General features: G+C 28.9%; 4 protein-coding genes across 6 annotated transcripts; 2 read left to right on the top strand and 2 right to left on the bottom strand.

Annotated features, from left to right (window-relative positions):
- Positions 1-560: 560 nt before the first annotated feature.
- On the top strand, positions 561-3843 carry LOC107445791 (uncharacterized). Its single transcript, XM_016060273.3, has 2 exons — positions 561-1598; positions 3325-3843. Exons 1-2 carry the CDS (start codon positions 840-842, stop codon positions 3556-3558), a joined length of 993 nt encoding a protein of 330 aa, XP_015915759.1. The 5' UTR covers positions 561-839; the 3' UTR covers positions 3559-3843.
- A 7591-nt stretch (positions 3844-11434) lies between these two features.
- On the bottom strand, positions 11435-14170 carry LOC107445790 (uncharacterized). Of its 2 annotated transcripts, none has more exons than XM_016060272.4 (2): positions 13380-14170; positions 11435-11690 (listed from the first exon to the last, which is right to left on the bottom strand). In XM_016060272.4, exons 1-2 carry the CDS (start codon positions 14064-14066, stop codon positions 11484-11486), a joined length of 894 nt encoding a protein of 297 aa, XP_015915758.2. In that variant the 5' UTR covers positions 14067-14170; the 3' UTR covers positions 11435-11483. The 2 variants fall into 2 exon arrangements, 1 of the variants encoding a protein (XP_015915758.2); XR_006225988.2 differs by lacking the exon at positions 13380-14170 and adding an exon at positions 12376-12508 and having other exon boundaries at positions 11552-11690.
- A 15300-nt stretch (positions 14171-29470) lies between these two features.
- LOC107449757 (uncharacterized) lies at positions 29471-47170 on the top strand. Of its 2 annotated transcripts, none has more exons than XM_016065403.3 (7): positions 29471-31007; positions 34722-34890; positions 37734-37919; positions 40264-40505; positions 42492-42698; positions 44976-45168; positions 46986-47170. In XM_016065403.3, the coding sequence occupies exons 1-7, from the start codon at positions 30815-30817 to the stop codon at positions 47134-47136; spliced, it is 1341 nt and encodes a 446-aa protein (XP_015920889.2). In that variant the 5' UTR covers positions 29471-30814; the 3' UTR covers positions 47137-47170. The 2 variants fall into 2 exon arrangements, with proteins under 2 accessions (XP_015920889.2, XP_015920888.2); XM_016065402.4 differs by having other exon boundaries at positions 46983-47170.
- A 2157-nt stretch (positions 47171-49327) lies between these two features.
- On the bottom strand, positions 49328-70799 carry LOC107437056 (mitochondrial carrier homolog 2). The gene is made up of 12 exons (XM_043049416.2): positions 70245-70799; positions 68797-68881; positions 67112-67218; positions 65088-65238; positions 62829-62880; positions 61863-61922; positions 59140-59233; positions 57151-57183; positions 55629-55696; positions 54941-55016; positions 52248-52377; positions 49328-49677 (listed from the first exon to the last, which is right to left on the bottom strand). Exons 1-11 carry the CDS (start codon positions 70356-70358, stop codon positions 52252-52254), a joined length of 966 nt encoding a protein of 321 aa, XP_042905350.1. The 5' UTR covers positions 70359-70799; the 3' UTR covers positions 49328-49677; positions 52248-52251.
- Positions 70800-72089: the final 1290 nt, after the last annotated feature.

Raw genomic sequence — 72089 nt, 5'->3', positions numbered from 1 at the left:
CGAAAATAATTAAAAACCCTTTTTGACATTAATTAATATAAAAAAAAGTTTCATTTATATTTCGATACTGAAATGTGTTATTTTTGTTTTCGAATAGTTTCATAAAAAATATTATTCATATAGTTTCATGAAAGTTCTCAGAATAGTTTCATAAAAAATAATATCATTCCTTTTCTGTTTACCGTTTCAGCAAAAAAAAAAATAAATAAATAAATAAAATAATTTAAAAAGAGAAATATTATTTGTTTATTAATAATGAATATATTACTGGCTTTTACAATAGGAAAAATACAATCTCGCTTGATGCTGCCATCTTGTGACAAAAAATGTCTTTTGTATGTACCTACTTTCTCTTTTCATAGACGAAAATATTTTTTCATGAACGAAAATATTTTTGCATGAATAAATAAAAATGTTGTTTTTGACAAGAAATCTGAAATATACCTAAAATAATATATTTTGAACAAAAATAAATGTACAGAAGTTTTAATTTCATCAAATCTGTTTTATAAAACGAAACCAGACAGGTATAGTAGACTCAATTAAGTACCTGAACATTGCTCAGTCGTGGTTCATTTTTACATAGCTCTGCGCTGTTTATTTTGTTTTGTTTGAAGAAAGGGAATCTCCCGTCAAAGAACTTTTCGACCGGGTATTTTGAAGTATGTTCCGCCGGTAGAATTTTATGTCTGGCGTTATCAACAGAGTTTATCTAGCGTAAAGTTTTTATATTTTCTCAGATAACTTTTAAAATAATATCGCTGACAATGCTTTTTTACCTGTTGCTTATTGCGTGATAAGAAACCGAACATTTTTCTTTCATCGATTTCTTGTAAATAATGGCTTCTTTAGAAGAATCGCTACTTGCCAGTGCTATGGAAGTATTAAACATCGAAGATTATTGGCCAACATTCGATAGCAACAAAGCCCTAGATTTAGACGATGACAGTGAATATTCTATTATTCTTTATTTCTACGAGCGATTACTTGATGCTCTTATGCAATACCGTTGCGTGCAACCAGAACATGTGCAACAAGCGATCAAAACATTAGTTTATAACTACGGCCGCGTGACAAATGGTAAAACCCCTGAGGACTTGGACTATAATAAATTTTCAAATTGTGTTGGCTACCTGCACAGATATGCTGCATGCCACACTGCTTTAGTGCATACTGTTATGCTTAAAATTTTTCACACAAGTCCCCCCGCAGCAATAAGACGAATGCTAGCTTTGAAAGATCAACTTGGTTTGATGTGTTTAGGTAGCGGACCAGGAAATGATTTTGTCGGTGTGCTCAGCGCCTTATACGGTAAACATTATGGGTTGCTTAACTTGGATATTTCCGTGGTAGATAAAATGAGTGGGTGGCAGCAAATATTTGTAGAAACTGAAAAGCGTTTGAGACGAGGTGATTGTGGAAATGCCAGTAATATATTCAAAGAAGTAGCAGTCAGTGCATCTTTTCTACAAGCTGATCTAAAGAATCCTTCCCAATGGAATGCAGAATTCAAACGCAAATTATCTAATGCTGATATTATTACGCTTGTTAAATTTCTATCTGTTGTTCCTAATGCAGACAAACTAAGTGTTTTAAAGGTTGTTATAACTACATTTTATTTTACTAAAATTGTGTAAAATAAAATCTCTGGCTATATAAAAGCATCTTATTAATTAAAATGCTCACTCATTTGAGAACTGGAGATTTTATTTCCTTTAATCTCCGACATTTCTATTTCTTCTATATGTATATAAGGGGCTAAGAGCAATATAGTGATAAGCCACAGTTTTTCAAACAGCAACATATTTACATCAAACTGTACCTTAGTATTATTTCCAGATAGGTGCTTTTAAAGTTTCTAAACAACAGTACAACCCACTGATATATCTCAATACCAACTTTAAAATTATGTTTTTCTCGAAAAATGCTGTTTTAAACAATTTGAAAATATGGTTTATAATTGCATTGCTATAAGCCCTTTATATAAAGAGTACATTTTGATTAGCCATGTGCAAGTAAATTAAGCTTTTTTTAATTTATTGATATTAAAGTAAATGTTCACAAAAATAGGAATTTATGCGGCTGGCTCACCAAATGGTACCAAGAACATTTATAAGTTTATTTTCTGCATTTAGGAAATTAATCAGCATTGATTAGAGGTTAGTTACTCTAGTAACTAACCTCTAAAGGTTAGGATTAAGAACCTTAACAAATTAAAAATAAAATCTTACTTTATACTATGCATTATTTGCTAGCTAATTGGTTCCATGCTTTATTTCTTTGATGAGAGATGACTGCATTTTTAAAAAAAAATGTTTCAATCTCAATTAGCTTATTAAAGTAAGCATTTCTTTTTTTGACTTAATTTTTTTTTTAAAAATTATGTTCTAATAGTAGAAATTTTAATTTAACACCTGACCACATTACTTTTAAATGTTACTTGTATTTAAAGGTAATAAAAAATATATTTAAATCAAAATTTCAGCCTTATTGGTTTGAATGATTATAAGAAATGTTAGATTAAATTGTGATTAGATTGAAAGTGTAGCAGATTCATTAGAAAACCTGTTTTATTGAGTTTTAATATTTTTTTGATGAAATTTAGTAATTTTATTCAAAAAAAACTTTTAAATAATTAAAGTAAAATTTGTAAAATAAAATCTATTATATTTAACCGTTTTCTCTATACTCTTAATTTGCAACAGATTGAAAAAGGTACAGAGTAATACAAATCTCTTCCCATTAATTTGTAAAACTATAATGTAACATTGATGTAATCAATGTTACATGATAATTTTACAAAATTTACAGTTTTTTTTTTTAAAGATTTAGATTTATAATGAAAAAAATAATTTAATAATATCTATTTAAAGCACTACACTTTTTAATTCTAAAATGTTGGAAATATTTCCTTATTAAAATCAATAATATGCTCAAGTATAGTTTCAGTTTTTATGCTTGCAATTAATTTTCAAAGGTATCTTTAGTTTTTTACCTGTCCAAAGATGACTAAAAATTTATCTTTTCGTTTTTTTTTTATTATTATTATTTATTCAAGTTTGTTGCCACTTACTTCCAAGTCGACACCAAAATTTTGCGACCATTTAGGTGTAGGTACCTTCGGAAATATCTTTTTATTTTCAATCGATCCATATATAACGGAGAATAATTAAAATAATAAATTTTAATATAGAATAAGCTGCTTGCGGAGTTTGTCATCGATATAACTATAGTTTTTATTTTCTATTAAATTCCTAACATAATAGATGGTAGATAATTAAAAATATAAAGCTTTAAGCTATTTATTTATATTTTTCTTTTCAGAATATTGTGGTTCCTATGAAACCAGGTGCTGTTATAGTGCTTATTGATTGCCCATATCCATCTAGTGAGTTTGAGACTCTCAAAAATTATTTGGATTGTGTATATGAAGCTACCAAGGAGAAGTTCAACTTTAACTTTCAAGTTGAAAGATTTGGTTACCCAAACATAACTACTTGCAGAGCTGTCATACGAGTTTTCGTACGGAAGTTCGTTGTCGCTGGTTCTGAATCTTAATTTTAAAGTTTCATTCCATGGCTTTCATCCAAATAAGGTAAACTTTTCCTCATGAATTGGCTATTACTATTCACAAGATTTTGCTGAAATGTTGATATATTTTATTGAATGTGGCTGAAATTTAGATATTTTTATATCTATTGAAAGAAAAATTAACAAATCTTGTGATGCTTTGTTTTTGCTAGATATATCTTGATATATATGGTGATTTTAACTTGTTGTATGCCTGTCTGTGATTTTTTAGAAAAATAACATTTTAATAAATGTTAGTTCTTAGTTTTTACATTTTATCAGGATTGTTACATTTAAAGCACTTGTTTTAAAACTGTGTAAAACATTAAATCAAAAACATGTTGCATAGATAAACTATGTGTAAGATTTCAACACAACTTGTTGCAACTACTCTTTGGAAGTTCTAGTAATTTAATCAAAATTACATGTTCCATAGATTTTTAGTGTTTTTTATTATATAGTGTTTACTACTTATGAATGCAGCTTCTAGTTAATTTTATTAAAATTTACATAACACTCTAAGGATTAAAAATTTGCAATTTTTTGGAACAAATTTTATTTTACTACTAACATATATAGATAACTGCAATGCGTATATATAAGAATTTTAAAAAGAAAAAAGTGAGCTTAATCTAAAAAACAGTGCCTGTATCTATAATAGTTTTTTTAATATTTTTGTATTCTCAATTTGCTTAATTTTAATACCTACTTTTCGAACTTCATAGGTATATACTAATACTTTAAGATTTGTTTTTAAAAAAAATAAATCAATTCGATTTTTTTCTGTTTTTTTCGCATTATAATATAAAATTAGTGTTTTATTTATTCTAAACCAAAAATTCGCAGAAAATCTTCTGTTGCCTTTATTTTTAATTAACTCAAACTGAGTGTCTACTGTTTAAAATCAAATGATTAAAAGCTTGAAATTATATTTAAATTATTCATTTAAAATTAAAGTGAGCCATAATTGAATAATTTTGTCTTGCATTTCAAGAAATGTGGAGAAATTAGAATTGTTAAAAAGTGTAAGCTTTCTAAACTAATAAAATAATTCTTAAAATTTTAAACAAGCTCGTGTAACACTTTTGTGATTATAATACTAATAAACCTACAGAGAACTGCAGACAATTTTTAGAGGATTATAAATTAAAGTAAAAAAAATTTGTAAATGATAGGCATTTGTCTTTTGTGTTAGCATTTATAACCAGAATTTAAATCAATGAGTATTCTTTTTTTCTGTATATATATAAATGTCTTATTTTAGAGCATAAAAAATACTAATTAGTTCTTAAAGTGCATTTTATATTATTTTTAACTGATTTGGTGTTAAGAGAAGAAAAAAAAACTTAATTTATTTTACTTCAAAGCAGGCAATCGTTAATTACGTGATTATAAGCTGTGTCTAAAATTGGCTTCCTAGAAAAATATAGTGCTGATTGATTATATTTATAGTTACTGTAGTAGTTTCATTCTTAAAAACGTTAATGGTAGCCTCAAAATTCATGGAACATTTTCACAGTTTAATGGACCTGGTTTAGAGCTAATCTAAACCATGAGGATAAGTACAAACACCATATTTATCGTAAATTAGAAAAACAAGTGACTTACAAATCGTCAGTGCATGAAAATTTTAATCAGGAAATGATATATTGCAAACCTTTTAGTAAGTGTCACAAATGAAAGTTTGTTGATCTATAAAAATTTAACTTCATGTTTTTAGGAACCTATTTTTTTTCTCTGTGTTAATCCATTCAAAGAAAAAATAAAACTATTTATTATTATCATATCTGAAAATTAGCTTATAAATATAAATTATTTTTAATGTGATTGTAAAATGCCCTTATATGTCCTGCTTAAATTTTTCACTTATCTATTTTTACAAAGAATAAGTAAGTACTTGAACTTTTGCAAATTATTTTTAAATTTTAATTGACGATAAAGTTTGTATAATGTTGAAAATATTCACCCAAACCCTTTTAAAACCTTTCATCGAAAAAGAATTTTTAATCAAATAACTAAACCTGTTTTTTTTTCGAAAGATTCTTGGAAGAATATAATTGACTGCTTATATTTGATGCTTATCTTGTCGCTTTTTAAAAAAAGAGAACACTACTCTTATTAAGCTGAATTACTTTTCTGCAAGTTAACAAATTTTCAAAAAAAAAAAAAAAAAAAAACTCACTGTTNAAAAAAAAAAAAGAAAACTCACTGTTGCTTATGGACCTTATATGAGAACATATATATTTTTGCTATATAATATTATGCGGATTCACATTTGTAATTTGCATGTAGTCCTCAGTTGGAGACTAAAAACAGCTCTTCAAAACCACCATAGATGGCAGGCCATTTATAATAATTAAAAGAATATAATCTCTTTGGAAATCGATGGAGGATTTAAAAAAGGAAGAAAAAAATGAAAATCTGATATTTTGTTTATTTATTATTGAGGGTAGTATATTACATTACTGGAAAGGTTGGTATTATTTTAAATACGAAGTTTGAATATTCAGTTTTTCTGTGAGTAGAATTATATTGATAAAATATACCACAAAAGCATAGATCCTCCTATTTCCGACTATACGAAACAGAAATTTCAAAGAATAAGTTATTACTCACAATTATGAAATACAGCAGGTTTGTAACATATCTAAATGTTTTTAATAACTCAAATGACAAATTCATGCATGAGAGGGTTAGATTTGTGATTACCAATAATAGATAAAGTGAGTTATGCATCAATTGTACTTTGATAAAAGTATACTGCAAAATTAAATTTGTTTTTCTTTCTTAATGTCACATAAACTTATATGCATTGTTTAAATTTGCAAGATAAAATAATCTTTACTATATCATTCAAGTTATTCTTTTGGCTCAGATTTTTTAATTATGAAAAACTTATATATGTGCTGATTCTTTGTCCATGCATCAAAAAAAAAAATTTGCAAAATTGAACTTTTTTAAACTTAATTTTTTTATCGAATTTTGTTAATGTAAATTTTTTGTGCTTTTAATAATTGATGTATTACAGAATCTCTGTACTAAGTTTTAATCATAATATAATAACTGAGTTTCTATTAAATAGAATTTTAGTGCAGTTTCTAAATTGATTGCTATACAAATTTGCAATCTCAACATTTTAATTAATACAGAGTACAGAGATAGTGCTCTGTAGTACAGAGATTAGATAGTACAGAATGTAGTACAGAGAGATTGTTAGAACTTAGTACAAAGATTTTAGAATCTCTGTACTAAGTTAAGTTTTACCTTAATATAATAACTGAGTTTCTATTAAATAGAATTTTAATACAGTTTCTAAATTAACTGATTGCTACACAAATTTGCAATCTCGATATTTATTTAATATTTCTGTTCATTACAGTTTTGGTCCAAGAACTGTAAGGTTTTTTTAATCAACTCTTCAAACTATCTTATCACCAAATTATTTTAATTTTGTAATACACTATATAAATTTTATGTTTTGCTTGTTTTTTGTGTGCTATCATTTATTAAAACATAAGATATAAAACCCTACTTATTTTTTTGTTCGGATTTGTTTAAAAAGAAACATAACTCGGTAATTTTTTTATCACATTTTTTAAAGATACTGAAAAGTATGACAAAATCAAAAATTATCATCTATACATTAATGTAAAATTAATCTATACATTAATGTAAAATATACTTCTAAAATATATATATATATATTTAAGCACTTGCTTTTGTTACATGAATGTATAATTAAGCAATTATTTGTTGAAATATTGTTTTTTTGTAAAATTTTGATTTGTTTTGAGATAAGCAGAGTTGAGTTGTGATTTATGTATTACCTTCATTGTTTTTTTATTGCAATTAAAAAGTATTAAAACAAAAAAGTTTGTCTATTAGCTTTTTTTAAAAACAATTATATAAAATATTTTTAGTTTGTCAGCAACTAAATTATTTAATCAGGATGATTATCATTAATTTACTGCTAAATGAATCCTAGAATCAAAACTGGAATCAACTTTCTATGGAACATTTAAGTTCATTTTTCTTTACAGTTTTGGAATGTTTGTTCTATTCATCATTATAGCCTCTATAATATTGAAAATTAGTTTTATTATGTATTATAAATTCATTTCATGTTTGAAACAAAGTTTTAAAGAAATAATACATATTTTAAAAACTATATTTTTAAGGTATGAAATAAACTCATTTTTTTTTGCATTTCGATACCCCTCCCCCGGAGTTTTTGCAATCAGAATCAGTTTTTGATCCCTCTTTATCTTTTTAAAAGTCAATAAAAAAAGATAATTTTGTTAAGAAAAAACATATAATAATCATAATTTTATGAAAGCACATTTTATTAATATGTTAATCTCAACAATATGAAAGGATAGATGGATTTTAAAAATAGTCAAATGTACTTGAAGGAAAAATTGAACCTAAGAATGCAGAATGTGTGACACAATAAGCCATAATGAGAATTAATTTTCTTAGCAATATATAACGATAACCTTATATCATATAACAGATTGCATTGGAAACAGTTTTTATCTCTCATCAGTCTATATTTATAAAAATGTTGATATTATTGTTAAAATTTATAACTGGCAACATCTAAACTCTCTTTTTTTTTTCTTTTTTTTTTTTGACATTAAGTTAGGCGCTGGCTTATAAAATGAAAATTGCATATTAAAAAGAGATACATTGTTTTACAAAAATTGCAAAAGGTAAAGAGATATAAAATTGCAGTATAGGCTAAAAAAAAGTTCAAACATTATTAAAGAAAAAATTGCAAAAAATCATTTAAAATTGCAATAACTTTTGCACAAATAGAAATTTTGAAAAAAAAAACTGTCGTTACAGTTATAATTCAAAATAGTTCTATCACCATGTCAAATTTCAACTCTGTACTAGCATTTCAGTGGACAAACATGTTTTTTTTTTATTATTATTATTACATCGAACTCCTTGTATATTTCAACACGCCTCTGTAGTTACTAAGTCTTTCAGATTTTGAGCAGTAAAACAAAATACAACGCATATTTGCAAAAAACAACACTTAATATTCGTTATACCTTTCGAACAAATTGGAATTTCGACTAAAAATTCTAAACAAATATGGCCCTTTTTGCATGCAAATATGTAATTCTGTGGTTGCATTCCTGCGGCCTGTATGGTATTTTTTCCAATAAGTTTAACAGTTAATTATTCTCGAATGTTCATTTTTTTAATTTCATTTTAATCCCTGTACACTTTTCTATACACTTTAGTAATTTCAAGTTACAATTAGTTAATAATTCAATTTCAAGTACAATTTAGTTAATAATTCTCGAAAGTTCATTTTTTTTATTTCATTTTAATCCCTGTACACTTTTCTATACACTTAAGTAATTTCAAGTTTCAAAATGCAAGGTTAAGATGAACCTTACGATTTTTTAATTTCAAGAGATTAAGAAATTTTAGCTACTGTTTTAATTTTGAATTCTTTTTCCCAGAAATAGAAAATTCTATTGCATAAACTGATGAGAATCCATGTGGGCATAATTTTTTTTTTCAGCGTTCTTCACTGCAGTTAATTCTGGGTGTACAGTTATCACTCTATCGAATTGTTTTTAGAATCTTTATGAGAAAAGTATTCTCATGAAATGTCTTAAATTGATATTTAAACAAAGAAATGGCTATAACACTAAAGAAATCTATGGAATCTCTAATCAAAAGAATGGGACTGAAAAAATCTAAACCTTTTGATTGCCGGAATAAGCAGAAAGACAAATATATAAGACACCTCCAGGTTTCAACGGGCAATCAAACTGGTTTTGTTGTTTTCATCTTACTTTCCTCACTTAAAAATTGAAACAAGAAATGTTTATACTATTCCATTAACTTTAATTTTGAGTAGGATTCTTACAGGATTGGCAAGGTTTAGGACAGAATGGATTAATCCACGGTTTAAACCCTGGTTTAAACCGTCCTGTCCAAAACCCCTTTGTCCAAAACTGTCTTAAACTGTCCAAAACCCTTTTACTCATATTATGTCACAATTTTATCTGAACAATATTTAAGAGGTAAAATAAACATAGAACTAATAACATATTGATAATTAAATATACTAGAGAATATTTGTTTTTAAAAGTATAATGTTTTATTAATATTGTTTGACTCTTCAATTTAAACAAAGGAAGATTAATCAGTAATCAAGTTCAATTGGTCCTCTCATTCAATAGTACATAACTGAAGTTTGGCCTTGCCATACAGGTTAAAATATTAGGGACTAAGTGCTTGGTTCGTCATAAACAGGTTTATTTATCTATAGTACTATTCAAGAATACTTTTATTTCATTCATGTTCAATTCTTTTAGCATAGTGGTGATACATCACCAGTGTCAGTAACTGAAACTGATGTTATGCCCTTCAAAACTGTTAATACATTTTTCAGTTATTTTGTATTTTCAATTTAAACTAATATATTTATATTTAAAAACAATTTTTTTTAAAAAAGAGATGTCTTTTTTATCATCCTGTGATGCAGAAATTATAACATTTTTTTAAAAAAATATTGTGAAAAATAAAAGGTTAATTTTTGAACAAATTTAGTATTTTTTTTAAGAAAAATTATTATTTTTTAATATTGCCATATTTATCCTTATGCAAAAATATTATTTATCAGTATTAAAAGCATATTTATATTTAAAGGATTAGGTATTCACTTTTGTTGTTCAATGAATTGTGGAGCTTCAAAAATTATAAACCTTTTCCTATTATATTATATTATTTTCTTTTAATAAGTTATAGTAAATTGTATAAAAAATATCAAATATTTATTGATACATGTAATTATTATGTGTACAATGGTTACACCTATAGAATTTTTACCAAAGTTCAAGATTTTGGGCACTTTAAGACAGTTTAGGACAGTATTACCCAGTTTAGGACAGTTTTACCCAGTTTAGGACAGTAAAATCCAGTTTAAGACAGTAAAACCCACGTGTCTTGTCCAAAACCAGTTTAGGACGTCCAAAACCCCAACCCTGGATTCTTATAATAAATATTAAGAGAGGTTGTTATGGAACACCCTGTGTACCGTATTTCTTTAAATACCCATGCAATTATATAATAGTACAATGCATTATACAAAATAATAATAAAAAATCTGTTGCACTTGAGATTTTTAAAAAACATTAAGATTTTCAGGTTATTTTTAAATTTATCCAAGTGAAGCTTTTTCCAGTTTTGCTGTAATGATGGAACTTGCTCCAAAAAAGTTAAAATGTTCATTGCATTAATATTCACTTCATCAATTTAACCACTCATTTGAAACTATCACTTAGCGTCTATATTACCAAGGATATATGTTCCTATCAAAATCGGTAGTGTGTTTTTTTTTAATCAATAATAATCTGAATTAAATAAATAAGGAAATTTAGGTAGTTTTATTTTCTTCTGATTTATTACCGATCGCTATTGGTCACCATTTTCACTAAATGCCATCAATGCAGTCATTATTGGCATGGTTTATCAGCTAGCCGAGATTCTATTCATCCTATATTAATAGAAGAATATTTTTTTTTTCTATATTTTTTATTCCAAGTTTAAAATCTATTTGGCGATTGTAGTTGGCGCGACAGATCACGATATGGAAATATAGATGGAGCGTTCTCTGATTCAGGTTAAAATTGCAATCTGTGGATGTTATGAATGGGTCTGTCTTATAAACTGTTGTGACGTATGGGTGTGGCAGAAGTGGAATTCTTGCCCATAGATGACGCCACTGGAAACAAGAACAATCGCATCCCAATGGCTCACGTCAACAACAACAAAACATCTCTACTAGCTTTTCATAATAATTTACTGAATTGTTATGATATTTATTTTATTAAATAAAAATCTTTAAAAGTGTTATTAAATAATAAATACTTTTGGAACATCATTCATAGTTTTTTCAAAGCTATTGCATCTGCTACGCAAACTGTTATGTTTTGACAGTTATATACAGTACTGGGCTTGGTGCATGCAACTAAGTCCTTCATGTTCAGTATCACTTCATAATGTCCTTGAGTGTAACCTGCAACCAAAGAGGGCCACTCAGAATCCACTATGAGGATAATTGCATTCCTTTTCATTAAATCCAATACTTCCTAAAGATAGAAATATGTAATTCAGTACCCGAAAAAAAACATTAATACCTTAAATAACTTATGGTTGAATATTCTGTTTTTTATATAAACTGTTCGGAATTTTGGAATGCATTGAATCATAATATTGTTTAAATTTGTTGCAATCAGAATGCGAAAAATTAACTATTTTTTTTTTACTTTCATAAATAAATACAAGGAACTAAAACAAAACATAATACACAAGTTTTAAGATGAAATTTTAATTGTTTTAATGCGTAACAAACATTTAATTTTCCATCAGTTTACAGTCCCAATTTATCTCGGGCAAATGAAAAAAATTTAATATTACAAAAGTTTAAAATATATATTATTAAAAAAATGCAAGAAACTAAAACAAAACATAAGTTAAGTTTTAAGGTGAAATTTTAACTTTTTTATGCGTAAAAAAGATTAAATTTACCATCAGTTTACTATCCCGAGTTATCTCGGGCAAATGGAAAAGATAAAATATTAGTCTTTATATGATAGTTTTTAAAACGAGAGAGAACACATAGTGATAAGCCATTTTTTTTTTTTTTATTCTTTTTTTCTAAGTAAATTCAGCAACCATTGTATATACAAACGCATAATAAAAACAAAACGTACTGACACATTCTGCTACGCCCGAGTTTTCTCGGGATAATAAATAATTGCAATATATGCATACCTGAGTTCACTCGGGATAATCAGAGAAGCGATTAAGATGTTGGCAAATTGCACTTATTATTATGGGACTTTCTCATTGAATTTGAATATTCAATGCTTTGTAACAGGTTGATGAGATTCGAGTTAAATTATTCTAACATCCATTACAAATATTTGCTGTAAAAATTTCACATTTAGTGAAGTTTTTCTAACCTTCCTTCCTCGTTCCATAATCTTTTACTCACAAAATCGAATATTCGACATTACGAATAAGAAAATCAGTTTTCTGATGAAAAGTTGCGTGGTATAAATAAAATATGGTCTGGATTTTCATTAAAATTTTCCTGATCTATCTGGACAAGTTAGGGAATTTTTTTTTCTGAAATTGTGTAGGAACCCTGTTGTTAATAATATCTCAATATTAATAATAATAATTTCTGAAACTAAACAGATGGCGCTCTGCGCAGCAATGTGAAATCATATCATTAATTGCAATCAGTTTCCTCCATGCCACTGAATCATAACCGTCATCCGTGTTTGTTATTAAATATATTTTATGTTAAAGGCGTTTTGTAATGATTAAACCCTGAGATCATCTCACCATATTTAACACCTGTTACGCGGAATCGAGACATTTTCATTGTGCTCACACTACTTTCATAGTTAGAAAAATGAATATCCAAAAATAATACACTTATTACTTTATAGTTGTATACATATTTGCATTTTATTACTACTGTAAATATTTTTTATTCTGTCCATCTAAATAACACAGATTCTGAACAGAAACGTAGAAAGGTTAATTGTGGCGAGCACAATTTAAATATCTACCGAGAATGCAAACGATAATTTTTACTGTATTTCTATTTTTATTTAAATATTATACTTTTTTAAGTTACACTAATTTGTTTGAAATAAATAAAGGAAATATAAATGTATATTTATTTTTAATTCGTAGTCTATTAGTCGAATGATTGGTCTGAATTAAGTTTAGTTATTCAGGGTTAAATTTTTAAAATTTCTTACCCGTAAAAGATCGATTTTCTTCCCCATCGTCATCAAACTTAATGTTTGAACCATGAGAACAAGATCTGAATTTTCCAATGTTTCTTTCACTTCTCCAAATCTTCTACCGTGGGTTGCGTCACCATGGACAAATTTATGCGACAGTTTGATTTCACTTATAAATTTTCCCAATTTATTGCAATTTCCATTCGCCTCTACTTCGGACATCAAAGTAGAGAAGAACACCTGCCACTGGATGTTCGAATCAATTATATTCAAGTTTAATTTTATAAGATTCGAATACTTCCCACACAAACTATACAAAAAGCCTAGCAAATCATTTCCAGGTCCGCCATTTATACTCGTGATTGTCAACAAACTTTGTTTGTCTATAATTTCATGAAGTTCGTTAGTGGTATTCTGGAGAATTGCCGCAGCAATGTAGGTAAGTTCGGAATAGCAAGCTGCGTAAGTAACCATGTAAGCGCAACAAGTATTGAAATTGTGGAAATCAACTTCTAGCATAGAACTGGTAAGTTTATTCAGATCTTCGAACTTTCTTTCTCGAAAACCACGTTTTAAAACATCTGCTTTCTTAGTTATACGGTCTGTTTCACATTTCATACACTTTCGAATAGTATTTGCGACTCTACGGCACAAACTAACTGTTTCGGTAATACGCGATATATCGTCTTTGGTGTTTTGCATCGTGAAAAATTATCACCAACAAAGAAGTTGAAAGCTTAAATAATCAATTCCGAATCCAGCAAAAAAAGGCTCTTATTAAATATTTTCAAACTGCTCTGGTTAGAAATATTTTAACCATCATTTTAAGTTATCCTCGAATAGTCATTAATCATATTTTTAAAGATTTTAGCTTTTCCTTAAGTGCATGTTAAATTTTCTATGATACCCTAATCCTTCATTTAATTAGCTCTAGTTTATAAATACGGTATTCTTTTTAAAAAAATTATTTCGTGACTCTTATGATGAATTAGAATGAGTGATACTTTTATTGGAATGAATTAAAACCTAGACTGACTAAGCCGCCATTTCGGGTCCGCTGTTATTAGCGTTTGTAGTTAAGTGTAGGCTATTTGTTAAATCAACCTGTGTCTTTAAATAATTACTTTTGTTTAAATCAACTTATTTTCTTAAATCTGTGCCCAGGACATGCAAAATTTTACTAACAGCTTTTATAAAATTATTTTAAACCTATTTAGTTTTTTTGCCAATACAAAGTACACTTAATTTGGTGTCTTTTCTAGTATTGATTTAAGTGCAGGGTTCGTAGTAGCTCAGAAATTCCTGGTGGAAAAAAATTGTCTTTATTTTTTCTAATATTTAACTTTTTGTCCTGATATTCTTGATTTTTGTTGATATACAGAACATCCCATTTTCTACGAATTTAAATACGGATCTTAATAATTGATTTGAAAAATTGAAAAGCTGCCTTGTCCAAACTTTTGGACAGTCCACTAATTATATGCATGGTTCAAACAAATAGCATTACATGCAGTATTCATTGTTTCAAGCGTTTTGAGAATTTAGTTATTTTTATGAAACTAAAATACTTTGCATTATCTTATTGTTAAATTTTTATAGGGATGAATTTAGAGATGTCCTAATCGTTTTTATTTCCAGCAAATGCTGTAACAAATCTTGTCGGATGAATTTTTGTAGTTCTACTATAATTGATTCGACTGTTTGATTTATTTAAAAAATCATCCATTCTAATCCACAATTCAGTAATCATATTTTAAATTTTTTAAATTGGGATTTCGGAGATCGTCTCCTTTTATTACTTTTGTAAAAATGTCGAGAGACATATTTACTATGTTGAAATCTTCCGAAATGTTGATTAAGAAAGTCTTGAGCTCCTTTACAATTTAAAATAAATTATGGTATGAGATACTAATTGGATTAACGAATTGATACCCGATGTTTTTTTAATGCAACAGAGAATTAAATATAAATAGCGAAATTCTGAAATCAATTTGTCATTTATCTTTTTTAAAGTATTCGGGTATATGTCTACAATTCCAAACATTTTCCTGATTTTTGTCTACCTTGTTTTGAAAAATGTTCTGATTTTTTTCGTTGAACCATTACGGAGCATCTATAGCAGTGGTTACCAACTGGCGGCCCACGAACTAAAACTTATTAGTTATCATTTTTTGCGGACAATTTTCGTAAAAAATCTATATGGGTTTTAAATACTTTTCTTTCGTTTAAAAAAAAATGTCACAATTTCTTCGTTTCTGTGAAATTTAACATACCAACGGTGCAAAAATAATTATTTCTCAGGTTTTGTATCCAAGAAAACATTTAACCAAATACAAAAATAATCGTATATGTTGCTCTTTTTTATTTCGTTTTTTTTTTTTTGCATTTTGTGAATATCATTTAGCATGTGCGTATCTGACAGTAATATTTAATGTTCCTTCAAACATAAAAGAGTCCTATATTAAATTTTGAAAAAGTTGCTGCCCGCCATTTGACTGGGGTTTTTAATTACGGCCCCTGGCCTCATGTAAGCTGGAAACCCCTGATGATAAACCCCTGTGCATTGCATCTAACTGTATCAAGACCCTAAAAAGTTTTCATTAATTTATATTTACTACAAGACGATCATCGATAACTTTAGATTACCTATGAATAATGTAAATTTATCTTCCATTTCTTTCAGGAAATTCAGAAACTTAAAAATTTTCTTAAAGCGACACCTGGAAAATTCATGCCTGGTCGTAACTACTTTTAAACCATTTAGGGGCCACTAAAGATAATACCTTTTGAGGAGACAAGGGGAGGAGGGAGTAACAAGAAGTGTTCCATCATCTTGTTGTTTAAATTTTGGTTATAATAAAAACATAAAATTAGGAAAATTGAATAGTTTTAAATTGTTTTTATATTTGTATTTTCAAACTAAGCAAGCGTGCAATATTATATTTATGCTCAAAAAATGTAATTAAAACACAAAGTTAAAAGAAAATAACAATTGAAATTTCTCATATAACTAGAGTGCTAAGACCCTGTTTGCTGACGCTCACTAACCCCGATTATTGCTGCACAATAATTTCTATTTCTTGACATAAAACATTTAAAATTATTAAACTAAAAATATATGTACTAAAACAGGGAGCGTAGCGTTTTTAAAAAGTGCTTATAGGTGCTTATTTTCGTTTTTTGAAAGCTCTTAAAGGTGCTTTTTTCATTGGGTGTTTTTAAAAAGTGCTTAATTTTCTCTTTTCCAAATTGGGATTTTTCCTTTAACATGTTGATTTTCGCTACGAATTATGCAGAAAGACACTGTTCCCATTGTTTCAACGTTTTCACAATTAATTCACCCCCAATCTATTTCGGCGCATCGTCAGACCGTAGCTTATGAAAACGCCATTCGATTTACATGATTCAAAAATTTTGACTATTGTCAAAAACAAAATAATTTTTTTGACATGACTGTCAAAACAAGATAAAACCGTCAATTGTCAAAAACTTTCCAACCCTGCCTAATTATGATATTCTTTTAAAGTGCTTAAAAATATTATTAGAGTGCTTGAAAAGTGCTTAAAAGGTGCTTATTTTTCGTTGAATAATTTGGCTGCGCACCCTGTTAAAGGAACACTTGTGCCTCCGCTTCCCACGTCCAAATATTTCCTTTATAAAACTATCAAGATCTTAAGTGAACATAAATCATTTTTCTAAGTTATCATTTTTTGAAAAAACATTTAAAATTAGAAGTATATTTTGATAACAAATTTGGTGAATTCACAACAGTAATTTAATATTTTTGCTTACCAAACGAACGGTTGTATTTTAAATACAATTTTCGTATTCATCACTTTGTGCATGAAGCTGAAAGTTAAGTTCTAAATCATTTAACGAATCTCTTTAACCGTAGTATATCAATGTAATTTGCACCCAAAGAAATTTATAAGATCAGACACCGATTTAAATAACTTTATCTTAAATTGTAACGTAAAATTACATTATTCTAATAATAATTATAATAAAAACAATCCTCCTTAACTCTTAATTTTGAAAGAAAAAAAAAATCTAAGTGCAATAATAACATTAGGGGGGACTGGGGTCAATTGTAGCATTTTTTACTTAACTCTTTTTAACTAACAAAAAATCCAATATATTATTAGTATTAATTGACATACGAGTAAAGTAGACTATCCTCTAATAGAAAAAAAATACCTTATTTTAAATGTTATTATATTAGTTATTAACAATTTTTGACAGTCCTGCACTTGTTAAAATTGTCCCCACTTGCGGGGTCAATTGTAACAGTTCATAAATTCAACCAAAACATAGTTAATTATACATATTATCATAGTTGTGATATATTTTTTTATTGATCAAAATAGTAGTAGTGATATTTTGGGAGTAAAAATAATAATGTGCAGAGACCTAAAAGGTTAAACTTTCAACTTTAAAGGGTTAAAAATTTTAATTTATGCTGTGAAAGGAGACAAATAAAATAATGCACATGCAACATAATATAAATGATATAGGAAACTATTGGTGGTTCTTAAAGTGTTAAGTAATGGTTTGTAAACATAAGATTATTTATTTTCAGCTGTTACAATCGTTTTTTTACTTATTGTTACAATCGTCCCCAAGACGCCATTTCAGCTTCATTTGTTAAAAACAATGCTAGTNATTGAAATTATGGCGATATTATCATCAATTTATTCCTCGAAAGTTCTACCACGTTTAAATGGGAACTCAAAGAAACTTATAAGTATAAAACTGAAAATAAAAATGTTAAAAACTACTTCTTTAAAATGTTTTGAATTGGCTAAATGTTTTAATTTTTGTCACACCTAAAATGGGTATAAAGTCTTAACTAACATAGATTGCATTATTAAAGTAAAAATTTATAACTTCTATCATCACCGAAAAATTCATCTTTCCCCTGATGTCTCTCGAAAGTTATGAGCTCTACGTTTCAGAAATTAGAACTATAAAATTGTTTCCTATTTAACACACTTGAAAAATTTGTTATATAATAAATTTTAATTTGTTTTTCTTAAATGTATAAAAAACTTCTTTTTTTTTTAATTATTGCCAATGCCCACCTGTCTTAACCTTTCGTTAATTCATGCATTTACAGAGCAGATTTGCTATCCACTCTTTCAGGGGCACCATATTAGTTGCTCCAACAGTAAGGATAGATAGTTCAGAGAATGAAAGAACATCCATGCCTTGCCCGGGATTCGAACCCAGAACTTTTCTGATGCAGGGGCAGTTCCTTGACCCCTACACAATTCGGTCGGCTATGAAAGGTTTATAAGCCCGCTATTATTTTTACATATATGTTTTTGATAAATTAAGGTTAGAGTAATTTTATCCTATATTGCTTACCAATCAATGTTAATAAACGCTAAAAAATTGAGACAGAAGTTGATGATCAATGAAAAATTTATATTATGATGTTGCTTGCTTCAACTATTTTAATTTATTTTGTTATCTGTGACGTCAAAGTAGACAATTAAAAATATTTTTTTTTTAACGGCAGGCACTGAACTTTCGTTCTTCGCCTAGGAAGATGCCGGAGTTGTTACTCATTTAACGTTACCCAGTGGGCACCTGTGAACCTAAGTCACGGAGACGAGCAACATTACCCACGCCACGCTGCCACATACCCGTTTATAGGGTGGGCCACATTCACACAATAGAGAACACACACAGAGAGAAACATCCATGCCCTGAGCGGGATTCGAACCTGCAACCATTGGCTTCACAGTCAGACCGCTCGGCCACCTGGCCGGCAATTTAGTGGATATAAAGAACATCCCATTTTCTACGAATTTAAATACGGATCTTAACAACTGATTTGAAAAATCGAAAAACTGCATAGTGCAAACTTTGGGATCGTCCACTAATTATATGCAGGGTTCAAACAAATAGGAATACATGCAGTATTCGTTGTTTCAAGCTTTTTCAGAATTTAGTTATTTTTCTGAAAATAAAAACTAAATATTTTGCATTATCTCATTGTTAAATTTTTATAGGGATGAATTTAGAGAGGTTCTAATCGTTTTTACTTCCAGCAAATGCTGTATCAAATCTTGTCGGATAAATTTTTGTAGTTCTACTACTATTGATTCGACACTTTAATTTATTTTAAAAATCATCCATTCTGATCCACAATTCAGTAATCATATTTGAAAATTTTTAAATTAGGTTTTCAGAGATCGTCTCCTTTATTACTTTTGTAAAAATGTCAAGAGACGCATTTACTATGTTGAAATCTTACGAAATGTTGATTAAGAAAGTCTTGAGCTCTTTTACAATTTTAAATAAATTATGGTATGAGAGACTAATTGGATTAACTAATTGGTACCAGATGTTTTTTTTTTAATGCAACAGGAAATTAAATATAAATAGCGAAATTCTGAAATCAATTAGTCATTTATCTTTTTTAAAGTACTCGGGTATATGTCTACTATTCCAAAGATTGTCCTGATCTTTTTCGTTGAACCATTACGGAGCATATATAGCAGTGATTACCAACTGGCGGCCCACGAACTAAAACTCATTAGTTGTCATTTTTTTGAGGACAATTTTCGTAAAAATCTATATGGGTTTTAAATACTTTTCTTTCGTTAAAAAAAAAAAATCTCAATTTCTTCGCTTGTGTGAAATTTAACATACCAACGATGCAAAAATAATTATTTCTCAGGTTTTGCATCCAAGAAAATATTTAATCAAATACAAAAATAATCGTGTATGTTGCTCTTTTTTATTTCGTTTTTTTGCATTTTGTGAATATCATTTAGCATGTGCGTATCTGACTGTAATAATTAATGTTCCTTTAAAAATAAAAGAGTCCTATATAAAATTTTGAAAAAGTTGCTGCCCGCCATTTGACTGGGGTTTTTAATTACGGCCTCTGGCCTCATGTAAGTTGGAAACCCCTGATATATAGTGCAGCTAAATGTATCAAGACCCTAAAAAAGTTTTAATTAGTTTATATTTACTACAGGACGATCACCGCTAACTTTAGAATACCTATAAATAGTGTAAATTTATCTTCCATTTCTTTCAGTATTTTCAGGAAACTCCAAAACTTAAAAATTTTCTTAAAGCGACAACTGGAAAATTCATGCCTGTTCGTAACTACTTTTAAACCATTTAGGGGCTCCTCCACTAAGGATGATACCTTTTGAATAGACAAGGGGAGGATAGGGTAAAAAGAAGTGTTCCATTCACTTGTTGTTTAAATTTTGGTTAAAATAAAAACATATAAAATTAGGAAATTAAATAGTTTTAAATTGTTTTTATATTTGTATTCTCAAACTAAGCAAGCGTGCAATATTATATTTATGCTCAAAAAATATAATTAAAACACAATGTTAAAAGAAAATAACAATTGAAATTTCTCATATAACTAAAGTGCTAAGCCCCTGTTTGCTGACGCTCACTAACCCCGATGATTGCTGCTCAATAATTTCTATTTCTTGACATGAAACAGTTGAAATTATTCAATTAAAAATATATGTACTAAAAAGAACACTTGTGCCTCCACTTCCCACTACCAAATATTTCCCTTATGATACTATTAAGATCTATAAGTGAACATAAATCATTTTTCTAAGTTATCATTTTTTGAAATAATATTTAAAATTAGAAGTATTAAAATCATTTTTTAAGTTATCATTTTTTGAAATAATATTTAAAATTAGAAGCATTTTGTTATAACAAATTTTTAATTTAATATTTTTGCTTACCAAACAGACGGTTGTATTTTAAATACAATTTTCGCCTTCATCACTTTGTGCATGAAGCTGAAAGTTAAGTTCTGAATCATTTAACGAATCTTTTTAACCGTTGTATATCAATGTAATTTGCGCCCAAAAAAATCTTTATAAAATCAGACACCGATTTAAATAACTTTATCTTAAAATGTAACGTAGAATTACACTGTTTTAATAATAATAATTATAATCAAAACAATCCTCCTAAACTCTCAATTTAGAAAAAAAAAATCAAAACGTAATAATAACAGTACAGGTAATTTTAACCTTCAAATTATTGAAACAAAAATATTTATAGGAAAACAATAACTTCATGACTCATATCAATTTTATGCTGATGACAACCAGATCAATTTGAAAATTAATGTGGGAAAACTGGATCCTACCATGTGATTTTGCAGCCAATAAAAATGGATTGACAACAATGGAAAACTGTGCCACCATGATTAGATTTTTATGCATAGTAAGAAACGTGTTTTTGTTTGAACTGTGAATATATCCTTATGAAAAGGTGAGGGTATGGTTAAATTTTTGAGCAACTAGAAATAAATCCAGCAACCAAAGAATTTTCTCAAAATGAAGATGACCATAGAATTTTGGCTGCTTCTCTAATAGCATGTGAGGCATCACATGATGGTCAAAAAGTTCTAGATTAGTACTGCAAGAAGGAATTTTTTGACAGATTTTAAATTAAATTTATTTTATGCCATTTTTTGATTTAAAAAAAAAACACCGCCATTTTGTGAAGAAAAAAAAATAGTTTTTAAAAATCATGCGCGCAATGGAAACTATATTCCTGTATTTAAAAAAGAAATAAAACGGAATTAAATTTGGATGATTTTTTTCAACTTATGAACACAGAAAGTTATGCATAATTTTAAAAATAAGTTTAGTATATTTTACCGTGAATGATTGAAATCAAGAGAATGTTTTCTTTCACAGGTGAATGTCAACAAAGGGAAGGAGGGGTCTAAAATATTGGGTAAAAAAATGTAGCGTCATTTCTAAACGGCCCCTTGGAGCAAATATGAGATGCTTATTACATTCGTCAATTGGAAAAAGCTAGGTCAAAAATGGCGGATGATGAAAAACAGCGATTTTAAGGGTATTACATCGATTAATGCTTTTCGAAGAAAAAAAAGTATCCTTCAAATTTCTTTTTTTTTCCGACTCTCCTTCATCAAAAGTGAGATACCATGTTGTGTATTTTATCTCGAGATTTCAGACGTGAGGAATAAATTAACTCTGTCTTGGACTAATTCAACAGGGAGAAATTAATAATATTAAAATGAAAAATTGATGACTGCTACGTTTAAGAAATTTTCTTCGTAAATTTTATGTGTTTTCGGAATCACTTATCTTTTATTTATTTTTTATAGTATATGCTATTTGACTTCGATTTTAACTGATAAAGTAATCTTGAGACATGTATTTAACCCTTTGACGCAGATGGGACACCGGTGTCCCTTTTAAATACTTTTCCTGTAGCTCAAAATTGCAAGCAAAATTAGATTTTTTTTAATTGTTAAAAAAAGTGTAATAGTTACTAAAAGAACTGTTACATTATCGGAATTATATTTGGACTAAAATATAAAATCCAAAAAAAAGTAGTTTGAAAAAAATTGTTATTCATATTCAAAAATTTATCAAATTGATTTTGTAAATTTTATTTTATTTTATTATCGGCGCTGAACAGCTGACACAATTTTGAGTTAACGACTTTCCATGTTAATTTCCGTACCCCTGTATTTTTGAAACCAATATAGAAGACGCGAGAACTCCTGGATCAAGTATTGAGAGAAATTTGCTTTCGTGGAAGACTTTTTTATGAAACTAACCCACATTTACATGGAAAGGTGGTAACCCACATTTACATGGCTCCCACGATTAGCCTGATAGCAAGGGGAATCTAACCCATGATCCGACAACCACTGAGAATATTTTATTTACATCATCACTATGGTCGGTGCGAGCCGGCAGCAGAAGTCGTATAAATCAGTCACCGCTGTGGTTCGAACCGGGGTCACGTCGTTAAGAAGTGAGGGCTCAACCCCCTGAGCCACTACGACACCGATTTTGTAATTTAAAGAAATTCCAAGGCTAACTGTTTCTCTTTGATCTAAATAAGTACAAATTTGAAAAATTGGGAGTAAGCCATGTTTGGAAGATTGTAACTTTAATGCAAAAAACATTCGTATTACATGTTGTATTTCATAACCATAAATTATTAAAATGCTAAGTAAAATATTTCTTTTATTTATGTTGACCTAAACTAAAAACATAATAATAGAAAAAGTATAAAAAATATGTTTAATAAGAATTCTGAACCTTTCATTACCGAAAGAGGCCTGCGTCAGGGAGACTCTCTTGCTTGTCTGCTTTTTAACCTGGCATTGGAGAAATGCATTCGGGATAGCGGATTAAACCGAGGAGGATCTATTTGGAACAGATCTCTTCAAATCCTCGCTTATGCGGACGGCATTGATATCATAGGAAGATCAGAACGGGCTGTTAAAGATGCCTTTCAAGCCCTTGAGGCCTCTGCTATAAATATGGGCCTTTCCATTAACGAAGACAAGACCAAATTCATGGAGTTTTCAAGCTCAACTGTAAACTATAGTGAACCTTTGCAGATAAACGGACATTCCTTTGAAAAGGTTAAAGAATTTAAGTATCTTGGTACAATTATCAATGACCAAAACAAACTGAAACCTGAAATTGACAATAGAATCAATATGGCCAACAGATGTTTTTTTGGACTAAAAAGTCAACTAAGATCGAATTTTATTAGCCAAAAAACAAAACTAAAATTATATAAGACACTCATTCTGCCTGTCTTGCTATACGGAAACGAAACCTGGACTTTAAACCTTGACGTACAACGCCCGATAGAAACGTTTGAAAGAAAGATACTTAGAACTATCTTTGGTGCCATACCAGAGGGGGGATGTTGGCGAACACGGTACAACTTTGAACTTTATGGGCTCTATAAACATCCTCAAATTATGCAGATAATCCGAAGCAACCGACTAAGATGGCTCGGTCATATCTGGAGAGGCTCTGAAGATAGCCCTGTAAAAATTGCCACCTTCAAGAACCCTCAGGGGTCCCGCTAGACCACCTACTCGATGGCTCAACGACACCGAAAACGACCTCAAAGTCCTAAAACTTAAGAACTGGAGGGGAGTTGCCATGGACAGAGGGAGCTGGAGAAGGCGTGCTGTTGAGGCAGCCAGCGCGGCTGTTGCGCTCCTGAAGAAGAAGAATTCTGCGTCAAAGGATTAAAACCATTATATTTCTGGGTGCGTTTGCTTTAATTAGGAAAGATTATTCTGTTAAACGAAATTCAGTTAAGAATCATAGTTTTTTTTCTTCGCTTAGTCGTGAAATAACATCAAACCATTATAATAAAAATAATAGTTCTGCTAACGAAAACAAATAATTGTTTTTTTACTTAATTGGGTGCTTCCACTTCAAGAAGAAGACCTCCCATACCCACACATGTGACCAGTGACATCAGCGCCAGCTACTCTTTATCAGCAAAACGGCGTATTAAAAATAAGCTAAGTTTCTCTACATAAGTTAGAATGTTAATTAACGATAAGTTAATTTTATAGAGATCCGTATCGCACATCGAATAAGTTAAAATATAATTCTTTCTCCTCTACTTTTACGTAACTTAGATTTATTATTTGTTCATGTATTTTATTGCAACCATGATATATTTTTGTTTTGTGAACCTGGCAACTTCAATGCATATATAGTTTATGTTCCACATGGCTTCGTATCTGTCTTTGTTAAGTCCCTATGGAAGTATATAGTACAAGAATTTAAATCTTTGAGAAAGAATCTTTGTAAAAGAATATAGAATGTGAATTGATACTTTTGGGCTTGGCTTACTCGAAATAAAATGTAAAGAACAGTTTTTAACGTTAAGAAATATGCGACATTTCAACAACCAATCAGGATCGAAATACTTTTCTTACGCGTCCGATTCCTGTGATTTCTTTTGAAATAACCATTTCCAATAATCGAAATTTTCCTGATAAGTTTCACAATTTTTAAAATCTTTTTTTTTTCTTTTCTATTTGATGCGATTACAACATGCAAGGTACAGAATAACAGGAATATATAAAATAAAATTTCAAACTTTGTATTGTTTTATGTGCTGATAAGAAAAGAATTCATTAGATAAAGAGAAAAAATGTCTTTTTAAATTTTATAAATATTACCTTTGTGCTTAAAAATGAGTCTTTTATTTATCTTCTATGTACATGTAGAATAAAAAATAAATGGTAAAAAAATACAAAACAAAAACCTGCACGTTGAGAAAAAAAATTTCAGTTAATTTTTTTTTTTCATTAATAAAGTTATTTTGAGTTAATTTTTGAGTCATTTGACAAAATTTTTAAGAAAACCACACAGCGGCGCACTTATAAACTGTGTCCATTTTTCTAAAACAAGCACTTGGTGCTGCGTTCAAAATAAAAACCACATCGACGATCTGCGTAAATCTAAACTACAAATAATTCAAAAAGAAATAAATCATTTCCTTCCCTGACATTAGATAAGTTGATATTCTAATAAAAAAAATTCACTGATTGCGAATGAATTTTTTTTTAAAAAATTATTTTTATAAATGTACCCTATTTAGAATAAAGCCTTGAACACCTTACAGATTTTGTTTCTCGAATGCTAATGAATCACGAGGAAGTAAATAATTTATTGTCATGCTACATCTGTTTTTTTGAAACGATGACTTACGCAATATGAGATATTTATTTATTTATTTGTATCTTTTCCGTTCAAACGTTCATATCACTAAATTAAAACAATCGCAGAGCCAGGATGGCCTGGTTGATAGAAGGTTGGACTCGTGTTCAGAAAGGGAGTTCGAATTCCACGAGCCGTGAAAACTCCTTGTTATTATATGGTTTACTACAACTAGTAACTATTACCGATAGTAATTATCATTGTCGTCGATATTAATATTGGAGTTTCCATACGTTTCTCCTTAACGAAATAGTTTCTCTATTAATTTTGCCTTTCAGTACACTTTTTTTTTATTCACAGTTGATTTTAAAAACTTTATTTTTATAGTAACATGTTTTAAAAGCATAACTATAAACAAAATAAACACGTGGTTTCAGATAATGTGGCATAAATAGTAAAAAATAATTACATATCATAGAACGAGCAGTTTAAGGAACTCTGTTCTAAACAGGGTAAAGAAGTAACTAAATAAATTAAGGTTGGCAATATTTTCCGTGATGTCAAAGTGAGAAGTTTCTTAATTTTGGTATATATGTGTATACAGGGAGCGTAGTGTTTTTAAAAAGTGCTTAAAGGTGCTTATTTTCGATTTTCGTTTTTTAAAAGCCTTTAAAGGGGCTTTTTTCATTGGGTGTTTTTAAAAAGTGCATAATTTTCTCTACAAGTTATGCAAAAAGACACAGTTCACATTGTTCTCTTCAACGTTTTCACAATTCATTCCATCCCAATCTATTTTGGCGTATTGTCAGTCCGTAGCGTATGAAAACGCCATTCGTTTTACATGATTCAAAATTTCATGATTTTTGACAATTGTCAGAAACAATGCCAAAAGGTTTTCTTTTTTAGACATGACGGTTAAAACAAAACTGTCAACTGTCGAAACTTTCTTACCCTGCCTAATCTATATATATATTTCTCTTACACGGCGACAAAAAAAGCCTCATTACAACTCCCCGAATGGCAACGCTAAAAAATCGACCAATCATTGCCGCTAAAAATGTCACATGTCAAATCTAGCTGTGGTGGCTCAACATATAGCGCTTTTAAAAATGGAAACTGAAATAACAATTCAGCTGCAGCAATCTCATACTATTAAGCTAGGCAGAAGTGAGTAGTCTTTGTCGATAGATCTCTATTTTAGTATTTTGTCGAAAGCGCTTTTTTTCACGAATTCATATATTACGAATTTATTTGACGATTTTTGATTTATATCACGAATTTATTTGTTTTATTATTGTTATTAGTTATTCATTGAAAAATGAGTCTCAGTCAATGAGTATTTATTTGAATTCAAATTTATTTTAATGACTTAGTATTTGCTAAAAAGATGTAATTTTTTTTGAAAAAAAAAGGTTTTTATATGGATTTGAATGATTGTTTTGAATTCTTAGAATTTTGTGTATATGCAATGTACCTAAGTTAGTAGCGAGCGAAGCGAGCTTGGTTTGCGAAGCAAACCATATAAGATTGCGTGGCAATTTTTGGGAGTTGGCGAGCGTTAGTGAGCAGGGGGCGCAGCCCACAATAATTTCTTAAAGTGCTGAAAATTTTTTTGTGAGTTCTTGAAAAGTGCTTTAAAGGTGCTTATTATTAATAATTTAGCTACGCACCCTATCTAAATCAAAAGATTACTATAAACCCACAATTATGAATCATGTTTAACCAAAGAGGACTTATCGTTAGTGGGATTTTATTTTAGGTTTAGCTTAAAATGTATTTGCATACTCCTATCAATAGTTTGAGTAAAATACTATTACTTTAACTATTTTATTGAAACAATTTGTTTAAATTATGTAAGAAATGGAACTTTCAATATAAATATTAAAATTTCTATTTACTCACTCCTATTAATAGTTATAGTTAAATACTATTACTTTAACTATTTTATTGAAACAATTTGTTTAAATTATGTAAGAAATGGAACTTTTAATATAAATAGTAAAATTTCTATTTGCTCACTCCTATCAACAGTTAGAGTAAAATACTATCCTTTTAACTATTTTATTGAAACAATTTGTTTAAATTATGTAATAAAAAGAATTGTACTTTCATTATAAATAGTTAAATTTCTATTTGCTCACTCCTATCAATAGTTATAGTAAAATACTATTTTAACTATTTTATTGAAACAATTTGTTCTATGTAAGAAAAAAATAGTACTTTCAATTTAAATAGTTGAAATTTCAACTTATTTATCTGTAGTAATTTTTAGTGAATGTTGTCTAGGGCTATTAACAGTGGTTTCACATGATGGTCAAAAAGGGCTAGATTAGTACTGCAAGAAGGAATTTTTTTAATTGGATTGACTGACTTTAAGTTAAGCACTAATATTTAACTTATTTTATGCCATTTTTTGATTTAAAAAAAAACACCGACATTTTGTGAAAAAATCATGCGCGCAATGAAAGTACATTCCTGTATTTAAAAAATTAAAAATAAAACGGAATTAAATTTGGATGATTTTTTCAACTTATGAACACAGAAAGTTATGCATAATTTTAAAAATATAAGTTACATATATATATTACCGTAAATGATCGAAATCAAGAGAATGTCGACTTTCACCGGTGAATGTCAGCAATCACATTGTCGCTTTGGTGATTCCGAAATATTTGTAATAACCGATTTGATATTAATTAATTCATTGATATCATTACATTTGTTCGATATTTTAATATCTGCTGAGGATAAATTAGGATAACCGGTTAAATTCATCTTGGGTAATGGCACTTTACCTTAAAAAAAACATTGATGTAGGACATACCGGGCAGTGGCATTGAACCTTAAAAAAATTGCTATAGGGCATACCGAGCAGTGGCACTTAACTAGACCTAGTATGTATTTCTGACATTTACCAATGCGACTATGTGATTGTCAACATTCACCGGTGGAAGTCAACAGCCACCAATTTCGGACATTCACTCTAACAAATATAAAAGAATTCTGAAAGAGTTAAAGATACTTTTACATATATGTTTTAATATTTTATACTTATAGATGAAAAAAGGATTTGAAATTGTTTTGATGGTCACCAGAATAAATTTTCGCGCCATGAGATTTTTAAGTAAAATGAAATGGTTAAAATAAAGAAAATCATCAAAAGGCTCATCTTGCTTTTTTTACCACCATGGGAAAAATCTGCAAAAATATGCAGTTTATTGTTGCTTTATATACTATTACTTAACAATATAAATGTTGTAACTTTATTCAACAATGAGTATTCTAAACACATTCCTTTTTTTCTACTTTTTACTTCGACAAATCGTAATTTGAACAAATGATAAAGCGGTTTTAAATGCATTTTATAAAATCGTTCTTATTAAATTGGCTACATATACAATGAGGCAATCCGTTACGCAAAACTTATTTACTGAAATACGATTTGATAACTTCACACTCATATTTTTATCTACGAATGATATTCTGATCGCAACACTTGTTTATTCTATTCGGCAAAAATAAAAAGAATTTTGAGAGCACTGATTTTTTTTTATCTCAAACCCACCATTTCGCTCCAATCGAATTCTCCCGCAGACGATTATTAATATAGAAGGATCTGGCAATACATCTGCCTTTTGTAACAGGTACTGAACAAACATTTAAAACACCTGTACCCTCGAAACGACAGAACACAAAATCAAAACGTATGCAGTTGACAGCAAGAACGCTAATGCAGCTATTTAAATTTCCTAGCTACTTTGATGGTAAACATTTTACCACACAAAGAAATGTGCTTGAAGTAGTTTCTTTTGTGAAAATAAATCCTTCTAATTGAATTCAAATATCACTACTTTTCGGATGATTTATATTTCGATTCATTGAGCTGAGCGGAATAAATTATATTTTCTGAGAATTCACTAAATGTTCTGGAATTGAAACATTGTTGCGACCTGCATTGTTTTTTTTTAACGAGGAACAAGATTCGATATTTGGAATTCTTTGTTTCAATACAAATTCAATATTTGTATCGTTATACTCAGCAATTCTGTGAAATAATATATTTTAGATTTTAATTTGTTGCATATGGATTTTTATGCAGTAATACGTGATAGAAGTGTGAGATTTCAAACAATTGGATTACTATGAACGTTTCTGGATTAAAGAAAGTAAATATAATTTGCTTTTACTGAAGTGATTACTGCGAACCTCTTTGAATTAGGAAGAAATCGCTAATTAACTTTTTTGGTGAGCTTGATTATTTTGAACCAAAAAGTAATTATAATTAATATTTAATGAATTGGTTACTTTGAATTTCTTTAAATTATGAAGTAATAGCAACACAAATATTTGTTAAATTAGATTACTTCGAGTAAAAATTAATTATAACTAAATTTCACTTAATTGTATTACTATAAACTTTGATTCGAATGTAATCGTAATTAAATATTTTCTTTTTTAATGCTGAAAACTCTGTGGAAAAGACAGATAAATGATTTTTTTACTCAGCTGTATTAATTTTGATTTCAGTCCTGTGATTGAAAGTAGTTATAAATATTTTTCATTGCATTCTATTTGATATTGTGAATTTCTCAGAATTTTCATGAAATAGGAGAAATTTACCTTCTAATTGAACGTCTTTTATCAGAAAGAAGAAAAATTAGTGCACTTAATTTTGAAATATTAGTTAAGTGCTGGCATCGAATCTCGGTTTTAAATCAGAAACGTATGAAATTTGTGTTTTTTAAATAGTAAAGCGCTTGCATTGAATCTCGATTTTAACTCAGAAACGAGAGAAACTACTGCTCATATTTTTTTTAAAAGTGAAGTCATTGAATGAAATCCATATTTTTTTCTCAGAAACTAGCGAAGGTAGTGAACTCAGTTCTAAAATAAATAAGCATCGAATCTCTGTTCTTTAATTTCTTCGTCGTACATTTCTTCATATTTTCAACATTGAAACTGGATACTATAAAAATGAAATACCAAACATTTCAAAATTGTGAAATGACATCTTCAAGCGAAGAAGACTCGGATCACGTATTAGGAAATTTATTTAATATCCCTGTTGTGAATAGAGGATATTCTGTATGGACAGCATCTATTTATATTGTTTCATTGATGGCCGGCATGGGGGTGCTGGCCTTACCTTACGCTCTTGCTGGTGCCGGTAAGTTTCAAATTTCTTTAAATATCAATTTTAAACTATGAAGAAATGATAACTCATTCAATTTTTGACCCATTAACATCCAAATTCTGCAGCTGTGTAAAAAAAAAATTTTTTTTTAAGCAAACTTTTTTTTAAAAGAAAGTTTTTTATATTAATTAATTTAATTAAAATAATTTCTAATTATTTTAATTAATTCTGATTATTTTAATTCGTAAAAAAAGTAGCATGCTACACTACAAACTACGAAAAAAGTAGCGACTACTACTGTAGTTTAAATGCTTATAGTGCGGTATTTCCAACCACTGGTTCTGCCTGATTAAAATTTTAAATCGAATTTCGCTGTTCCGTAAAGGGTTAATGAAGATTTCCTCAAAAGTAATGCATCATATTATGAAAGCGTTAGCGTTTTTCCTAGCACTCAAATATTATTTTGTGACCCCTAACGACCTGTGACTTTTTTTTAATTTCATTTTTGTGCAGAATTCAAAAATATATTAGGGAGTTGGTTACGGAGCATCCTGTTTTAAAAACTTGATAACCATGTTGTGATGTTAAGCATACCAAAATTTTTAAAAATATTCCCCTGTTAATTTTTTAACTGGAATAAACTTTGTGGATAGCTACAACTTCTGGGTTGGCAGCTCTGTAAATATATTATGTTAGATGAAAATGTTTGGTTTAACGTCAGCGCTCAACGTCATCATTTGATGAAATATTTTCTTTTCCTAACAGTTAAATAAAGGTAGTAGCATAGATTATTTATTAACATTTATTTTAATAAAACCCATTACACTCAACATTGCAAACACGCTACATTTTTTAGTGACGTGAAAATGTCTATGGAAACAGTGGTTGCACATAAGCTAAGTTGATTTTTTTTTCCGAGTGTTGCCTACCACTTTAGTTAAGAAAAAGCATAGCACACTAATAATTTCTTCTTACAATATAGATGCTTGTGTTATGAATATATTCTTGTAAGCAGGAATATCTGCTTTAAAATAAATTCTAACGATGAAATAATTGAGTTGCCAGTTTTTATCAATTTTCAAAATACATTAAGACATTCCATTTAATGGTAATAGATTCGAAATTGTTCTGCTTTATTGAAAAATAGAATAAAAATATGCAAAGTGGTAGTTAGCAGAAGAAAATATTCACTGCCTTTTCAGGTAGACGAATTGTCACTTTCTAAATTATTGCAAGTTTCACATCACTATAAGTCTAAAAATTCAGACGTTCTTAACCACTCAGTCTTAGTAGTTCGAAGGGGTGACCTCAGATACGTTAATTAAATAGTGCACACGATTTTTTTAAGTTACGAAATCAGGCACAAAAACGTACTTTCTTTAAATAAGCACCTTCTTTTTTTTTCTTTTTTTAAAGGATTCGGATTTTTGTCTTACAAAATATAAGGGACAACCGGTTTTTGCTTACATAAATAACGTAGAGCCATGGAAGAGGGCAATAAATAATATTAAATACAAATTTTTTTAAATTATTTTAGCTGTATTAATTTAAAAACTTAATGAAAGAACCAGGTAAGTGACATTTTAAGAACGAAAAAACGTTAAATCCGAACTGTTTAGTTACCAATTTATTAGAAGGCGAGATTAATAATTCTTTGCTTTATTTTATTTGCCACTGTCTAATTAGAAATAAAAATTCATGCAATCATACTTAAAATTTATGTGATTATTTATGTTCAAGATTTAAGTGAAAGCAAAAACAGTTCTGTTACGTTAAACATTCCCATATTGATGCAAACACTTTTTTCTGTGAGTCATTAATTCCCCTAAAAATTTCACTTACCTGGTTCTTCCATCAAGCTATCTAATTGTGTAGGTGTATGGTTTTCAGTTTTGAGCATGATTTCTTAGTGTTTATAATACTGATTTATTGATTTCTTTACTTATTTTTTTATTATTCCCGAACGATGAAGAACGGGTATTCAGCTAGTTCTCTATATTTTTTTCTCAGAAAAAAAAAATTCTTAAGATTTTTCGTGAATTTTCAGAATTTTAAATAATTTAATGGATTTTAGTTGCATTTCCGGAAAACAAAATATGCATTATACAGGGCCAGCTCTAAGGATTTCTAATTATTAGCCAGTAAATTAGCCAAATATCAAAAGTATTCGCCAATTTTCGAAAGTCTTTGCCAAATGCAAATCTCAACAATTTTTATGAAAAATTGTTTTCCCTTAGAAAACTATTTGTTTATTTCAGGCGTATATTATTTGGACCCAATTCTAATTGGTTACGCGGCTCATCTACTAAAAATTACTATAATCGAAAAAAAAATACTGATTTGTTTATAAAAATTCATTTTAAGGTAATTTTAATTTCTTTCCAGTTGAAAAGCTTATTCGCCAAATTTACGATTCCATAGCATTTGGCGAGGTAACGAATGCTTAGCGCGAGCCCTGTATTATATTATTAACAAGAAAATCGTTCGTCGGTCCTGATGAAAGGAGGTTAGGACTATTTTTATTCACCAAATTGCTAACAGAAAAATCTATTCACTCAGTAAAAATATAATTGCATTTGAAGCATTTTCAAGAAAGTACATTTCTCTACATTGAAATATATAATGTCAAACGTTATTAGGCTAAAATAAATGTTCTCAGAACACTTTACTTCTTTTAATCCTTTTAGACCTAAAATATAATAGAAGTAAATGATTTTATGCATTACAAAGCAATTTAGATCAGACAAGGTCATGATCAAGGAACATCAGAGTAACAGACATTTACGTAATCATCAGGTGGGAGCTCGAGTCATTGACAATTAAACAGGTTGGAAATCGAAAAATGTAGAAATCGATTCTTATCTCATCTGACGCTTTGCCCTTTCATCTCTTCTAAAAGACTTCTGCTAAATTTTATTTGCAATGGCATGCATCTTTAAAATGTCATTAAAGTAAAGATATGTGTTTATTGTTTAGAACAAAAATATTATTATGGGAATTAGGTAAAATTAGTAATGTCATCAGGTGAATATGTTACCGTTAAAGTGTATAAATCAATGAAATACCTGCAAGTGATATAGTGTGGTTAACTCGATCCCGATTGGCTGTTGAAACGCTGCGTTTGTTTACGTTAGCAACTGTTCTTTCCATTCTATTTCGAGTAAGCTAAGCCTGTCAAGTATCAATTCTCTTAGGTGACATATTCTATATTCTTTCGCAAAGATTTTTTTCATGAAGATTTCAATTATTTCACTATAGATTTTCTTACTCAAAACAAAGACAAGCATGAAGTCATGTGGAACATACACATTTTAAAGAGATTGCAGAAAATTTTAAGTAGTTTTTTTTTATACCCAGGAATGAGTTTAACTTTTCATCTACGAAATTTCTTATTCCAGGCAATCAGAAATGAGATGCATATTACTTTTCTTTCATTGATTGTGAACAATCATATATAAGACAAACTATTTGCCAATTTTATGATATATGATAAGTGTACACGTAAAGAATATATTTATTATCATAAAGATTTTTTGCGTCAAGATTTTTTTTTGTACGCAATCACATTGGAGTGATTTAGCACTTTCACACACGTATGCTAAGCACAGTTAAATTTCTACATGACAGTCACGGGTTTCCAACACAGCTTACATAAAAAATGCGCTCATTAAGGTGTTGTGTGAATCTGCTAAATCTCTCTATTTTTAATTTACTTGTTAATATTCTTGTGCTTAATTTTTTTTTAAGGATGGTTTGGTCTTCCCCTCATTGCCCTTGCTTGCATCAACAGTTGGTACAGTGCAATTCTCTTGGGTAGAACATGGATAATGCTGGAAGAGAAATGGGAAGAGTACAGAGGAAAGTTTCGATATCCATATCCAGCAATGGGTCTAAGGGCTGCTGGACCCTGTATGAGGTAATATTAAACGAGTATGAGGACCTTACATTTCTATTTTTTTCCCTTACATCGATTTCAAAGGCTTAGGCAAGATTTTCGGTTAAACTTCTGTGAGGTAATTTTATTATTATGTCATTTATCCTCACATGAATCTGCAATCTTGTCCGATCAATAACAATGCTAATAACATACAATACAATGTCAACACCATATCAAATTAAAGACGTGTAGCTGCGAAATCTTCGGATGTGAATGTATCTTCGTGTTGTCCTTCTTTCATAGTACTATCTTTCTTTCTACTTGACAAAGGCTTATAAGCTTTAATTGAGTACAAAAGCATGCATATGTATGTTGTACAAATAAATAAATAAACAAATAGCTGCATATCTAGAAGGACATTGCAAAGATACATTCAGGGTCATGGGGGGAATCGAACCCTTGTCTCTGTAAAGTGCGTTGGCGAAAGCATACTATCTTTCGAACACAAAGACCCCAAACTTAACGTTTTGGCTGTTTTAAATTTTGCCATCGCAATTTTGATCCTCTGCAGAAGGGGTGGCACCCCCGCTTCGGTAGCCCGACGACCTGAACGCGAAGTCGAGCACTTTACGGTAGAACAGTTTAACGAGAACCAATACCGCACACCCTCGGTCCCTACGCAGACTAATTGAAGTGGTCACCCACCCGCACACTGACCGCTGATGCTTGACTTTGATCTACTGGGAACCGTGTCTTAACGATTAGTCCACTGCGGGACCCAATTTTTTGGGTTTACAGCTACTTATGTTCCACTCCGAGACCTTGTAATTTTGAACCCAATCCAGAAGACGAGGGAACTCCTGGATCAAGTATTGGGAGAAATTTGCCTTCGTGGAGAACTTTATAATTGAAAAAATCCGCCTTTGCCTTACATGGAGTGGAAAACCACGAAAACCTCCCACGGTTAGTCTGACGGCAGGGGACTCTAACCCTAATCCGTCTACCGCTGAGAATATTTTACGTAAGTACTGTGGTCGGCCAGCGTAATTCGTATCGACAAGCCATCGCTGGGATTCGAACCCGGTTTACCTCATTGGAAGGCGAATGCTCTTTCTCCTTAGCCATCACTGCTCAGTCAGAAAACTTTCATTAGTTAATCAAAGGAGTGCAGTTACAATTTTATTCGGAAAACTCAATAATAGTTTTAAATATTCATTGTCTTCGTCATAGTAAATTAATAAAAATTATACAGTTAAGAGACAGAAGATTTGATTCAATGAAGATATCAATTACAATTTAGTCGAAAACATTTTTAATCGCGCATAGTTATAACATGTCACTTAAATGAAAGTTATTACCAAGACATACATAATTAAAATAGAATTTATGCAACAGCGATTTTAGGAGAATGCTTAATGAATTTAAATACCTTTCCCAAGCAAATTGTCCATTTTAACTATATTAATACGACTTTCGGGTGACATTTAACTTAAAGCCTAGAAGGAAATGCCTTATTTGCAATTTAAAAGTGTCTCTGTAAATTATTTTCTCGAACTTCGGGTAACAAAAATTTGTTATAGCATATATTTCTTTATCTTATGAATGTTGCTGCGTTCCTTAATTCAATTAAAGAGTTTGAAACAATATAAAGATACTGCAAATGTTAAACGATGAGCAATTTGTTTCTAATACTTCGGTGTTATAACAAAGTATATCTACATCAATTTTTTTAACTGTATATATTATAGACTTACTCCCAAACGCAATTAATTTCAGAGTTCTAGTTTCAGAAAGAGGGAACATTTAGTCACGTGATAGCGGGTTTTAAAAAAAATATTATTGAATCTATAATATTTATTTTATATAAAACCTCTCTATCAAAAAGCACACCATATCATATTATAGAATAATAAAGGTAACTACCCAGGGTGTAAAAATTTTTGAAGCAATCAAATATCATTGGTTTGAAAACGTGAAGCAGATCATATTCAATATTCTTTAAAAGATTTCCAATAATACCAAACTCGATATTTTACCCACCCCCACCAGATGTTGGGCGGGAGCAAACTTTGAAATCTTAACACCTATTTTTTTACTGCAGATCCGGATTCTTCTGAAAAAAAATAACCCTATTTGAATTATTTTGCTTCACAGATGGCGCTGTCACCAAGAAAATTAAAAAAAAGATACAAACTGTTTAAAATGGACGATACCCATCAGATTGAAAATCAAAATAAATAAAAGTGTTTCGATATTTCTTTTCTAGAAAAATTTTTTAACATTTAATCGTTTGCATTTAATTTTTTTAACTATTTTTTATTAACTATTTTTTAATATATTTTTAAACTCTAACTATTTTTTAATTTTTTTAAACTAATTTTATCTTCTTAATCTGATGGGTCTCGAGGTTCGCCATTTTGAACAGCTCGTACTCTGATATTTTATTTGGATTGGTCTGACGTGCAGCAAAAACATTGTATATTTTTTCCCGTCAACAGCCCCATCTGTTGACGAACGTTGTAACTTTTTCTATGCTTGGCCAGGAAAAATAACTTAGTTTCTAAACAAAATAACCATACACTTCTGTCTCCTCCACTTTTGTTGTTACTTTATTTTCAAACGATCAGTCTTTTTTAGAATATCCGCTATGCTGATAACTTAAATATTATATTATGGAAAATTACTATGAATTTAAGTTTATAAAATTTTAAAATTCGCTGGGATAGCTTCTAACGAACCATTAAGCCCAAAAAATATACCCATTTACTGACTTGAGTACGTTTTCGAATTCTTTCGAGTACCATTTCGCGGAAGGATTCCAGATCGCCCCCACTGATTTAAAAACAAAATACAGAACTTAACAGATAATGTTTACTTTGCAGGTATTTTGTAACAGCTACACTACATGTCACTTTAATAGGTGTGGGTGTCGTCTACATTCTACTCTGCGCACAAATAGTTCAGTCGATGACTGACCAAATTTATCCATTAACTTACGACACGTGGATTGTGATTCTGTGTATCTGCCTCTGCCCTCTCACTTGGTTTGGGAGATTTGAAGAATTTTGGTAAGTTATGATTTTCCACATTCTACACCGTGACTCATGTCTGTTCTTATGTTTTATATTGTCATGTCATGTTCTTTTCCTCGCCTAGAAGCTCCTTGATAAAAAAAAAATAGACGAGACAAGTGGTTAATTCGCTCATGGGCTGCAATAGTGGCACAACTCAAAAAGTACGCGTTTTGGACAAAGAACAGGTGTAAATATGAAAATTAAAAATTCTTTTCAGCAGCTATAATTCAACTTGAAGGTAATATTCGTTTAAGCAAACTAAAGCATTTTCTGTGCATTTCCATTAGCAATGAAAAGTTTAAACCCACTTATTTCAAAACATGATTTTTTGAGTTGTGCCACTATTGCAGCCCATGAGCGAATTGTTTTCAATCAAAGAACTATTGCGATACACCTATTCAGAAATGTTAAGATTGATAATTCGAAACCGTATACTTAGGATTATTTGAGGGCAAACTATTTGATATTGTTGAAAAACATGATCATCGATCCGGCTGTTTCACGTCACCAAGGGTTCGCAAACAGCTCAGGAGACAATCAGGCCTCCATGCGAAGACCTGACAAAAGGCAATTTTCTGGAAAGATGTGTTGGCGGGAATAGTAAAAAAAATCGCTAAATCCACTTAAAAGAATGTTTTCTCTCCAAAATTTCTAATTATTTGGCTACGGTGACTTTCAATGACGGTTTCATGGGGATTGCCAACATCATGGTTGTTATGGGCATTCGAATTCGCAACACGACGTTCGAGTTTCGCAAAAGGAGCGACGCGCGTCGCTTTGCATGCTGAGATCACCAAGCTTCTTCCTCCAGCAAAGAAGTCAAATCTGCTTCCCGAGAATGAAGCAATGCACACCCACGAAATATATGATCTAGTGGAAGACGTGCTGTTTGGCCCATCACTGATGGATGGCAAGTCTCAAAACACTGACGAGAAACGTTATAAAACACGAGTTGTCAAAAATTATGCTTCTTTCGTTAAAATCATATTTCAAAATCATGTTTCTTTCGTTCAGAAATTTTACCCTAAAATATAAGGGGTAGTCAAAATATGGTCCCCCTAGAAGAAAGCGATCCAAAGTTCGGAATCTTTCATGCTAATATTACTTTTTGCGTATTTCGCCATGTCTCCAGAAATGTTTAAGCAAACTGTTATTCGCACACAATTATAAAATTCGTTTATCCAAATAAAATCCATGCTGAAAATAACTTTTATTAAATATTTATTATTTTCACTATTTTATTTAATAAACCGGAAGTTTTCAGTCTAACCGGAAGTAAACTTTCTAACGGGATTGTATTTTTTGTAGTGGTATATACACTACAGTATGATATCAGTACTGATCATCAAAGCAGAGTATTACACAACCAGGGAATGATTCACCATCGCTCATGCATAGTTCTTTCTTGTAGCTCTCATATGCTTAATAATCATACAAATAATCAGCTCTCTATTTTTCAATGGTTCCCTGCAGATCACAGAAGTCAAGCATCACTGGCTGCTTGGATCAGTCTGCATAGGGACCGAGGGTTTGCGGTATTGGTCCTCGTTAAACTGTTCTACCGTAAAGTGCGCGACATCGCGTGCAGGTCGTCGGGCTACCGAAGCGGCGGGAGCCATCCCCTCTGCAGAGGATCGAAATTGTGATGGCTAGTCTTCGGGTCATCCTCAGGGATGCTTCCCAGACAGTCGCCAATGGCCCATTGTGCAGCTCTAGCGCGACGTGAATGAACTACAACTACAACAACTCTATTTTTCAGTTTCAGACATTTTATTACATGCCGACCGGCCTGTGTAGGGGTCACGGAGCTGGCATTGCATCAGAAAGGTTCTGGATTCGAATCCCGGGAGAGGCATAGAAGTTCTTTCATTCTCTATACTATCTGTCCTTACTGTGGCAGCAACGTTGGCCCACATAATAGGGTGCCCCAGAAAGAGTGGCCAACAAATCTACCCTTCAGATGCCTGTATGACGAAAGGTCATTCCCCAGGTGGACATTTGGACAACAACAAAAAAATTGATTGCATAAATGGAGCAAAATTTAAATCTTGCGTATTTAACTCTTGCTTAAAACTTTAGACACCCTTTATTTACAGAAAAGATTACTTGTTTTAAATTAGAAATTCTTAGTAACAGAAATCTTTAATGTACTGACGAATCAACGCTTATCTCCTGTGTGAAAAAACTTTTTGTCAAAATATTAGATACAATGACAGAAACAATACTTCATATTTACATTAAATCCCAATGTTGCGTCTTTTTTTTTTCCTTTTAAGTTTCCAATGTTTAATATTTTTCACAAAAAGACGGTGATCAGTATTTCCCACATATATTACAGGTTTGCTGCCATTGGAGCTATGGTTACGGCGGCTTTAGCTTGCTTCATGTTGTTTGCTGGAACTCTTCTAGAAAGATCTCATCTTCATGCAGTAGTTTATAAACAACCCACCTTCCCATCCCTCTCTCTGTCCTTTGGGACGATATTATTTGCATTTGGAGGTGTTTTCTTTTTCCCCAATATTCAAAACGATATGTCAAACAGACAACAATTCAACCAAGCGACCCTTTTAGGATTCGCAGGTAAGAATCTTTCCTATAAAACAGAACTTCTTTACCTATGGGTTTCGAGTTCCAATATCGTAAACTATAGGTACTCATTTTTTTATATAGTATATTTATCTTTTTTTATAGCTGAGCTTTATATCAATGTGTCTTAAAATATTTTTTTAATATAGTGTCGATATTTTATAGTGTGTTTTTAATATTATTTCTTAAAAAGAATCTAATTATCTAATACGATATCGCCATCTTTATTGATAACCAGTTTAGATATTGATAACGGGTCATTTAGATATCGAACGGGGAAACTGTCATAAAAGCTTTCGTTTTACAGCATGGGTACCACTCTAAAATAATTTCAAGACTTAACTTATTTTTTTCACTTATTGACACAGTCTAGCTTTGTTTACCAGAATTTTCAGAAATTTATAGCTATCTAACTCCAAATTAGTTTTTTCTTGTTGTTGTTAATTTACGTCGCACTAGAGCTGCACAACAGGCTATTGGCAACGGTCTGGGAAACATCACTCGGGATGATCCGAAGACATGCCATCACATTTTTGATCTTTTGCGGAGGGGATGGCACCCTCGCTTCGGTAGCCCGACGACCTGCACGCGAACTTAGTTTTTTTTCTAATTTAACTTACAACTCTAAAAATAAATCATTGATCATCTTCTTTAGTGCAATCTACAACATGAGGTTGCATGTCTCTTTTAGAGATCGACAAAAAGAGCTCTCTGAATAAAAGCCTCGCGCAAATATTTCGAATACATTTCAATTTATTTGTTTTGTTAACATATTTTGTTTGATATTTTTTCGTGCTTCCTTAATTAACCATTTCGGCTTTGGGTGCGAAGGGTCGCTGAGAGAGGTTTTGATGGTCTCCCCTAAAGGTTTTCTTCAATGAAATGTCGATGGAAAAAATTCCATCAATTACAAATAAAAGACGTCTTTCCCGAAGGTTTCATTACAATAGGGCTCTTTTTTCTTTTCTTAGGCTTCTCAGTTTGACCGCCAAAACTTGAACCTATAATGAACACTGAACATAAAAGGTATATATTTCGCTGAAAACATATACTACTGAATAGTACCAAAAAATGTAAGAGGTGCGTGGGTGGTGTAATTTTTATATCCTCAGTGGTAGACGGATTATGAGCCTTGCCGTCGTGCTAAGTGCCGGAGATTTTCCTCTTCATGTGACGTAAATCCGGGATAGTTCCATTAAAAAGTCCTTCACGAAGGCAAATTTCTCCCAATACTTGATCCAGGAGTTCCCTTGTCTTCTGGATTGGGTTCAAAATTACAAGGCTACGAAATTGAACATAAGTAGTCGTGAACCCAAAAAATTGGGACGACTGTTCAACGATGGTTACAAAATAAAATCAAACTGATTTCGATGTAATTAATTCCGCCTGCCTTCCTTGATTTTATTTTATAACCGGTGTAGAACAGGTACGCCACTTTTAAGTTGACTATTAATGTCCAAATTTGTAGCCTTATAATATTGAACCCAACCCAGAAGACAGCGGAACTCCTGGATCAAGCATAGGGATAAACTAGCCCTTATGAAGGACTTTTCGATTGCGATTTGTCAGATTTTGATAACGCTTTTGTTTCCTCCAGTAATCGATATTGATCTAAAAAAAGGATTACTGCAAAAGCCCGCAGTGAGCCAGGGAAATCATGGAGGTTAAAATCTGCACAACTTCGTGACCAATGGCTTGATTATAGCAATGTGGTCAATATTGCTCACGAGCCACCTTTACTTCCTAGACTTACTGGCACCCATCGATCAAAAGAAGTGAGGTTCAAACTACTACTGGGGATTGAACCCCAGTTCTTCACGTTGACAGTTCAGTCAGTGCCTTAACAACTGAGCATCACGGTTCATATTGATTTGCGACTAGTATAGCTTTTACTTATATCCAATAAGAATTCTAAAAATGTATATTATAAGTGGATATTAGAGAACACCTAGCATATAATAATATTTCATTTCTTCACAGGACTTTTAATCTTCTATTTACCGGTAACCATAACAGGATATCTCGTTTTTGGATCTACTGTTTCACCTAACATCCTTCTCTCTATACAAGAAGGGTATCTAAGATCATCCATCGAAGTTTGCCTAGCTGTTCACATACTTTTAGCTTTTCTGTTAGTGGTCAATCCGGTGGCACAAGAAATTGAAGATCTTCTGGCGGTCGCATCAGGTAACATCATCTTAATTATTGAATATTTTGTAGAAAAAGTTTTTTTCCAAATAGGCTACAAAATCTGTCTTTTAAAAATAACCGATGATTTGAAATGTCAATTTTTAAAAAAAAAAGGAAAAATTAGAAATGCACTGGTTCCTACTTTATGCATAGGATATATTTTGTACTAACAAAGTTTCAAAATTAGTCACTACGTCCGTCAACAAAGTTGCGATAGCAACGCTCGAATACGCCATCTGGGGAGAAGACCCTCTCCTCTATTCAGTTGTATAGGAATGTACTACGATATTTTCGCATTTAATTGTGAAAGTATTTTTTAAAATTCCAAAGACGTTTTTTTTTTCATTTTTCTAGAACTATATTCAATGTAGTTTTAATTCCTTATAGTGTCCCAACTTAAAAGTTTTTAATCTATTCGAAAATCTAGACAGAAACTGACGTACTTCCTTCTTTTACGACGCTCCACATGCTAATGGTGAAAGCATGGGAAGTGTTGCCATAGGTAGAGGGTTCTGCTGTACGGCACCAATAGCCCATTTCGATCACCAATAGCACAGTTAATTGAAAATAACTGTAAAATCATATTTTAACGATGACTTCGATTTGCAGCAACATGATGTAGATTCAGAAAAAACATTTAGAGATAAAAACGTTCAGACATGCAAAGAAAAAAAAAAAATTATATTTTCAGTCAGCACCACTATCAGTTGACAAACCGTGTAACTTTTTAAATGGCTTAAAAATATACAATACAGCAATTGAAATATAATAACTTGTGCTAGGAGTGTTTTACTTTTAATGAAACTAAAGAAGAATGATATATTGTATTTCCCAAGTGTACAATTAAACAGAGCATTCTATAATCAACACCATTATTATGAAACATCAAAATGCTTGTCAAAACCAAGATAAAAAATCGATCAAAATTTCGAAAATTACTAATAAACTATCAAAAATAGATTGCTCGATGAAAGTTGTAGAAAAATGTTATTCTTAAATGATGAAGAAATTTTTTTAAAATTTTGTCAGGTTAAGTTAAAGATGCTACACCTAACATGCATACTGTTCTTTTTTCCCCCGTCAGAGTTTTGAGATAAATTCTAAATTTACATATATTTAGGGCTGAGATTATAGAACACCCTTTATAAAGAGCCAGTTTCGATCATTATAAATAACTGCGACAAAAGTAATAATTCCCATGTAGCATTTTTTTCCTCGTAAAGAAGTTTAATTTTGTATATTATGGTTTAAGTAAATAGTTACCATATTTACCTAACAATTTGGAGAAATGCAAGAATAATTCATTGATAATATCGATAATACTTACTCTAAACGTCATTTAATGTTCCAAAATTGTGAAAATTAAAATGTACTTTAACAATTTTTTTTGTCAGGTAGCTACTAAATATCTTTAATTTGTAATTATTCATACAATATATTTTATTTGAAAAAAAAATGTATGTATGATTCTTATTGAAAAACAGTAGTTTTTAGCATGGGGTTTATTTGCATATTTTAAAAGGAAACAATAAATCCAGTGATTTTATGTGTGACAACTTCCTTGCAATTTTTGTACCAAGTTTATTACCAGGTATATAGATTAAATTAGTCTTGTTTGAAAACAATTTAAAATGTATAATATTCTCTACATTCCACTATTGCATGGAGCATACTCGAGAGATACTTTTAAACATATAATAAAAATAATTTTGAATAGAGTCTACTATATTTCGACAGAAATTTTCGCAATTTCAGATATTTCAAATAAAATTATTTCGAAGTATAGCTTTGGATTTTCAATTGTAGGAAATACAAAACCTACATTCAAGGCACTTGCCAACTTAATCATAGATGAAGACAAATGTTTCAACCAAATCTGATAGCATTTGATTCAGTTATTAATGAAAACATTAGGTGAAATGTACGTTATAATAGTAAACGTTATAAATAGTACGTTCTAAAAGTATAATAATAAACATTAACTTTAATGATTGAATTTAGGACAGAATCTACCATTGCAATAGTAAATTTTCACAATTTTAGATATTCCAAATAAAATTATTTAGAAGTATAACTTAGGATTTTCAAATGTGAGAAATACAAAACCTACATTCAAGGCAACTTAATCAAAGTTGAGAACAAATCAAATCCAAACATGGTTGCATTTGATTTAGTTATTACTGAAAACATTCGATGCTTTTAATGATAACTCTGTATTTAAATTTACACTTTAAATGTTTATTCATGAAATGATTTTCCTCATTACTATTTCAGACTTCAACTACAAACGATGTTTCATTAGAAGTACCATTATGTGCCTTATTTTAATTATTGCTTACACAATTCCTCATTTTGACAAAGTTCTCAATTTGATTGGAGGTTCAACCATGACCCTCTTAACTTTCATCTTTCCTCCTCTATTTTATTATTTGCTAAACAAAGATGAAGTCAAACTCAGCTATCACAGGTAAAGATCTGAACATAATCAGTTATATGCGTTCTTCGATTTGAATTTGCCATATTGTACAATAATATAAAAGTGTTATAATGTACAAAACCTATACTATATTGTTTTATAATATTTGAACAAACATATACAGTTGAACCTCAATATCATTAACCTAATTACGAATTTTTGGATATTACAAAAAAATCTGAATTCCCTACACCTTTGCTATGTCGCTAAAATCAAAACTTTTTGAACCTAATATATTTCTCCTTGTAACTCTAAGTGACCTTCAATTTCAAGAAATATTTCTGATCAGAATTTCTTCTAAATTTTAAAGAATTTAAACAGTTTATTTTCAATTTTTAAAAACTTTCTCAAACAATTCTATGAATCATTTCTTAGAACCCTGATAAGAGAGTATCATGTCTGAAAAGAAATTCACTGTATTATCTATTCCTTAAAGAGTTGATACGTAAAACTCAAAATTTGCTAATAAAATAAGAAATAGCTAGCTAATTTTATGAATGATTGCAAAAGAAACTTATATTTATGAAGAAGTGGTTATTGTAGACAATGTTTCAGTATGTGGAGACTGGGAAGTATCAGAAATGTTAAAAGGGACTAAGCCATCTAGAGACATATTAGAAAAGATAACCGATAAACATAACAGATAAACTTCAGAAAACCAAATGAAAAAGCAAAGATATTGACATCGTTTGAAATGAGTATTTTTTTTGAAGTATTCAAATCTTTTAAAATGTAAGTACAATTATTGTTTTGACTGAATAGTTAAGAAATATTTTATTTTTGTTTTTCTGAATTTTCAATATCACAAAACTTTTAGTGTCTCCCTTCAATTGTGTAATATTTAGGTTTGACTGTATTTATCATTTCAGCTTTGCAAGCTTTTTTAGAAAATGTGTTATAAGTGTTCCCTAATCCAAAGAAAATAAAACTTTAATAAAGAAACATATGAGCACCACCTATTTTGTCATGTAATTTTATTGTAATTTATAACCTGCCTTGAACATCTTACCTAATTTTGAGCTTACAACTACCATTTTTCAACGCCGTAGCTTATATAATTTTGAACAGAACCCAACCCAGAAGACACCAAAATTCCTGGATCAAGCAGTGGGACAAACTAGCCTTCAAAGAGAACTTTTTGCTGGAACTAACCTGTAATGTGCATTACATGAAGAAGAAACCCTTGAAAAAACATTCTACGGTTAGCCTGAAGCCAAGGGGATTCGTCTATCACCGAGGATATATTTACGTTAGCACCGTGGTTATTGCATTCCGGGAACAGAATTCGTATCAACTTCTCACTGCTGCAATTCAATCCTGATTCACCTCCTTGAGAGGAGAACACTCTGTCCCAAGCCACAGCGACTCTTGTTGCATAATTGAAAAAAATTGCAGAAAGTGTTTTGTCATAGATTTCCAGAAAAGTGACCGGATGAATATTTTCTTTCCCTTGCTATTCTTATCAACCTTGAAATTTAATTTTAGAAAACTGATTTAAAAATAATTTTTCAATATGTAGGTAATCATACATGCCAAATGTATGAAAACATTAGTTTTGAATTTTTTATTGCTTATGTTGATATTTCTAAAGGCCTAGTATTACTATTAGGCCTAGTCTTTAAATTTACCTCATAGCAAATACATCAAATCAAAATGTTTACTCATCATTCTTAAAATGAGACAATTCCAAAAGGAAACTATTTCGATTAAGTTAAAACAAAGATTCTAAATGAAATCAATTAAAAAACATTGATTTTTTGTTTACTATTTTGTTTATATAAATATAATTATTATTTTAATTTCAGCAGAACGCCTTTCCTTGAGAAGATCTTTTTGCTTCAAATAATAGTAACTGGGATTGCAGGTGGAATTTCATGTACATATTTTGCATTTATGGACATCATTGATGTGCTTACAGGTGAAAATGTGGCTCAGAAAGCAATGAATGTTTCGATGTAGACTTATATTTAATTAAAAATAATGTATATATTGATTCATAACATTTCTTTCCTTATTTTCTAGAATACAATATTGAAAAAAATCTTACCAGAAATATTTTTAGGAATTTTTTTTAAGAAATTATAAATAGTAATTTACTTCAGCAATTAGTTTTACAATTGAAATCATCCTTTTTTGAAAGGTAAGTATGTTTATTATTAGCTTTAGTTTATTTTTAATGTGTGTGCATTATGTATAAAATTAATTTCAGGAATTTATTGCTATTAAAAAAAATTTTATATACCAATTAAGCCCTTAATATATATTTTTAAAAATCTTAGGTATAAAAAAAGCCAGTAAACAATGTACAACAGAGTTTATAAGTAACTATGCAATAAGTGAAAAAAAACTTCCAAACTCAGGTTAATAAAGAGCTAATCAATTTGAGGCAGGGTTACAATTTCTTCTGAAAGATACCTATTTTTTTCCACAATACTAGAAAAACTGAAAGAAATGAATGAAACTATAAATCATTATTTAGATAAGAATAGCTTAAATTTAAACAAATAAAATAGAATTTTTGTCATTTACTTTTTACAGCACTTAATAACTGTTTCAAATTTTAGAAATCGATAAAATGTTATCCTTATTTTCCTAAATAAATAAATACACTTTAAAAAATCTAACTATACTTAATTTATTTTAATTAATGTAATGCACATTTTGTTTATAAAAAATAATGTATAGTTATTATTTGTACACAGAATTATTTGTATTAACAGGTTTAAATTTTATTTATATTACAAATATTTTCTTTTAAAAACATTAGTAATGATTTTTCTCAAATGTCAAATTTTTTTTTCTACATCATATTTTTCTTTGTGTTTTTAAAATCCCCATTACTAAGTATATAACTTGGAAAGAAACACAATAAAACTAGATTAAGATTGCAATTATGAACTGTTTAAAACAATTGGCAAGATTTAAATCACTTGAGTTAAATGATTGAAATTACAATTTAAATCAATTTGCAATTATTGTATTTTAAAATAGACTAAAAGTAGATAAGAGCTGCTTGAAATTGTTAAATTGTATTTTCCCATTAGCTCTGTATAAAACAATTNAGATTGCAATTATGAACTGTTTAAAACAATTGGCAATTGGCTTGATTGAATGATTGAAATTACAATTTAAATCAATTTACAATTATTGTATTTTAAAATAGACTAAAAGTAGATAAGAGCTGCTTGAAATTGTTAAATTGTATTTTCCCATTAGCTCTGTATAAAACAATTTGCTGCAAAGAAACATATTTATTTCAATTATACTCATTTAGTGTTTTGTTTAGTTCAACATAAGCGCCTGTAAAACTTATACAAAAAATACAATAGCTATGTATTTAATATCAATAATGAAAAGCAACTTGTTTTGCCTTACTTAATCTAACTTTCAATAACTTAAAATAACTTTTATTTCTTTAATGTTATTCTGATTGAAACTGATTTACTTTTCCTTGGATAACTAACTCACAACAAATTGCCTTTATATTTTAGGATGTTTATTTTGAACAATAGTAACGACTTTTTTTTTCTCCAGAGATTAGTCTGTAATAATTAAATAACTTTTGAAACATTAGAAATATTAACTGTTTTAGCTATAATATTAAACATTATTAATGCATTATATCAAATAAAAATAAGATTATAATCAAAAAAATAAATGAGTTTTTTAAAGTCTAATTTTTAAATTAATAAAATTATCATTTTTTTTTTTTAAAAAAATCACAATTATTTCCAACAATATTTAAACACATCCATTCGAAAAAAAAAAATGTTTCATTCATTTCTTCCACCGGGGGTTCAAAATACTTGTCGTTCTTAATTTGAGGATTAAGCTAGATAGATAATTATAATGAAATCAATCAAGAATAAACCGGTTTTTAATTATTTGAATGCATTCTTTGCTTTTTAATAATTATTTGAATATGTTAGCTTTTCTTACTTAAATATTAATTTGCCTGTTCTAATGTGCAGGGTTTTCTTATAAGGATTCTTAATGTAGACGTTTACAGAATAATCACTTTGCAACCCCTGGTAAAAAACTCTAATCCCATGAGCATAAAACACAGAAAGATATAAAGCATCTTGACTTGTACAAAATTATAATATACTTAAATTCCCATCTACGAGAAAAATAAATTATAAGCACATAATTTCATAAAAATTCATTTTATTAATTTAAACAAATTAACTATTTTAATGTATGACATTGAAATTATTTAAAAATGGACACATTATAATAACAAAAAGCAGTCTGATATTATTGCTCACAAATTACCTTTTACAGCACTGTAATTTCTGATTGTTTTATTAGACTGGTCATATTCTATTCCTTTATACAATGACTATTCACTTCAGTTTATTAAATAATATAAAAGTTACATACATGTAGGTTTAACTGTAACATAAAATATCTCGGACATCCAAGCAAATATCACTTTCTACACAAGAACAATTTATAACAATGAAGTTGACTCATAATTGAAACTCTAAAAATAATGATCTGAAAGTAAAATGTCATCAGTTAATATGAGATAGCTCTTAAGTTATAAACTGATACCACTCTATAAATGAATTCTTTTCAATAAATAATAACTTTATAAATCTATATGCTCAAAATAAGTTAATTATTTTTGTTTTGCAAATCACAAGCATTTATTATTCTGCATTCTTATACACTGGTGAAAATAGTTATTAAATCCAACTTTTAGTTAGGATTCGTATTAATTAAGTAGCTAAACTAATGATTAAGTAGTTAAACTATAATTTATAAAACAGTTACTAAAGCATTTTGATGCAATCTAAATGCTTGACTCACCTTAAGAAAAGAAAATTTGCAAACAAACGTGACTTTTTTTAAAAACCTATTTCAATTTTTTACCCTCAAAATATAAGGGGTAATTTGAGCCAAATAGTTAGGAAAATGAACAGATTTCCCAGATTGATTTCTTAACTTTTTTAATATTTTATCATATTTCTTAAAAAAAATTGTTTATATATATTTTATTTTCAGTCAAAAAATGCTCTTACATTCATTTAAGACCTATTAAAATATGATTGACATAAATATTACATAATATTTATATACTATTTAAAGATGATTAGACCAAATGAAAACTTTTACATCTTTTTAAACTGTAATTTGAAATAACAAAATCCTAGATTATTCAACATTTTTTGTCATTTAAAATTAATTAGCTGACATTTATGCAAAATATTCAATATTTTAGTTATTTTTAAATAATATAGTAAAATAATTTTTGAATGGATTGTACAAGAATAAGTAATTTTAATCATTGATAAAATATGCAATAAGGGGTTTAAATTCAAAATTTGGACATTTTCAAATAGGAGCAACCTACCTTATTAAATCGAATTTGTTAAGAAATGGCATGTTTATTTAAAGAGAGAAAAATTTGCTCTAGATTTACTAACTTAAAATAGTTAAAGTTGCAGTGCCATGCACAACTGAGATCTTGAGGAATATTTCTTTTCTCAGATTTCAGGTAATTCTGATGCTTACTGTTCATGCATAAATCTAACTGAAAATTGCAATAAGCAGAGTCAAATTTTTGATTCCTACCATCTGAATTGTAACTAATTATCATAAGTAAGAATGCATAGTTATGGAGGCTTAGATATATGTTGCATTTTTTACCCAAAACAAATTTTAGCCCCTTTTAACCAGTTTCACAATAAAATTTATTTATGTTATTCTGCAAACAAGAACAAATTTTTCTTATTTTTTAAATTAAAATTTTCAAAAAGATCCAAAAGCAGAATTAAAAATAATTTTAATCATCAAAACTAATAAACTCTTAGTGGTTAAAATAAAAATATTTAAAATATTGATTTCTTTTACAAAGTAAAATTGTAAAGAAAAAAAGTTTTACTTGGTAATATAACAAATCATGTATTCATGCTTACAAAAAAATACTTACTGCACATAATTTTTTTGAAACTTGAACTCTAATTGTGCAGCGACTCACAGAGCTCAAAAAAATATAGGCACAACCCTGAATTACTTTTGATCTAATGATCAAATCTTAACATTCTAGAATTGAATCTTAATGACTGGAGAGGATGATCACAAATATTCCAATAAATTAGTACAGACGATATTTTAAGTTATGAACAAAACAAAAACATACACAAAAGTATACTTTCTCAGAATAAACATTACTTTTTTTGAGAAATTCGGATTTTGGACTCCTAAAATATGAGGAATTCCAGGAAATATGGTCCTAAAGTTTGGTCAGGATAGCAGTCCAACGTTTGGACCCCTTAATTTTAGTTTTACTTTTGCATACTTTACCATATCTTTAACTTTTCAAGTGAATTGAAAAGTTTCTTCACAAAAATATGACTTCTCAAAATCAGGAACTAGTCGATTGATTTTGCACAAATTTTGTACTTAGCCACGTAAAATTGCATGCTTTAAGATTTGATAAAAAATTGCATACCATAGAATTTAAAATTTCTTGACTATGATTAAATAAAATAAAAAATAATACATTTTTTTATTTTATGTTCAATCCTTTTAATGCTACATTTAGATTTTGTGGTTGAGATTTGAAAGCTTTTACATAATCCCTATTAGTAAACAAAAAGTTTATGTGACAGATTTTATTTGTTTTTATAAACATTGCTGAACAACTGAACCAATTTCGGGTTTACGGCTACCAAAGTTCAGCTCCGTAGCATTGTAATTTTGAGCCAATTCATAAGACTCCTGAATCAAATTTTGGGAGAAATTTGCCTTCAGGGAGGACTTTTCAATGGAACTAACCTGCATTCGTGTTACATGGAAAGGAAAACCTTCCACGGTTAGCCCGTCAGCAAGGGGACTCTAACCCATGGTCCATCTACCATTAAGGTTATTTTACGTCAGCACTGTGGTCAGTGCAAGCCGGGTGCGGAATTTGAATCTACCAGCCAACGCTGGGATTCAAACCCGGGATACGACATTGGGAGGCAAGTGCTCTTTCCCCTGAGATACCACATAGTGACAGATTAAAGCAAATGCATTTTAATAAACCAATAGGCAAGAATTTAAAAAGAGACAATGTTTACCTTATTACTTCACACTGTATGGGAATGCCTGAGCATGGACTCTTCTTCCAGAAGATCCAGAATAAGCTGATGTCATGAAAGGTCCAGTATGGTACCTCCACAATATACTCGATCCTCTCTTTAATTGACCCTAAAATATCAAACAAGTTGCATATTTAGTTTACAAATGGTATAAATAACTCTGTTTTTAGCAACTATAACAGAAAGTATTTATTATAAAGTGAAAAATTTATTTAAAAAATTTGAATCTTTATAATAATTATCAGAGTTCACTTCTAAAGAGCAGTTTTAAAAGTTGTGGAACAAGTGTTATGGACAATGTCAATCTTCATTTATGAAAAGATACCTCTACTTAGAAATAAATTAACATGTCTTATATACTAGTGAATTGATGTTAAATAATCGTAGTGGTAGTTACACCACAATTTTATCTGGGATGGAATTCAATGAACTGATACCACTAGTTGCCGCATTTGTGAAAGCAGGGAGAGCTGTACTAAGACCACCGCGTTTGTCATGGTCACTTCTGTGCTTCCATTAGCAGTAGAGTACATACAGGTCAATGCTGTGTGATCGTGACTGAGTCGCAACAGCGTGATGAGAACAATATACAGTCACAAATAGCAAATCAACTAATTAATGTGGACCATCTATCGAAGTAGACAAGATTAGATCATGTCCAGATGTCATCAGTGTGGGACTAGTGTTATCGACAATGTCAATCTTCATCTATGAAAAGGGTCCTAACATAGAATTGAGTTAACATGTCTTACATACTGGTGAATTGATGTGTAATAATCGTAGTAGTAGTTGCACCACAAAGCAATTATAACAGTAAAATCTAAATTTTCCTTTTAAAAAAAATGGTGATGAAAATATAATCCTTATTATTTAATTCATAGCTCTTCCTGTGAATAAAAGAGCAGGGCACTTCCTTCTCACAGAAAAGGGCACTTAAGAGTTTTAAAAGGACAACTCACTTAAGATAGTAAAATTTCATCAAATTGCATAATATTATGTAACAACTGAAATTGATTCTTAACAATCTTATATTATTTTATGCATATATTTTTAAAAGTCGTTCTCACACATTATCAAATCAAGAGAAAAATTTATAGTTTATAAAAATAATTAAAGGCATGTTAAAAGACTATCTCTGAACACAAATTTTTTTCAAACAAACTAAAAAAAATTTTTAATTGATAAATCTAATAATTTTTTTTAATTAAACCTAATAATTTGAAAGCTTTTTTCTATAATTTAAACTGAAAATTATGAAAAACAAATAAACATTTAAAGGTGTTTTTTTTTAACAGAAAGCTATTTATTTAAAAAAATTTTAGAATTTAAAATCACTTAAAAAAAATTCATTAATATACTCCCTTAAGAAAAAGAGAAACTCAAAAATTAAACCAGTTAAGAATACTCCTAACAAAGTTAATATTTGTAATAATAATCAGAATTAAACCAATAAACACAGATGATCAGTGTGTAATTATTATTTAAACAATAAGTAATTTATTATTATTTTTAAAATTGGAATATGAATAAAAAGGCAGTGTTTTTAAGGGATGGCAACTTATTTTTAGAAAAAGAGCAAAGAGGGAGCATTTATAGAGATGCAGGAGGGATGGGATAGGGGGGCGCCGTCCTTCGAAAAACGCTTAGGGAGAACACTGTTTATATATATTAAGTATACACCTATATATATTAAGTAATTATATATAAATATATATTTTTTTTTCAATTTAAGTATCCATCATTAATTGAAATTTTAAAAAAAAATGTAATACATACAAAATATAAAGAAAAGTTCTTTACTACTAAGTTTAAAGTGCAATTTAAAACAGATGCATAGTAAGGTAAGGAAAATAATTCAATATCTAGATAAAACAATTATACAAAAACAAAATCTTCAGAAAAATGTTCTTCAAAGTTATATAGCCTTACAAAAAAAAATCCTTGCAATAGTTTTTTTTATTATTATTTTTAAAAAAAAATTTGTTTCTAATTGCCGATAAGCCACAATTGCAACAACACATAAGCAAGCAATAACAAATTAAAGAAAATTAAAAAATTGTTTGTTGTATAAAAACAATCAATAAGACTATTAAATACATTGAAATTAGTACAGCGCAAAATGAAAACTAGGACATTTATGCATAAAGACAGATGTTTTTTCTATTTTAAAAAGAATAAAAAAAAAATTTTTTTTAATAATGTATACCAAAAGATTATACCAAAACAAGAAACTAAAAATACCAAAAGAAGGAAACAAAAAATTAGCAGCTTTCGTTGGTTGTTGAAATGACTTATTAGTCTAATAAAAATTATGTCAGCAGCATAAAAATAATAAATTTTTACTAAAATAATAATTTAGTAGACAAAAAATCATACAAACAAATCTTAAGAAAATGAACAACATAAAATAGCACAGCTTAATAAGACACTACTTACAATAGCACTAAGATGTGACCAGNGAAAAATCTGAATTTTTGACAAAAAAGCTGAAATTCAAGTGATAAAAGTGAAAAAAGCGAAAATCCGCTAAAAAGCGGAAAAATCTCATCCCTGAATAAAAAAACTGTCAGCAGCATAAAAATAATAATTTTCACTAAAATAATAATTTAGTAGACATAAAATCGTTAAGAAAATGAACTACATAAAATAGCACTGCTTATAAAACAACTTACAATAGCACTAAGATGTGACCAGCAATCTGACCAGTTGGAATATATTGGCATATTTCCAGGCATACCAGCTTTCAAACTAAAACACAAAAAACTCATGTCACAAGAAATATAACTGAATTTTACAATTTCAAAATTGTATCCGCTGTCACGCTTAAATTGAAGAAAATAAAAATATATTTTGCATCTAACTTTTAATAAAATAATCCATAAGCTTTAATATTAGGCATAGGAAAAAGAATTTTCAGGCACATGATTAATATAATATTTAAGAGTAAAATCAAAATATTTTGCACTTGGCCATTTCTTTTTTAAAGCCATAGGTGTATTTCCAAACATACAAGCAATTGACTAAAAAGAAATAAATATTTACTAAAATACTATCAACTGTTCTTCAATAAAATTATTTTAATTTATCAGGTACATTATGTCACAGACTCATAACTTAAACTGAAGTCTAAAACAATGATAAATTGAATTTTAATGTATAAGTAATTTTATAAAATACATATTATAATTTTATTTATAATTCTTTTTCTTTAAGAAAAAAATTTAAACATAAAACTTTTGGTAGTCATGCACATATACTCCTATTTCAACTTTAGATGTAGCAAATAGTCACATATGAAAAATAGTGGCAAAATTTTATTTAAAAAAAAATTTTTTTTTTAAGAAGTCAAAGCATGCTTACCCACAATTGTTGACTATAACAACATGACTAACCACAGTAAAAGGATAGAACAAAGCACCAGCAAGATACTGGAAGAAAAAAAGAAAAACAAATATGTAAACTTTTTACTATTAATATAACAAAATTAGAAATTTTAAATAGCAAAACTTGCTTCAATTCAATTAAATATTAAAACCTTAATCAAATATCTATTAGTTCTTGGATGTAAAATATTTTTTTAAAACTTCCATAGACTAGTGTAAAAAAAAAAACTTCTTAACTGAACTACACCAGAAGCATTCTAAAAATTTAGTTTACCTTTAAAAAAAATATAATTCAAAATTTGGTAATGAATAAATTAAAAACGTATTATTATAACTTTCAACTTTTCAGCTATAAACAATTCAAAAAACAACCAAATAAACTAATGCTAGAGTGAATAAGAGATGGGTTGATTCAGTGGAGTCTACTTTTCTTTCAATTAATGAAAAGAATTGGAGATCAAAGATAAATTGGAGGTTGTTATGGAGAAATCTTTAGAGACAGGAGGAATTTTTTAGAATCTTTACCAGACATTGGACAGTCTGGCTAACTATGATGATGAATGAAAAAAATCTGGCAAGTTTTGTCGAAAATCAGACAATTTTAGAATCAGATATTTAGAGGCTTACCTAGAGATTAAAAAAAAAATTCTTAATTACCTTACATAATATTTTTTCACAAAAGCACTTTTAAATTTAATTATTCCTACATTAAAAAATGAAATTTTAAACAGGAAAAACTATTAAAAAATATCAGTTCAAAGTTCAACAATAAATTAGAAACCTACCAAATAAATTAATTATTGTGTGGTTGAATAAAATGCAAAAGTTTTAACGGGCATTTTCATTCCCTCTCCCCCATTTTTCATAGTGATTTACATTATGTATACAATTTTTACATACACACAAAACATCAACAATTTAAATATAGCATTCCAATAGCTTAAAATTACACTACAGCAGTGATGATGCTGTTTACACAAGCTTAATACTTTAAAGATTGGGGGGGGGGGACATTTGAATTTTATTAAAGAGCTCTAAATGAGATATGTACCTTCATAATATAAAGACTAGATGTATTAGTAAAAGTAAAAGCTTAAAAATATCACCAGTTCATGCAATTATAAATAATAAAAAAATACTTATAAAGAAAAAACTAATACCTAAAGAAACAGCTTAATAATAATACACTAACAGTTGTGTGAATTAACAACTTGCATTGCAACAATTTGATACCCCACTTAAAATAGGAGGCCAACTTATAAAAGGACATTTAACATTTTGCAAATTCAGTACTTGATTGTACAAGTAAACTAAAAAAGGGACAATGATATTTAAGAAAAAAATTATTTTTAAATAATTTTCTTAAACACTGTAGGGCATTTCCTTGTTAGACAAGTGCTCATCTTGGAAAGGTGACCAACTTAACAGGTTTCAATGTACATGTAAATGCTTAAATTTTTTTAATAAAATGGAAAGATTTTTAAAAAGGCATTACTTACTCCCATTAAGGCTTTAACATATGTTTTAGCTGACTGAAAAATAAAATATATATAAAAATAAGTAACAAAGAAATAAGAGCACAATAAATTGTATCCTAAACAATTATAAAGAAAAAAAAACATTTAGCAAAATAGAAACATTCAATAATAACAAACTTAAGACACCACAATAATGAAACACATAATGTCAATAATTAATAAATGCTCTCAAATATACTTAAAAGTGGTGTTTCTCAATCAATGCAAATTACCAAGAAAAAGATATAGATAAAAAAAATGAGATGAGGGAAAAAAAAGCTCAAAAATATTGTAAAAAATGGAAAAAAAAAATCAAATAAAAGAAACATAAAAAAAATTGTGAAACAGAACATTTCTTTAATAATGTTCCTAAAACATACCACCGAGGAAATTCATAATTTAAAGTGTTATTTGTACTGGATTTCAACTAATTCCAAAATAATTTTGTTTTAAGAAAAATTGAAATAAAAATAAACTTTTGGATATTAATTAAAAATTTTATAAACTTAAAACTTTTACTTATAAATATTTAGTACAACACCAAACACTATTTAGTACTTTCAAATATTAGCAATAGTTGTAACTTAGGGACTTTTTTTCAATAACAATTTTTAACCAGTATTTTAAGGAATATTTTATCAGATAATTCTCTTCCGAATACCAATCTACAATTGAAGTAAGCATGCATTTATATTATTTGCATGTAAATCATTTAGTTTATGAACACAAACTATTATTAATATCTATAATTTTCTTCAGTTTCTGTTGTACAACTTATGTAACACATTTAAAAAATAATCCAGGTCAAAATTAACATCTTAAATTTGCATTTCATATGAGAAAGACTGAATGATCTTTTAAAATAAACAGGAAAAGGAATATATGAGATAAAAGAAGATGAAAACCTGGTTGCTTTAAAAACTTTTTTCTTTAAAAAGAAAAAAACACACACACAAAATACAGTGAAACTTCTCAGGAGCGACCACTCTCCACAGTAAAATGGTCGTTGATGGAGGTTGGTCCTCCAGCTTACCTCCATTAACTTCAAAATTGTTATCAAAGGTATATGATTTTATTTTTAGCCAGTGTCATTTTCTTGGAGCAGAAATGCCACTCCTGTTAGCATCATGAAAAGACGAATCTATGAATAAAATTTAACCTCTCTAAAAATAATCCCAACTGATATAATTACGTGTAAAAACAAATTTACCAATTATGAATGATAAAGCTATTTCAAACAAATAAACAATTATGTTGTTTGTTTAAGTTTGCGTGTAATTCTATATCATAAAAATTACTTAGCTTTAAAAGATGAAAGAGGTCAGTTCAAGATTTTTTCTAAAATATCTTTTTGTTTCTAACATAGCTTTTTGCTTCGAATTTAACTTTCAAATTAAAGTAATTCATTGATAGCATCGTCTTAAGTGCACTCTGATTGCAACACGAGGTCAAAAAGAGCTCTCTAAATTAAGAGTCTCACACAAATATTTTGAAATTAAATTTTTTTATGTTTGACCTTTCCGGCATTTGGTGCAGATGTTTGCCTAGTTGCTGAAAGAGGTTTGAATGGCCTCTTCCAAAAGTTTTCATAGACAAAAAGTCAATGGAAAAAATTATGTGTCTCCCAAAAGTTGTTGCTACATAGAGGTGATCTTTCCTGGAAGTTTCACTGAATAAGAATAATGCAAATGAAATAATAAGAATAATGAATATGTAATAAGAATAATGCAAATGAAAAAATATAAGTTAAGACTTTAAATTAAAAAAAAAAACAAAAAAAAAACTCAGAAAGCAATTAAATTATCTGCAAGACAGTACAAAAATCTGACTCCTTTTCAGATAGGGACTTGATAGTTTTAAATACAATATAATATATTCAGTTTCTCAAAACTAAGTCTTCAGATATAAAACTAAAAAAAAATATTAACAATGGCCGATATACCTATATTAGACCATTATTGCAGAACATACCTCTTCATCGACTAAGTAAGTGTTAATCAGCACAGATGCAGAAGCTGCCAATAGCATTGAGAGAATTTCTCCTATTAGTCGAGGAACTAACCCACTAAACGGAATGGTAAAAACACTTACAAAATGAAAAATTTATCTGCAGAAAATGAAACAAAAAAAATTTATGATACAAGCAATTTTACACAGCAGGAGAGGTATATGCTATAGAGTAGTTTATATACTATATAAGGGTGCAATTTATTATATTCTGAAAATATTCTAGGTTTGATTTTTTTGAAAGCCCCAAGAATATTATCCATTACTTAACTATAGTGAAAAAAGTCCATTTATTATTTTTAAAAGTAACAAAGATTGTAGATATACAAATTCTACAGTTTGAAATTTTAAAAAAAAATTAATCATGTCTAAAAGATTTGCAGCAAGCCATTGGCTACTATAATTGACACTAAACACAGCGACAATTGCTGTTCAAACAAAAATGGACTATGAAATGTAAAATCATTACAACCTAAATGCATAAAAACATCATAAATATTTACTCAGAAAATAAAACAAATTCTTGATAAAATTTTTCAGAAAAAAATTTTGTACTTAAATAAAAATCAGAAGTTTCACAAAATAATTGATAATTAAATAATTATTTTTCTTTTTCAAGTAAAAGTGCCGTTACGTTATAGTTGAAAAACTCATTTAAAAAGAATACACTGGTCGTAGACCCCCATTTTTGATAAATAATGTGACCAGATAGCTAACCTACTAAGTATAAACAAAAACAATAAATGTGAAAAGAATATGAAATGCTAATTTTTCTTAAAACATTTTATTAAACAAACATAACATTAGTATAACATCGCCAAACCAAAACATTATCGATCGTTCGGTAACTAAGCTAGCTAGGGAAGAGGTAGAAAAGATAAGTGACAATTCTTAATTTGATGGAGAATATTTATCACAGAGATGACAGGGTTGCTTTTGACTGAAAACTTTAACTTGTCAAGCTGGCAGTAAAACTGGCGAAAGTGGCGCGCATTGCAAATATATAATAGTAAATAAAAAAATCAGATGTGAACACTAATTGTTTTAATTGAAAATAAACCAACCAAGGAGACAGCAGAAGAAAGAATAAATTTTCAAACAAGGAAATTACATTGATTAAAATTATTATTTCCTTTGAAAAGAAATTTAAAAAATAAATTATAAGTATGTAGGTAACTTTATCAACTTAATCTTTCTAAATTTCCTGGAAGAATTAGAGACTTAGATCATGTCCATATTGTTCCAAAAAATTTTATTGGATTTGTTCCAAAAATTTTAGTTACAAATATTTTCTTTTAAAAAAAAATCAAAATATTGAAAGAATTAAATCTTTTGAAAGCTTGATTTAATACTTTATAACTTGCTAATTTAAAGTCTCGCCCCCCTCGTGAAACTTATGAAAGTGGCCCACGTTTTGTCTTTGCCACCAAGTAATTAATGAGAAAAAAACAATGATATGTATCCATCAAAAATAAAATAACAGATACGTTGTTTACAGTACTTTTTTCTAATAGTTGAAGGATTAATAACTTATTTTGCATTATTAAACAATTACTTTAAAAAAAACAATAAAAGTATGGATATATATAAACATTTTCGTTCAATGTTTTTCTAGATTAATTTCAAAAATATGGTAGTAATCTTTTTTAAAATCTGAAAAAATATATCAAATATATATATGGAGTTAGAAGGGTGATAAACTTCTAACAATAATTAAAAGGGTGGAATGGGACAAAGCACGTTGGAAATCGCTGTTTTATGATAATAATGAAAACTTAGCAAGATGTAATTGTGCAGAAAAAAAAACACAACTTTGTAAAATGAAATATATTTGTAATCTTTTTTTAATATTTAGAAAAGATACTAAACTGCATTATTTTTTAGACTCACAAAAATATGCAAAAGTTGAGAATTATTCACTGATTAAAATCATTTTCATATGAAAGGAAAAATCTTGCCTTTTTCTTCATATTTTAAAAATAAAGCTATTTACCTATTTTAAAGTCAAGATAATTCTTTTCAGTAACCAAATAGAAACAGACAGTTTTAAAATTAAAGCTCTCCTTCAAGTTTTAGGCACTCAAACAAAGGCTTTTTTTTATTTCCTTGGGCAAAATGCTTCAAAGTCTTAAGTTTTTTTTAAAAAGCAAATTAGGGACAGCATTGGCTGTAGAGTAACTAAAGAGATACAGCGGGAGAAACCCCTCATAACAAATTCTCTTTCACCTTCATAAGTAACTATTTTATGTGTGAAATGCACAATTAATGCCCCTTTAAGAAGATATTACACACAAATATTATGGCAAGATTACTCAGAATTATGCAGTGTGGATATATAATCCTCATGGTATAATTATAAATTAACATAATAATTATAAATTTTCATACATAATAATTTTCATTTTGAATACATCTCTACTTCATTTGAAATTTCAGGATGCATTCTAGGGTAATTTGAAATCCTCTTTCTCTTAACCATTCAATTTTAAACTAATTACGGAAGTGAAACAGAATTAACAATGAAAAAAATCTCGTCCCACTATAGTGTCTTTCTAAGATACAAATTCGAGTTGAATAAACTAACTAGAAAATAATGCATAAAAATATCAGAAATTGATATACAGATCAGTAAATATAACAAAGCAATTTAAAAATATTTAAAAAAAAATTTCACATAAAAAACTTACGAGAAAAAGCCTAAGATACCATCTTCATTGAATATTTCTCTCAAGGATCCAAAGATACCTCTAAAAAAAGAGATATATAAATTGAGTTAATCAATATTTTTAAAACAAAAATATTTTTTTCCATTCATTTATTTATTTTATCTACTTATTCAATTTATTTATTTATAAGAAAAAAGGACTTTAACATTGATTTAACTTACAAAAATTTAAATTCCAATTAAAAAAAATTATTTTTATACTGTAGTTTATGAGTAGACTTTTTTAACTTTTAAAATACAAGGAAAAATAAAAAATAGACTATTATATAATTATTTAAATCAGATGTTTGCAGACTATTAGACCTGTAAAAAAGTTCAGGCATTAATGACCAACTCAATATATAAATATCAATTTACTCCATTTAAAAAAAAAATTACGTAATTATTCTTTGTTTCATAATTTTTTTTACATATTAAAGAATTTATAACTTTGTTAATTTTGAACCAGATGCCACTCAACTAATATTAAAAAATTTAAACTTAAGTATTGCATTATAAATATGTTTTAAGGTTGAAAAATGTCTCCACAACAGAAAATTATAAAATTTTTGCTGTGTTGTTTTCTTAAATCTTTTTACATACAAATTTAGAATCAAACAGAACTTAGTCAGGAAATAATGACTTTGAAACAGTTTAAAGAATTAATCTAACTAGAACTAGGAATAGGTAATTACATATCAAAAACTAGCAAGCAATGCCCTAAAACATTAAAATTACATTATTTAGAAGTGTGCTTTTCATTTACTTAATTTATTTACTACCTTCATAAAAATATATTTTTAAATTCTTAATTTTTCATGTAAATTAGAAAAATATCAGAGAGCATAATAATGCTGTCCAGAAATTTCAAGTGTTACAATATTATTACATTACCAGTGTATCACAAAGTGATAATAATTTAGAAGATAATGCTAAAATATATACATACGAATATTTTGTTTCTCGGCCAACAAATTGTGCCATGGATCTCAGTGTGATAACTGAAAAATATAATATTATTGATTAAAACTTTAATAAGCAAATTTCAGGACAAATTTCTAAAATTGATCTAATAATATACATAAAAATGCAATAAAAATGCAACACTTTTTCAAATGCATAAAAAAAAAAAAGTTACTGGTAAACTAATTAAATAAATGTTAATTCTGCTGACAAAAGCAAGCAACAAACTGATAACTATAAATACTAACTGCATTTAGAAGTTGATTTCTCCGAGACTAAAGCTTGAGATCTCTGGATTAATCTTGATGCTAAACACCCCAAGAACATAGTTGAAATTTAGTTCTATGGGGTGGGGACAAAAATAATTTTGATTTGTTTGTGTAACTTTTTATTTGGGAAGTGCTATAATTGCAAATCAAAATATGTCTATTTATTTAAAAAAAATTACAATTGAGCCACAAGAAATTTATAATTTCAGTAGCTACACAATGTGTTATATTTTCCATTTCATCTAATATTATTCTATGACACTTAAAATCTTTTCATTTTATATCAGATCACTAAATTAAACTTTATTCAATGTAATCCAGTTTTTCTTCTGACTGCACAATTTTTAAATATGATTCAAGAGGAAATTATTTCATGGTTACAATTATCATCCATTCAATATAATATTAAACTAATAGCCCTCAATTTTTTCTTTATTTTTTAAATAAAATTTAAAATGTATTTATTAGTTTGCATTTAATTGACATACAATTATGTCCAATTCAATATTACAAATAACTACTTAGCTTCTGCATTTTCTCTAAATTTTATATATAAGGTTGAAATTAAAGTTATAATTTTAGTAATGCAATTATTTTCTTATTAGTATTATAAATAACTACAGCCATCATTAATGACAAAAAATCCTGAAACAACAAAATAGTTTCAAATTAGAGGAATTAAAATTGGAAATCACCACTCCCCACTAATCACAAAAATAAAAAATGCTTACAAATTTAAATATAATATAGATATTACTTGTTAACAAGAAATACAAAAAGGCAAGAGAGAAGTCAAATAATTAGATTAGTATACTTATCACACATATGCTTTTATTAGTCAATAATGAAAGGTAAACATTGATTAATAACCATTTTACTAATATTTTCGAAATTTAAAACTTTTTATCTACTTTTTTACAGGGGTGTAGTACTTGATTTTAAGTGCCTAAGTGTGTTTTAAAATGTCAAATTTCAGTATAACGAATAATTTTAAATATAGCAGGAAAATGTCATCTTTTCGGTTATTGAATTGTGAAATTTGTTAACGATAGAAATGTAGGGCATATTAAATATTTTTTAGCACTGATTTTTTTTGTTTTCTTTTTTTGACAATTTTGATCACTAAAAACACTTTACTTATCTTCTTTTAATTCCCCCTAGTTTCTTTTTCTAAAAAAAGAGATCAAAAAACATTTTGTTCTTAGAATAAAATATAATTGTACTTTCACATTTGCTCAAAATTGAATGAGGCTGCACTGGAATTAGTATTCATATCTGGAAAGTAATGCAAGATAATTTCATTCAGTAAATTTTCCAAAAGAAATTGTACTACACAAGTAAATTATTTTAATCTTTTGGAACACCAAAATACCAAATATATATACCAAAAAGAAGAAATTATTTTTTCAATTTGACATCACGGAAACATATTGCCAGCCTTAACTTATTTAGTTTCTTCTTTTCCAACATCTAGAGGATATAGCAACTATCATAAGTATATGTTACTGTGAATGACCGAAATCAAGAGAATGTAGACTTTCCCCGGTGAATGTCAACAATCACATAGTCGCTTTGGTGAATGTCCGAAATATTTGTNCAGGACGGTTTTTACCGGTATTTACCATGGTTTTTTCCACCAGCGGCAAAATCTTGCCAACCCTGGCTCGTTAATATTATTATATTTATGCGATATTTTAATATCTGCTGAGGATAGATTAGGAGTAACAACAGTGTTCGAGGTACCGGTTAAATGCACCCCGGGTAGTGGCATTTAAAAAACATTGAAGTATGACATACCGGGGAGTGGTACTTAACTAGACCTAGTTTATAATTCGGACATTTACCAATGCGACTATATGATTATCAACATTCACCATTAGAAGTCAATAACCACCATTTTTGTCATTCACAGTAGCATATATAAACAGCACAGTATAGTATTGCAAGCCATTGATTAAATATTTTCTATTACTTACTGTAAAAAGGATGACTAACAATAATGGATGCAGTCCGTGCCACAGTTGATTTCATTAACTCATGAGCAAACAAAGCTAGCTTTTGTTCATCTGTTAATTCAGATTCTGATATTTGTTGCAACTGTTTATTAGAATCTAATGAGGGTACTTTCTGAAATGACAAACTAAATTATATTCTTCATAAAAATTGTGTTCAATTAGGAAGAAAGTAGAATTTTTTCACTATGAAATATTTTTCATGCTTCATTTTCTTAAATAAAAAAACTATAAATTTCTAAAAAATTATTCTAAGATATTTCTTTTATCAAATCCAAAACAATTATAGACAGATAAATTTTACAAACATTTTAAATAAATACTTCAAACACCTTAAATCTCAACAAAAAAAAACACACAATCTATTTTCTGGCCTAGTAAAAGAAGAAAGAAAAGAATATCAAATAATTTATTGTGGATTAGAAATGTTTTATTACTTTAACGATCACTCACTGCACTTCCAGCTAAAAAAATTTATACTGCTTTTCATAATCATTTACTTTACTTTTCCTGATAAATGCAGTCAAACAAAGCATAGATCATAGATCCAATAAAACGTAAATTTTGCTTACTATTTTATTTAACTCCTATAGTAAAACTTTGCATAAATCAAATAAATTAAAAGAGATGTGAAAGAGAAAACCTAAAGTATTATCCTTAAAAAAAAAAGAAAAAAATAGAAGTTCTCCAAAAAAAAAAAAAAAAAAAAAAAAAAAAAAAAAAAAACTTTTGCAATATTATTATGAGGGATGTGTTATGTGGCCGATTTTCGTACTTTATTTATGACTGATTTTGCTACTCTAATGCTAATTCTAAAATTACAACTTGCACAATATAATTATAAGGAGCATCTGTTATGTAAATGATTTACTAACTTTATTTATGACTAATTTTATCTGATGTGAGCTCCATGGAAAATTTTTAATTTTTAGCACAATGTATGCAATTAAATAAGATAAAAATTAGTAAATTTTTTTGTTATATTTTATTACAGATATGTTAATAAAATAAAATATTTGTAAATGAAATAAGAAACTGCCTTAAATGCATCCATGTGTAAGTCTATGCTAAAAAGTTTAAATAAACTCCAAATACCAAAAAGGTTACAAGTGAACAACAGTAACTTTATGTATAAATATATATCACTTTGATGAAATTTATGCATAAAATGTGTTTAAATTTTAAGAATATATAGATTAAATAAGGCATGCGTTTCTTTTCTGAGAAGGAATTTATAAAAACATTGTAAGAAGATAAAAAAAAAATGTACAGTTAAAAAAACCACATTAAAACCAAAAGTTATATTTACACATTTGACCAAAAATATTATCTTATACTCATTTAATAAACATTAATCCTGAAGAAGGAATAAAAACAAATTTATAACTTTTACATTTTAAATGTATAAAAAGTATTGATGTAAACTTAGTTAAAGACAAAAAGAATAGTTAAAGCCAAAATAAGTAGTTAACAGCTAAAAAGACCTCACAAGGTTAAGTTTAATAAAATTAAAAACAAACATGTTAAAACTAAAAAATCTGTCTTCTTTTGTTGAAGAAAAAGTAATTAAAAAAATACAATCAAATAAAAAACAATATCATATCACTATTTTAAACACCCAAATTTTACCTAGTATTCCCACGAAGCATTTTCTGAAGGGCAGCTTGTCCTTTGATCCCAATAAATGGGTCTTCTCTGCGATTTTTGTAAAAATAAGCTGCCACCACTTAAAAACACTGCATTTTAATTCATATTTTATCTTGAAAAAAAAATAATTAACTGTTTCAATAATAAAACTCAACCTTTTCAAAACTCAAAGCGCCTTTTTCAGAGGAAGCACCCAACCCTTTTTTTTTTTAATTCCTAGGGAGAACTCTGTTACCTATACTATAGCAAATAAAATAAAATTAATGCTTAAAACTAATCAAAACTATTTTTAAATGTATTTTTACAAAATTAGTTTTTTTAAAAAAAAACTTTAGATTTACCTCATATGCAATTATGTATGTAGACATGCTCACAAAATTTGTACATAACTTTGGAAATAAGCCTCTATAAAGCCCAAAAACTCCATCTATACTCTTTATATGTTTCACTGAAAGGCAAATAAACATTTTATTAAGCAGTAAACAAAATTTCAGTTAGTTTATTTTAAAAAATAAAAATTCTATAACCTATTTATACATAGTTAATCTGAGAATGAAATTTCAGTTAGTTTATTTCAAAAAATAAAAATTCTGTAGCCTATTTATGCATAGTTGACCTTAGAATGTGACTTCTTTTGTCAGTCAAAATCCTGTTAAAAACTTGCGCAAAAATCAATTGATAAATATCAGAGCTCATGCTAGGCAGGGTAAACAGGGCGCAGCACTGTGCTGCCCTTTTTGTCAAAAGAATCCACCCTGTTGCCCCTGAAGTAAATTAGTGCCCTGATGTAATAGACTCCATACCATACCCTTTTTGCCCTTTCTTTCCTCAGCCCTTCTTTATTTTCCCCCCAAACTGTACAATGGATTTCTTAAACTTTTGTTATTTTCAACTCTTTTTATTTAAATTGTCATTGCTGTCAATACATTGACTTCTATGGGAAAGGAAAAATAGCCATCACACCCCCTTGTTGCACTCGTCTATGCAAGTTTGCAGTTACTTCCACTATCATTAAACCATAATTATTATTAAATCATAACTACACACACTTAAAAACATACATTTATTATTTTATTAATATATGCATGCATTTTAAATAAATTTCTAAGCTAATTAGCTCATTAACTCGATATCTATGTTAATTTATTAATAAAAATTAGTAATTAATATGATTGATTTGCTATGTTTAGTAAAGTAAAAAAAAATTCCTTTACTAAAATTGACAATGTTTTTTTATAGAATGTGTAAAGCCCATAAAAAGAAATTATTGCTTTTTTAAAATAATAATGACCTTTTTTTAAACTTTTGTACCCTGCCCTTTTTTTCTGCCTAGAATGAGCTCTGTAAATATGCAGTAGTAAATAATTTATTTCAGAATAATACTTTGTTTATGCCTCAGAATTTGGTTAAAAATTTCCTACAGAATCTCTGCTCTAGACGAGTTTTTTTCAACCTGATTTATTCGAAGTAACAATAAAATATTTTAATGATCTATCTAGAACTGATAAGGCAAGTAATTTACATTATTGGTATAATCTTTACATATACAAAATTGTGGCACTTACACAATTTTTAGACTAATATGCTTTTGATGATTTAAACACTCTTTAATGAAAAATAATTTGAATATTTTCTCAACAAATGAAAGTATTTTGACCTTTAACCTATTTCAATATATATAAAACTTGTATTAATTCTAATTTTAAAAAAAAATGCAATAAGGTGATAAACAATCAAAATTAAAAAACGTATTTCAGAAATGTTTTTAAATGTTCAAGAATTCATCAATACTAGTTATTGAAAAATAGACTCCATATTTAAAGCTACCTACCATTCCTTCTAGTAAATCTACAATATTGTTATCTTCGCAAACTAGGTATAGTAAAAAAAAAATTTTTACAAATCAAAATATTCCAAAATGAAACAAACAAGATCAGAAACAATTTTTATACAAAAATGATTCAAAAAGCTAAATTAACTATTAGTTATAATAAATTATTATGAGAATAATGAAAAGATATCTTACTATAAGCAAATGCACCAGTCAGACCTAAAGCTGGTTTTCCTAATAGAGTCCTAGTTGGCTTAGGTGGGAATGGTTCATGCCCAATCTACGGAGGATAATATAATAATTTGCAAACTAAATTATTAATAAATTATAGTAAGTTTTTTAAACTTTGAAGAAAAATATTGATACATTATTAATAGATGAACAGGTCAATAAACATTTAAAAAATGTTCTAATTATCTTGAAATAATAGAATGTTAATAACAAAAAATTTGAATTACATAAGGTAGAAATATTTTAAAAATAAACTATTAATAAAAATATGAGAGAATTACATAGCATAGCTGACCATAAAAATCTCAGCTTTCATTGAAACATATAATTTTACAAATTAATTTATTAATGAATCTTAATAAAGCTCACTGAAAAATCCAAATTATAAACACTTAATCTCAATCTTCTTAATCTATGGATTTAAAAGTAATCTCGATTAGAGTTTATGAATTTTTAGATGAAATTTTTGGCGGTTTTCAACATCCACAGAAATATAATGAAAATCTAAAGGGTAATTAAAAAAAAGAGAAAGGTGGAAAAAAGATTTTTCTTTAAGAAAAAGATGCATGAATATCAGAAATTAAATCAAAATTTCAGCAAACAGAAAACTCAATTACTAATTAATCTTTCCATTTTAAATTAATTATTACCCCAAATGCAGTTTTATTTATATTTTTAAGAACATTAAGAAAACTTTTATACTTGCTTCACACAAGCTATAGTTACTTAACTTCTCTTTATCTCATCTACTTTACCTACAAAAATTATTATATGTCAAGGGAGATTTTAATATTATAGTTAGTATCTATGGCAAATAATCAGCAAATTTCAATGTCTTTCAATACAAGCAATGGGACTCAATCTGGGGATATTTCTGCATTATGATCTGTTGCACGAACTACAATCGCCAAAGTACCAAATAGCTTTTAAACTTGAAAAAACTATAAAAAAAGAGAAAAAAACATAGAGGTTTGTTTGGGGGGAATGAGTGTTATTTTCTTAGTTTCTTGCAAACTGCTGTCTGCAAGTCGCTAAGACTTGGAAATTTTGAGATAGATCATGATATGGAAATCTTTTTATAAATTAAATTTAAAATACAAAAAACATCAAAGACAGAGTCCAACTAGAAAGATATAACTTCGAGCCACATCGGAGCAAATATTACATTTATGAGAGAATAAACATTTTTTTAAAAAAATAACTAACAATGAGCTTTTCTTTGCCTGATGCATAAGTAGCTTGAAAGAAATTAAAAGTTTCTCTAGAAAGCTACATTTTACAAAACTAAAAATAATTTCTTTTGGAAGATAAAATAAAAAAACTGACTCAAAGCCTGAAGTAAATGAACGCAAATGTTGAATTTTAAGGGAATTTGAACTAAACACTTTCTCTAGAAGTAAACATTATATTACCTGAATCAATACTTTCACATATTCAAAAGGATGACCAAGAGCTGTAACACCCAATTTTCCGAAAAGGTGAAACCATTCAAATCGATCTGCATTGTAATCTCCGCGATTTTGCATGACTAGAATTAATTAATTTCAATTGCAATAAAGGAAAAATAAAATAGTAATAGTCTTTGAACCTTACATAAGCAAAAATAAATACAAATAGCTCAGTAGGAGAAGTTAAGTTAAAGTTGTAGTTTATTTTAACCAGTAGGCAGAAAAATTGTTTTAGTCTTTCCTGATAAGTATAAAACAAGCTTATAGCTTAAATAGAAGACAATAAAAAAGAGACTCAGCAGTCGTCATTCCTTTAAATATTTCAGACTTGAAGAAAATTTTCCTAAATCACAATCGATTTAAATTCACCAAAGTAAAAGGCAATAAAGAGAAAAAAATAATTATAAATAACCTTCTTGCAGATATTTAGAAAATATAAGAAAATAATTTTTCCTATGTTTGTAATTTAGGACACTATTATGACTGCGTGTGGTGTGCCTCGGCAAACACCCAGTCCCCAAGTATGCACCTCGACAACCCTCCTGACCACTCCAAAACGAACTGAAGTGAGGTAAATCCAGCNGAGGACCAATACCGCACACCCTCGATCCCTACGCAGGCTGATCCAAGTGGTCCCCCACCCGCACACTGACCGTAGCCAGTGAGGCTTGACTTCGGTGATCTGCTGGGAACCGTGTCTTAACGATCAGTCCACTGCTGGACAGTGACCAAATCAGACAAAATAACAAAGTAAAACAATCAATTCAGCATGGGCGTCGTGCCATAGGCGTCGCCATTCCTTTCAATATTTCAGACTTGAAGAAAATTTTCCTAAATCTCAATCGATTTAAATTCACCAAAGCAAAAGGCAATAAAGAGAAAAAAATAATTGTAAATAACCTTCTTGCAGATATTTAAAATATAAGAAAATAATTTTTCCTATATTTGTAATTTAGGACACTATTATGACTGCGTATCTTAATTTTGTCCCCCTCGAAAATTGGAAATTTCCGATGGGTTCTGCCTCAATTCGTCTCGCGCAATTCATCATAGCGACAATTCATCTCGCACAATCGGGTCGTGGAACGATCCGTCGGGAGAACAATTCGCTGCAGCAACAATTCGCGATCGCAACGAACTATAGGGGGCGTTGTTGTATGAGACGGATACCTGCGATTTCCATATGAACAGTTATTCAGTTACTCTAGAGACGTCTTTAATGTAGCACGTAGCTTTGCAACGTTCCTTCTTTATTGTGGCTAATTAAATTTAAAAAAGAAAAATAGTCGCCAGTACAATTCATCATAGGCACGACTAAAAGCAACGACAATTTGTTGTGGACAAAACTTGTTGCAACTACAATTCTCCGTGGGTACAATTCGTCTCTGCATAATTGGTCGGCCAGGATCGGAGTGGCCATAGATCTAAAAATGCTATTGCTACCTGGTCCCCAGTAAATGCGGTGGCCCTTCTTAAAGGTGGGGCCCTAAAACCCCATGTCCTCTTGAAACGAAAAATACAAAAATAAATGAAGAAAGAAGGAATTTAAAAATTAATGTATTTTTAAAACATAATTTACTTTTTTTTGCACTATGAATTAAATGTTAATTTAAAATTTTATTTAATGAATATTTTATTATTATAATTAGTCTGAAGCTATGTAAATGCTTCACAAATTAGGAACCATAAGTCTTAGAAACTGCATCTTCAGCCAAATGCATTTGCATAAAATTCAGAGTTTACAAACTTTTATGTGTACTAACCGGGGCCCGAACCGTAAAATGTTTAGGACTAAAGTGCTCGTAAAAA

This window comes from Parasteatoda tepidariorum, chromosome 4 (assembly GCF_043381705.1).
Source record: "Parasteatoda tepidariorum isolate YZ-2023 chromosome 4, CAS_Ptep_4.0, whole genome shotgun sequence".
NCBI lineage: Eukaryota > Metazoa > Arthropoda > Arachnida > Araneae > Theridiidae > Parasteatoda > Parasteatoda tepidariorum.
The sequence above is the reverse complement of the archived record's forward strand: the minus strand, read 5'-3'. Positions and strand labels throughout refer to the sequence as shown.

Coding starts and splice junctions, on each gene's coding strand:
- LOC107449757 (XM_016065402.4), top strand. CDS start 30,815: ATGAAATACCAAACATTTCAAAATTGTGAAATGACATCTTCAAGCGAA. Junction 42,699..44,975: donor TCTTCTGGCGGTCGCATCAG/GTAACATCATCT, acceptor TTACTATTTCAG/ACTTCAACTACAAACGATGT. Junction 45,169..46,982: donor GTCAAACTCAGCTATCACAG/GTAAAGATCTGA, acceptor TTTTAATTTCAG/CAGAACGCCTTTCCTTGAGA.
- LOC107445791 (XM_016060273.3), top strand. CDS start 840: ATGGCTTCTTTAGAAGAATCGCTACTTGCCAGTGCTATGGAAGTATTA. Junction 1,599..3,324: donor ACAAACTAAGTGTTTTAAAG/GTTGTTATAACT, acceptor TTTTCTTTTCAG/AATATTGTGGTTCCTATGAA.
- LOC107445790 (XM_016060272.4), bottom strand. CDS start 14,066: ATGCAAAACACCAAAGACGATATATCGCGTATTACCGAAACAGTTAGT. Junction 11,691..13,379: donor AGAAAATCGATCTTTTACGG/GTAAGAAATTTT, acceptor TTCTATCTTTAG/GAAGTATTGGATTTAATGAA.
- LOC107437056 (XM_043049416.2), bottom strand. CDS start 70,358: ATGCAAAATCGCGGAGATTACAATGCAGATCGATTTGAATGGTTTCAC. Junction 61,923..62,828: donor GGCCGAGAAACAAAATATTC/GTATGTATATAT, acceptor CTCTTTTTTTAG/AGGTATCTTTGGATCCTTGA. Junction 55,697..57,150: donor ATGTTAAAGCCTTAATGGGA/GTAAGTAATGCC, acceptor TTTTTCTTCCAG/TATCTTGCTGGTGCTTTGTT.